The 67,755-nt window shown below is 49.2% G+C and overlaps 6 protein-coding genes, 1 long non-coding RNA gene and 1 pseudogene across 9 annotated transcripts; 5 read left to right on the plus strand and 3 right to left on the minus strand.

Annotated features, from left to right (window-relative positions):
• Window positions 1–5,796: 5,796 nt before the first annotated feature.
• On the minus strand, window positions 5,797–6,498 carry LOC132232370 (60S ribosomal protein L7-like; annotated as a pseudogene).
• A 19,117-nt stretch (window positions 6,499–25,615) lies between these two features.
• Window positions 25,616–29,396, plus strand: FIS1 (fission, mitochondrial 1). The gene is made up of 5 exons (XM_059693577.1): window positions 25,616–25,774; window positions 26,669–26,801; window positions 28,144–28,220; window positions 28,649–28,754; window positions 29,087–29,396. Exons 1-5 carry the CDS (start codon window positions 25,730–25,732, stop codon window positions 29,182–29,184), a joined length of 459 nt encoding a protein of 152 aa, XP_059549560.1. The 5' UTR covers window positions 25,616–25,729; the 3' UTR covers window positions 29,185–29,396.
• Window positions 29,397–31,123: 1,727 nt separating this feature from the next.
• Window positions 31,124–37,990, plus strand: CLDN15 (claudin 15). Its single transcript, XM_059693576.1, has 5 exons — window positions 31,124–31,621; window positions 34,545–34,709; window positions 36,265–36,346; window positions 36,427–36,543; window positions 36,629–37,990. The coding sequence occupies exons 1-5, from the start codon at window positions 31,405–31,407 to the stop codon at window positions 36,753–36,755; spliced, it is 708 nt and encodes a 235-aa protein (XP_059549559.1). The 5' UTR covers window positions 31,124–31,404; the 3' UTR covers window positions 36,756–37,990.
• Window positions 37,991–41,418: 3,428 nt separating this feature from the next.
• On the minus strand, window positions 41,419–44,830 carry LOC132233235 (uncharacterized). The gene is made up of 2 exons (XR_009452576.1): window positions 44,674–44,830; window positions 41,419–41,782 (listed from the first exon to the last, which is right to left on the minus strand). It is a non-coding gene; the product is annotated as an uncharacterized LOC132233235 (long non-coding RNA).
• Window positions 44,831–45,245: 415 nt separating this feature from the next.
• ZNHIT1 (zinc finger HIT-type containing 1) lies at window positions 45,246–50,856 on the minus strand. Of its 2 annotated transcripts, none has more exons than XM_059693582.1 (5): window positions 50,587–50,856; window positions 46,416–46,586; window positions 45,884–45,963; window positions 45,591–45,760; window positions 45,246–45,495 (listed from the first exon to the last, which is right to left on the minus strand). In XM_059693582.1, exons 1-5 carry the CDS (start codon window positions 50,606–50,608, stop codon window positions 45,474–45,476), a joined length of 465 nt encoding a protein of 154 aa, XP_059549565.1. In that variant the 5' UTR covers window positions 50,609–50,856; the 3' UTR covers window positions 45,246–45,473. The 2 variants fall into 2 exon arrangements, with proteins under 2 accessions (XP_059549565.1, XP_059549563.1); XM_059693580.1 differs by having other exon boundaries at window positions 45,591–45,781.
• Window positions 50,857–51,243: 387 nt separating this feature from the next.
• Window positions 51,244–58,672, plus strand: PLOD3 (procollagen-lysine,2-oxoglutarate 5-dioxygenase 3). Of its 2 annotated transcripts, XM_059693579.1 has the most exons (19): window positions 51,244–51,698; window positions 52,043–52,134; window positions 52,290–52,426; window positions 52,534–52,697; window positions 52,845–52,957; window positions 53,127–53,190; window positions 53,658–53,755; window positions 54,090–54,191; window positions 54,331–54,456; window positions 54,743–54,864; window positions 55,147–55,251; window positions 55,364–55,489; window positions 55,778–55,919; window positions 56,004–56,117; window positions 56,299–56,367; window positions 56,868–56,972; window positions 57,473–57,619; window positions 57,780–57,905; window positions 58,238–58,672. In XM_059693579.1, the coding sequence occupies exons 1-19, from the start codon at window positions 51,581–51,583 to the stop codon at window positions 58,391–58,393; spliced, it is 2,226 nt and encodes a 741-aa protein (XP_059549562.1). In that variant the 5' UTR covers window positions 51,244–51,580; the 3' UTR covers window positions 58,394–58,672. The 2 variants fall into 2 exon arrangements, with proteins under 2 accessions (XP_059549562.1, XP_059549561.1); XM_059693578.1 differs by having other exon boundaries at window positions 55,778–56,117.
• A 2,879-nt stretch (window positions 58,673–61,551) lies between these two features.
• On the plus strand, window positions 61,552–64,015 carry LOC132233238 (2-acylglycerol O-acyltransferase 2-B-like). Its single transcript, XM_059693583.1, has 6 exons — window positions 61,552–61,713; window positions 61,922–62,100; window positions 62,222–62,426; window positions 62,606–62,780; window positions 62,891–63,072; window positions 63,237–64,015. Exons 1-6 carry the CDS (start codon window positions 61,632–61,634, stop codon window positions 63,389–63,391), a joined length of 978 nt encoding a protein of 325 aa, XP_059549566.1. The 5' UTR covers window positions 61,552–61,631; the 3' UTR covers window positions 63,392–64,015.
• On the plus strand, window positions 64,007–66,840 carry MOGAT3 (monoacylglycerol O-acyltransferase 3). The gene is made up of 7 exons (XM_059693584.1): window positions 64,007–64,094; window positions 64,333–64,440; window positions 64,514–64,584; window positions 64,844–65,048; window positions 65,327–65,501; window positions 66,075–66,277; window positions 66,360–66,840. The coding sequence occupies exons 1-7, from the start codon at window positions 64,022–64,024 to the stop codon at window positions 66,512–66,514; spliced, it is 990 nt and encodes a 329-aa protein (XP_059549567.1). The 5' UTR covers window positions 64,007–64,021; the 3' UTR covers window positions 66,515–66,840.
• Window positions 66,841–67,755: the final 915 nt, after the last annotated feature.

Genomic DNA, 67,755 nt, shown 5'->3' on the forward strand with positions numbered 1-67,755 from the left:
ATAGATCAACCGAAGAACTTGAATGCATATATGCATAACCCATGGACACAGATATTAGGGTGGTAAAGGCCCAAGGGGAGGGGGAGTAAGGGCGAGCTAGAAGGGGTCAATGGGGGGGGGGGAGTAAGGGTATATATATATATATATATATATATATATATATATATATATATATAATACTTTCAACAATAAAGATTTAAAAATAAGAATGTGGCATCAGCAGAGGGAGACACATAGTTAACACCTGATCTTAGCCAAAAGGCTGACAAGCAGTATATAGTTCAATAGAACAGAATAGAGAACAATAAAATAGACCTATACAAATAAATATACCCAACTAATTTTTGACACGAGGATAAAAGCAATTTGATAGAGAATGATAGTCTCTTCACCAAATGGTGAAGCAATTTGATATCCATCGGGGGAGGGCGGGGGAAAAAACCTCAACCTAAACCTCACACCTTATACAAAAATTAATTCATAGACTTTGTGTAAAATTAAAACTTTTTAGAAGAAGACAGGAGAAAATCTTCAAGACCTAGGGCTAGGCTAGTGGTTCTCAACCAAAGATGATTTTGCCCCACAGAGGACACCTGTAAATGTCTGGAGACATTTTTTTTTCCATGACTAGGGGAGCGTGTGCTACTGGCATCTAGTGGATACAAGGTCAGGGATGATGATAAACATCCTATAATACACGGGACAGCCCCCCAAAGCAAAGAATTATCCATCCAAAAGGTCAGTAGTGCCAAGGTTGAGAACTCTGGTCTAGGCAACAAGTTCTTAGTTGTGACATCAAAAGCATGATCCATAAAAGAAAGAAAGATAAATTTAACTTTATCAAAATTAAAACTTTTCCTCTGAAAAAGACCTTGTTAAGAGGATAGAAAGACTAGCTATAGCTCAGCTGGTGTTGCTTAGTGGTGGAGCATCAACCCATTGAACCAGGAGGTCACAGTTGATTCCCAGTCAGGGCACATGCCTGGATTGCAGGTTCAATCCCCAATTAGGGGCATGCAGGACGCTGCTAATCAATGATTTCCCCTCATCACGGATGTTTCTATCTCCCTCTCCCTTCCTCTCTGAAATGAATAAAAAAATATGTATTTTTTCTTAAAAAGACTAGCTATAGACTGGGGCAAAATATTTATAAACCACATACCTGTATCTAGAATATATAAAAAAGTCAGTAGTAAAAAACAAAGAAAACCCCGAAAACCAATTAGAATATGGGCAAAATATATAAACAGCCATTTTATATATAGGATAGAAAATGTTCAACATCATTAGTCTTTAGGGAAATGCAAATTAAAGAGATAACACTAAATATCTCTTAGGATGGCTAAAATGAAAAATGCTGATAAAAGCAAGTACTGGCAGAGTGCAGAGAAATTGGATCTCTCGCATATTTCCAATGGGACATTTGCTTTTGCCACATGTCTGGGCCACTATCAATACCAGAACCACTTCTTTTAAATTCCCTGCTTGAGTTTTTTTGTACCTCCTCTGAAACGCAAATTTAGTCTACCATTCCTCAGAAAGCCTGGGGTTGTTTTACTCTCACAGGAATCTTTTCTCTTGCACCAAGGTTTACATCTGGTCAACCCGAACCTTCTGTGTGTGTTTTGGGTGGTGGGTGGTGGGGATTTGGCTTTTTCTGACCTCTCACTTAGGTATTCCCCGGTGTCACTTTTGTCCCTCTCAAGCCTTGAGGCAAGTGAGCAAAACTGCAACTCAGTTTCTTAACAGTTTCCTGCTGAATTGGTAAATACCAATTTTAAGAGTTCATTTACCTCCGGCCATGTGACTCAATTGATTGGAGTGTTGTCCCATAGACAGAAAGGTCATGGATTCCATTCCTGGCAGGACACATACCTAGGTTTCAGGTTCAATCCTTGGTCAGGGCACATATAGGAGGCAGCTGATGTATGTTTCTCTCTCTCTCTCTCTCTCTCTCTCTCTCTCTCTCTCTCTCTCTCTCTCCCCCACCCCCAAATCAATTTTTTAAAAAAAGAATTCTTTTACATACTAAAAACAAAGGCAACAAAAGCACAAACAAGTAGGACTAGTCAAACCAAAAAGCTTCTGTACTGCAAAGGACACCATAAATAAAATGAAAAAGTAACCTATAAAATGAGAGAAAATATTTGCAAATCATATATCTGATAAGGAGTTAATATTGAAAATATTGCTCAGTGTTTGAGCATTGACCTATGAATGAGGTCACAGTTTGATTCCTGGTCAGGGCATACACTTGGGTTGTGGGCTTAATCACCAGTAGGGGGCGTGCAGGAGGTAGCCGGTCAGTGATTCTCTGTCATCATTGGTGTTTCTATCTCTCCCTCTCTTCTTCTCTGAAATCAATAAAAATTATATTTTAAAATATCTTTTTTAAAAAAGAAAATGCATAAAGAACCCATACAACTCAATAGCAAAAAAACCCCAAGTACTATAATTAAATATACAAATGGCCAACAGGTACATGAAAAGATACTCAATATCACTAATCATCAGTGAAATGCAAGTCAAACCACCATGAGATACTTATTACCTCACATCTATTAGAATGGCTATCATCAAAAAGATAAAAGTGTTGGGGAGGATGTGGAGGAAAGGCAATTCTTAGGTATTGGTGGTGGGATTCTAAATTGGTGTAGCCACTATGTAAAACAGTATGGAGGGCCTTCAAAATATTAAAAATAGAACCACCATATGACTCAGTAATCCCACTTCTGGGTATTTATTCGAAGGAAACAAAAATACTAACTCAAAAATATATCTGTACTCTCATGTTTATTGCAGCATTATTGGCAATAGCCAACAAATGGAAACAACCTAAATGTACATCGAAGAATGAATGGATAAAGAAAATGTGGACTATATATACTACACACAATGGAATATTATTCAGTTACCAAAAGAAGGAATTCCTACTATTTGCGACATTGGTAGACTTTGAGGGAACTATGGACTTTGAGGAAACTATGCTAAGTGAAATAAGTCAGACAAAAAAAGAAACATACTGTATGATCTCACCTATATGTGGAATCTAAAAAAAAAAAAAAAAGAACTCATAGTTGCTGTGGATGAAAAAGGGACCACAACAATCTGACAAGCTCACGGGAGGCCTGCATGGCAGGCCTTACAAACTCAAGACCTAAAGTAACCCCCCATAGGATGGCCTGAAATTAAAACTTCTTGACTAAAATCAAGTCATGGCAATTAGTCATATCCTAGGCCATATCTTCCTTGACAAAAGTCAATCTTTACCTTAACTGAGCCTATCTATTGTCTTTTTGCGTCTACGATAATATTACTCTGGAGTGTCAGAGTAATCTCCTTCTCCAGACCTTTCTGGGTATAATCTCCCAGAGCCTGGTTGGAGCATCGTCCTGTGCATCAAAGGTTTCAGGTTCAATTCCTGGGTAGGGCATATACCTTGGTTGAGGGTTCAATCCCCGGTCAGTGCATATACTCAAAAAATAAAGGCCATAAAGAATGTTCCTGTAGAATTATAAAAAGAAGTGTTTCTCTTGCAAAATGACTTCTGCCTATTGTATCAATCAGTCAGGGTTCCATAACAAAGTTCCACAGACCAGGTGGTATAAACAACAGAATTTATTTCCTTACATTCCGGAGAAGTCCAAGATCAAGGTGTCAGTAGGGTCATTTTCTTCTGAGGCCTCTCTCCTTAGCATGTAGATAGCTGTCTTCTCCCTGTGTCATCACATGGTCTTCCCTCTGTGTGTGTCTGTGTCCTTATTTCCTCTACTTATAAGAACACCAGTTATATTGAATTATGGCCCATCCTCATGACCTCATTTTAACTTAATTACTTCTTTAAAGACCTTATCTCCTTTGATTCCGGTCAAGGGCATGTACCTTGGTTGCGGGCACATCCCCAGTAGGGAGTGTGCAGGAGGCAGCTGATGGATGTTTCTCTCTCATCGATGTTTCTAACTCTCTATCCCTCTCCCTTCCTCTCTGTAAAAAAATCAACAAAATATATATTTTTTAAAAAAGACCTTATCTCCAAATATAGTCATTCTGAGAAACTGGAGGTTAGGATCTCAACATATGAATTGGGGATGGGGGCACAATTCACCCCACAACACGTGCAAAACTCAGGCAATTCAACATTGAAAACTTTCCAAACACGTAAAAATGTATCTAAACTACAAATTTCTTCAGGTTTTTCCATGCTTCCATCCTATATCAGCTGTTAAATCAATAAACGTCTTAACATTTTGAAAATACCTTAACAATTTTGACATTTAGGAAGGTTCAAAGCCTTAGCTAGTGCGTAGGCTAGCCCAGCTTGATATGACCTCATTTTTCAGAGGAAGCAGCTTCTATTCAGCTCTTAGTCACAGCTGGACTTCTGGAACATCGAGCATCTGAATGCCTCCAAGTGTGGGAGGGGATTTTTTTTAGACTGGAACAAATCAGTAATCTAGTTCACGCAGACATTCTTCATGAATGACTGAGCTACCTGACTTTTTACCAGAATCAGATAATTTTGTATCGGAATTACTTTTTTTCAAGAGTTCATCTGCCGTGTATCAAGAGAGATAATAGTGCTGTAAACTGAGAACCAGGAGATCTAGGAACTTTGAGAAAATTATTTCCTGTTGGTTGGTTTTGTGTTTTTTATTTTTTTCACTTGAAGCTGAATTAAAGGTCTTCCTACTATAAAATTAAAATTCCTTCCTGCTATAAAATTCTAAGAGTTTAATATAAAACAAACACTGCTTTCATCACACTAGCATCCTCCTAATTCACCCTAAAAAGCAATTATTACATTGAATTCTGACCTTAAGCCTAGTTACCCAACTATTACCCATCTCAAATACTCCTTAGTAATGAAGACATGCAGATCATGGGCATGACCAGGTTTATAGATCACAGTTGTTACCAAACTCAAGGAGTTGGCTGCTTGGAGTGCTCTATCAAAAAACAAGACGTGCTTGTCACAAGGTAGTTTTATTTATTTGCAACAACTAAAGGAGACAGGGGATTCATGTCTATAGCTCTGTTGATTCCTTCTTTGCAGTTGGCTACACTTATCAGGTTGGGTTCCTGTCAAACTTGTCCTATTTACAGCTGGTCTGTGCTACATTTTCACATTTAGTAAGAATAGCATTTAATAAGAATGGTCCAGACCTTGAGACCCTTGTCCTATCCAACACAACCATGAACATGCTGTGTTGATATTAGAGTACTGCCACTCGGCCTTCCATCGCATCCAAAACAGATTCTTCTGACTTGGCCCTCATGCTCCCTCAATGTCTATGGATACCTCCCCATCATGACTTACAAAAGTCCTTGCTTTCCTATATTTATTACTTTAAGGAATTGATGAAAGCTATGGACCCCTTCTTCTCCCCAAAACACAGAGTGTCCCAAAAAAATGTCACACTTTGAATAATGATTAATTCCAATGGGTTAAATCTGAAAAGAAAGAAACATCAATTGAGCTATCAGCTGTTCAGTGTCTCTACATTTTGGGGGGACACCCTATATATATGCACATGTGTATATACATTTTCTTCTGCATTCAATTTTCTGGAGCTCGTGGACTCTTTCAAGCCCATCCATAAACACTGTCACCCCTACCCCCACCCAGGTCAAGCACCCCAAAGGTCTGCTGGACTGACTGTTAGGGAGAAACAAGGATGGCGTGTTCAGTGCCCAACCTTGCTTTACTCAAAAAACAAAACAAAACAAAAAACCCCAGCTCAGTTAAAAACAGATAATTCTTTTTTTTTCAGTTTTAAAGCACTCACTGTTTATTAACTGACCAGATTACAAAAAATCACCATTAGTTCATTCCCCTAATAAGCCTGTTGATCTGGTCTTCCCTGTTCCCGGCATCTCCAACTCCTGCAAAATGGGTGGTCTTTTCTTCATTTTACCTCGTGGGGAAGATAACCTGAAGGATCACAGGAAATTATTACTTCTTTGAACAGTACTTTGAAGTGTTACTTCCAACAGTGTAGATCTCATGAACTCAGATCCTCCATGCAGATGATACCATATTTACCAAGAGATCGAGCAAAGTTCGATCTGTTATCAATGTGTTATCTATCAGGGCAATTCCGTTTTTGTTGGTTTTGCCATAACCACGCTTGTAGACCAATTCATGTACTGACTGCTGGTTTGGGTACCCCCATGCAATATATGGTTCCACAATGCTCAGCATGTTCATCGAAGCCTTGCTGAGCTTAACAAAGGTGCCGTTGAAGATCTGGCGAAGGTGAGGAAGCTGCAGCAGCTTTCGGACTTTTGGGCTCACACCACTGATACCTCTGATCCTGACCACAAATGCCAGTTTGGGCTCCGCAGGTATGTAGAAGCTGCCAGCTTTCCTTGCCATCCTGGCTATTTGAATCTCAGTTCTGTACATCTGCCCATACCCTTGTGATAGTGCTTAGCTTTTTCATAGATAAGCTTCCTCCTTGCCTTTTTTTTTTTAATCCTCATTCGTGAATATTTCTCCATTGATTTTTAGAGAGAGTAGAAGAGAGAGGGAAAGACAAATATCGATGTGAGAGAAACACCTTGACTGGTTGCCTCCTGCACTAGTGCTGACCAGGCCTAGGGAGGTGGCGGGAGGTGGGGGGGTGGGAGGGGGTGCCCTTGGGGAATCTGCAACCGAGGTATGTGCCCTTGACCAGAATCGAACCCAGGACCCTTCCGTCTGCAGGCTGATGCTCTATCCACTGAGCCAAACCAACTTGGGCCCTCCTTGCCTTTCGAAGCATCTTTTGAGCAAACTTCTTTCTTGGACATTTGATCTTCAGCTCTGCAAAATTCCTTCGCTTTTTCTTGAGGGTTTCTGGCACAGGAGGAACCTCTTCCTTCTCTTCTGCACCCTCCACCTTCCAGCTGGAAAAGAGGATAACAAATTATTTTAACCATTAGAAGCATGGCTATTTTTTTGTCAAGCGATTTATAGATTTTTAAAAATATATTTTGGTTTTTAAACTATTATACTTGTGTGTGTGTGTTTGTTGTTGTTTTGTTTTTTTAAAATATATTTTATTGATTTTTTTACAGAGAGGAAGAGAAGGGGATAGAGAGTTAGAAACATGGATGAGAGAGAAACATCCATCAGCCGCCTCCTGCACGCCCCCTACTGGGGATGTGCCTGCAACCAAGGTACATGCCCTTGACCAGAATCGAACCCGGGACCCTTCAGTCCGCAGGCCAATGCTCTATTCACTGAGCCAAACCGGTTACGGCTATACTTGTGTTTTATAAAGGTTTTTATACTTTAAATCAGGGTTCCTCAAATTACGGCCCACGGGCCACATGCAAATACAAATATTGTATTTGTTCCCATTTTGTTTTTTTACTTCAAAATAAGATATGTGCAGTGTGCATAGGAATTTGTTCATAGTTTTTTTTTAAACAATAGTCCGCCCTCCAACGGTCTGAGGGACAGTGAACTGGCCCCCTGTTTAAAAAGTTTGAGGACCCCTGCTTTAAATAATGTCTATAGAACAATGAATGTTTAAATGTATGTAATATTAAGTTAATAGATTTACATTAAAAATGTACTTCACATTATGTTTTGTTTTAATTACTATCTTAAAGTATATTTGACCTACTTGACCTCCTTCCTATCATTCCAGGTAATCAGAAGTTGATGGTGTATTCTCACTATACTACAAGTCTCAAAGGAGCAATTAAATTACTTAAGTAAACTGACAATTTCCAAGCATCTTTTTCATATTGATTTATCTGCAAATAGTCAATACTTTAATAGAGAACATTCCTATTACAGAATGGCCCTCAAGGGCTTTTATTAATTAACTAGAGGCCCGATGCATGAAATTCATGCAAGAGTAGGCCTTTGCAGCCCTGGATGCCTCGACTGCTGCCTCACAGCCCTGCCCCCTACCCACTGGTCATTCCAGAAGGTCGAAGGTCATTCCGCCATCCGGTCTAATTAGCATATTAGCTCTTTATTTTATAGGATTAAATAGGATACTAACTTAGGCCAATATAATATACTTGAAAGTGATAAAACTCTACCCTGTTGAACGAATTCAAAAAGAGCCTAGAAGTGTTCCAAAGAAGAGAGAAAAGTTCAAAGTTCTTATAGTCAAAAGTGCATTCTTGAGAATGACCACTCTTGTGTTCTTAGCCCTAGGATTGATTCAGGATGGTTATCGTTCAGATGACAGGTAGTCAGGATTATGGATGTCAGGTGGTCCTAAAGACTGGTTCCTAGAGGCCTGGTCACATCTAGTAATGATGTCAGAGGGTCTGGATACATTAGTCCTTCAGAGGGTAATCTGAGGGTTATCTGGAGGCTTGGTATATGTCCAGGCATAGATATAGGGCTGGAAAGTTAAAAAAATTAAGTCCCAGGCTAATTAGAATAAGAATGAGGCTTTTCTCATGCTTCCATCTTCATAATGTTAAAAATTGTTGCAACTTGGTTAAAGTGACATTATTTTATATATTCCCTGTGTTCGCTCTTTCCTCAACCCTTACTTTAAAAAACAATAAAAAAGGGAAATCTACCACTTTTAGCACAAGACCTACCATAAAGGCATAATACTAATTTTGCTCTGGTTCAAAATTACTCTCCTCACACACTAATCAGTCTGAATTAGTGTGTGAAATTAAAATTTAGTAACCAGGAAAATAAAGCAATGTAAATGAGAAGTTGGAATAATAACCTAGAATAATAAATAATCTGAATTATTTTTAATATCATGCTAGTACTGCTTAGAAGAGTGTGAAATTATATATAGATATAGATATAGATATAGGTATATAGATATCTGTAGGTAGATATATATATAGATATGTAGATATGTAGATATATAGATATACATATTGGTCTCTGCTCCCATTTCCTGACACAGAGCTCCTGAAAACCTTGTAATTTCCCTAGTAATAAGAGTATTGAGAGCATCTCTTGTTCTACTGCAACTCTGGGTGTGGACTGGTCACCAGAAAGACCAAGCCGTGACTAGAAGTTTAGAATTTTTAGGCCCCCCCCCCCCATTCTCCAGAGACTGGAGAGGGGCTGGGAATAGAGTTAATGGTTGATGAAGATTCCATAAAATCCCAATAGTGTGGTGTTCAGAGAGCTTTTGGGTCAATGAACACAGTCACACCAGGAAAGTGACACACCTCAGCTCCACAGGGGATAGAATCTCCTGAGCTCAGGACCCTTCTGGACCTCTCCCTATGAATCTCTTCATCTGGCTTTATCATGCCCTTTATTATTATAATAAACTTGGAAACGTAAGTAAGTGATTCCCTGAGTTCTGTGAGCTGTTCTAGCAAATAATCAAAGGAAGGGTGGGGGAGTGGGACGAGTGTGGGAACATTTAATTTGTAGCTGAGTCGAACAGAAGTTGTGGATAGCCTGGGGACCTATATTACTTGCAATTGGCACCTGAGCCGGGGCAGTCTTGTAGGATTGAGCCCTTAACCTGTGGGGTTTGTGCTAACTTCCATGATGGTCAGAATTGAATTGTATTTTAGGACACCCAGCCGATGTCACAGAGAATTGCTTGGTGTGGGGAAAAACCCCGACACATCCAATGTCCTAAGTGTTATGAAGAGTAAAAGAGAAACATGGGAGGAAAGTGAGCTTTACACAGGGGTGGGGCTGGGATTGGGATTATAGAAGAAATGTCTGATATAATAGGAAGTTATATCTCTCTGGTATGTGGAGAGTGATTCAAAAGTTCACTGAAAATATTATTTTCAACTACTTTTATGAAAATATTATTATTTTAAGATAAATTTCATGCTAATCAGATAGGTCTTCTGAAAATTGACTTGATTTCTTTGAAAAGAAGTGCCCTGTGTCTAGATTGGGGTTCCCAGTCTTTTGAGAGATGCAGTTCCTTGTAGTTTCTTTATAGCCCTGTAAGCCCAGTGGCATGTTGCTGGTCAAGTTCAAGAGAACAGAGATAGGGGTTTAGTGATTAAAATATTTAATGATAAATATTTTAAATGTTTCCAGTCCCTTAGGGTGCCTCAACCTGTGGCACTCCCTGTTGTTCAGATAATCCTGGAAAACTGCTATATAGAAAAAGGTGCTTCCGCACCACTGAGCTTAGAAGTAGACCAAGCAAATAAAGCCTTGGGATGATTCATGAAGAGTACTGTTGAGAATATGTGGACAGGGTGTCTTAACAAGGTATTTCACATACTAGTAGCGTGAATTATCTCCATGCCAACATTCTACAAAAGTAGGAAGGACTTGCTGGCTGGCATTGCTCCTTGGTTAGAGTGTTGGCCTGCACACCAGAGGTCTTGGTTTCAATTCCTGGTCAAGGGCACGTACCTGAGTTGCAGGTCCAATCCTCCTCCGGTCAGGGCGAGTGTGGGAGGCAACCAATCAATGTGTCTCTACCACATTGATGTTTCTCTCTTCTTTCTCTCTCCCTCTCCCACCTCCTTTCCATTGTTTCTAAAAATCAATGGAAAAAATATCCTCTTTGGTGAGGATTAAAAAAATAGACAGGCCTTATTTGCAGGGGACATAAAAGTTCAGCAGTTATCATAATTACCTACTTTAAATTGGCACTCTGGAGTAACAATCTTCTTCAAATTATATTAGTACTAGAAGCCTGGTGCATGAAATTTGTGCACAGGTGCAGTCCCTAGGCTTGGCCGGCAATTGAAGCGTGAGTGTCTGGTGTGAAAGGGCAGGTCCCAGCTGAATCCATATTATTAACCGGTTTAATAATTAATCTGCATTTCTAACCAGTTAATAGCTAATCCAAATTATTAATCGGTTAATAGTTAATCCGCACTATTAACTGGTTAATAATTAATCCTCATTATTAACTGGTTAATAGCTAATCAAAGAAAACACGATCATTTCAAGAGAAATATCAAAAGTGCTTTATTCAAAGTAATGTCCATTGCTATCTACATATTTCCCCCATCTTTCAGGTAATTTGTGGATACTGTCCCAATAGAACTTTTCTTGTTTTGAGGCAGACCATTCAGAGACCCAGTTTTCCACTTTTTTGTACGTTTTGAAGTGCTGCTCAGAAAGTGCATGTGCCATTGATCAGAACAAGTGGTAATCTGAAGGAGCAATACAACAAAATAGCATACATATCAAATCGCATACATATCAACATATGTGTAACTCCATCTATGGAAAAAATCCGCATTATTAACTGGTACACCTAGTAAGTGAGATAATAAACTATTTGTATTTCTCTGACTTATTTCACTTAGCATAGTGCCCTCAGGTCCATCCATGTTGTTGCCAATGGCAGGATTTCCTTTTTACAGCTGAATAATATCCAGTTGTGTGTGTGTGTGTGTATCTCTTTTTTTAAAATATATTTTTATTGATTTCAGAGAGGAAGGGAGAGAGAGATAGAAACGTCAATGATGAGAAAGAATCATTGATCGGCTGCCTCCTGCAAGCCCCCCCACTGGTGATTGAGCCTGCAACCCAAGCATGTGCCCCTGAACAGAATCGAACCTGGGACCCTTCAGTCCGCAGGCTGATGCTCCATCCACTGAGCCAAACCAGTTAGGGCATGTGTATCTCTTCTTTATTCATTCATCCATCAGTGGACATTTACATTGTTTCTATGTCTTGGCTATTGTGAATAATGCTGGGATAAACATGCAGTAATGGTAATGATTATAGCTATTTTATTTTTAAAAGATCCTTTTATTGATTTCAGAGAGGAAGGGAGAGGGAGAGATAAAAACATCAATGATGAGAGAGAATCATTGATTGGCTGCCTCCTGCATGCCCCCTCTTCCCCCTCCACTGGGGATCAAGCCTGCAACAAGGCATGTGCTCTGACCAGGAATCCAACTGTGACCTGTGGGTTCATAGGTCCATGCTCAACCACGGAGCCAGAAGGGCTGGGCTATAGCTAATTTTTATAGAGTGTTTATTATGTGTGCCAAGTACTTTTCATGTATAGCTCACATTTCCTCCTCATAATAGATTCACTAGGAAGGCATTAGTATTTTTATCTGATTTTTCAGCTGAAGAAACTAGATCTTAGCCAAATGAGCCACAAATCTGTGGAGGGATGAGGTTCAATTAGACCTTCCCCCTGTCCAGAGGTTTTCACACTGGAGCATGCATCAGAATCACCTACAGGGCTCCTAAAATCACCCGCAGCTGGGCTCCACTCCCAGACTTACTGACCAATAGGTGTGAAGTAGGGCCCAACATTTGTATTTCTATCAATTCCCAGGTGAGTGCATTTTGAGAACCAATTTCATACCTTTGCTCCTCAAAGTGTGTTGGAGAATTCTTAGCATTGGCATCCCCTGGGAGCTTGTTATAAACGCAGGCTCACCGAAAAAAAGACCTATATGGGGAGAGAAACCAAGATGGCGGCATAGGTAAACACCGGAGATTGCTGCCTCGCACAACCACTTCAAAAATACAACTAAAAGACGGAACGGACATCACCCAGAACCACAGGAAGGCTGTCAGAGGGGAAATTCTACAACTAGAAGGAAAGAGAAAAGCATACCGAAACTCAGAGGAGGCGCAGTGCAGAAAATACAAAGGTGCGGAGGTGCATGTGGAGCGGGCTGGCGGCTGAGGGCGCGGTTGTCTGTTTTAATCCGGAGGGAGTCTCAGGCTCTGAGCTCCAGTTCCGGGTGAGTCTCTAGGGACCCAGACTCAAACAGGAGAAGCGGGACTGTCTGGCATTGGTCGGAACTCAAGGGCAGCTTTCTCTCCGAGGTTTGCAGCGGTTGCTGGGTCTCTGAGAGGCAGAGCCTCTGGGGACGGGACTGAGAGCAGCCATAACTGCTTGCTCAGCCCGCCCTGTTGATCCCCTGGGACCCGCCCTGCCCAAGCCTTGCGCAGAAGCATTTGCGTGATAGCCTCAGGCAAAGGCTAGATTAGCACCTCCCTAGAGGACAGAAGGTCTCCCACTGCAGACACAGCTGATTCTCACAGCCAGCTGGCCTGGAGGTCAAATCACCCCCAGTATTACCTACAACAATCAAGTCTTAACTACAAGACTGCGCACAAAGACCAGAAGGGGGTGCACCAAGAAAGCATAAAAATTGCGGAGACAGAGAAACAGGACACAACTGACAGAAATGGAGGATATAGAGTTCAAAACCACACTTTTAAGGTCTCTCAAGAACTGTCTAGAAGCCGCCGATAAACTTAGTAAGGCCCTCGAAAAGACTGGTGAGACCGCTGATAAATATAGTGAGATCCTCAAGAAATCTAATGAGACCCTCGATGTTGTGATAAAGAACCAACTAGAAATTAAGCATATACTGACTTAAATAAAGAATATTATACAGACTCCCAACAGCAGACCAGAGGATCACAAGAATCAAGTCAAAGATTTGAAATGCAAAGAAGCAAAAAACACGCAACTGGAAAAACAAAATGAAAAAAGAATCCGAAAATACGAAGATAGTGTAAGGAGCCTCTGGGACAGCTTCAAGCGTACCAACATCTGAATTATAGGGGTGCCAGAAGATGAGAGAGAGCAAGATACTGAAAACCTATTTGAAGAAATAATGACAGAAAACTTCCCCTACCTGGTGAAAGAAATAGACTTACAAGTCCAGGAAGCGCAGAGAACCCCAAACAAAAGGAATCCAAAGAGGACCACACCAAGACACATCATAATTAAAATGCCAAGAGCAAAAGACAAAGAGAGAATCTTAAAAGCAGCAAGAGGCCGAAACCGGTTTGGCTCAGTGGACAGAGCGTCGGCCTGCGGACTGAAGGGTCCCAGGTTCGATTCCGGTCAAGGGCATGTACCTGGGTTGTGGGCATATCCCCAGTGGGAGATGTGCAGGAGGCAGCTGATCGATGTTTCTCTCTCATCGATGTTTCTAGCTCTCTATCTCTCTCCCTTCCTCTCTGTGAAAAATCAATAAAATATATTAAAAAAAAAAAAAAGCAGCAAGAGAAAGAACCTCAGTTACCTACAAGGGAATACCCATACGACTGTCAGCTGATTTCTCAACAGAAACTTTGCAAGCCAAAAGGGAGTGGCAAGAAATATTCAAAGTGATGAATAGCAAGAACCTACAACCAAGATTACTTTATCCAGCAAAGCTATCATTCAGAATTGAAGGTCAGATAAAGAGCTTCACAGATAAGGAAAAGCTAAAGGAGTTCATCACCACCAAACCAGTATTATATGAAATGCTGAAAGGTATCCTTTAAGAAAAGGAAGAAGAAGAAAAAGGTAAAGATACAAATTATGAACAACAAATATGCATCTATCAACAAGTGAATCTAAGAATCAAGTGAATAAATAATCTGATGAACAGAATGAACTGGTGATTAATGAGATCGAGGGTCTCATTAGATTTCTTGAGAATCAGGGACATAGAAAGGGAATGGACTGACTATCCTTGCGGGGGAAAGGGGTGCGGGAGATGCGGGAAGAGACTGGACAAAAATCGTGCACCTATGGATGAGGACAGTGGGTGGGAAGTGAGGGCGGAGGGTGGGGTGGGAACTGGGAGGAGGGGAGTTATGGGGGGGAAAAAGAGGAACAAATGTAATAATCTGAACAATAAAGATTTAATTAAAAAAATTAAAAAAATAAAATAAACGCAGGCTCACCCTAGGCCTACTGAATCAGACTCTGCATTTTTAACAAGATCTCAGGCGACTCGGTGCAGGTTGTTTGTGTGCACTCGTCACACACTTTTGGACCAGATAGACTCGAAAGGGGACAACAGGTAAATTTTAGTTTACAGAGACCGTCTCTGGGGCAAGGGTTAGCACGGAAGACTTGGGTCGCCACTGGGCCACAGGGGCAGAATGGGGCACAGCGGGGCGGGGGAGAAGGTTCAGGACTGCCAAGCCTCGGTACCGCCCCCTCCACCTCCCAGTAGCCTCACTCCCCGCCCCTCCTGCGGAGCCGTGCCCGTTCATTGGCCAGCGGAGCCCCCGCGCCCGCCCCGCGATGTCTACTGCGCAGACGCCGGCGCCTTGTTCGGCCCACGCATCTCTGCGGGTCCTCCGGCCCACCGAGCCTCTCTCCTAGAGCAGCCCCCACCGCTCCCTTCCTCGGGGCTCACTGAACTGCCACCCGGAAGTGAAACGTCTCGGAGGCTCTTCATGTCCGTTTTAGAACCTGTCGTTACTCTTTCATTAACCCCACAAACGCTTCTTGGGCGCCTGCCCTTTGGGACTGATGAACGAGGCACAGTCCCAGGCCACGGAAAGGACTGTAGGATTGGATGGTAATGCTGTGCTCCTAGGAGCTGGGGGCGCGGGGCCCGGCGGGAGAAAGCTGTCCGGGAGGGGGACCGGCCCTGAGCCTGGCAGTGGTCGGCCCTGTAGACACTCAGGTGTTTGGAGGATGGAGATCCCCGATTGGAGAACATTCGGGTGGAAGAAACGTGACATGAAAACGTCTCCGTGCACAGGGCGCGTGGGTGCCTGGAGATGAAGGTGGAGAGGTAAGCAGGGGCGATCCTGGAGGGCTCCGTGTGCATTGGAAAGTGAAGCAATGTCCTGAGTAGCCTAGACGGTGTTTTAATCAGGAAATATGAACTCAGATTTGCACTTTAAATACAGCTGAGCCCTAACCGGTTTGGCTCAGTGGATAGAGCGTCGGCCTGCGGACTGAAGGGTCCCAGGTTCGATTCCGGTCAAGGGCATGTACCTTGGTTGCGGGCACATCCCCAGTGGGGGGTGTGCAGGAGGCGGCTGATCGATGTTTCTCTCTCATCGATGTTTCTGGCTCTCTATCCCTCTCCCTTCCTCTCTGTAAAAAAATCAATGAAATATATTTAAAAAATAAATAAAAATACAGCTGGCTTTCAGGCTGGGTTGGACCAGGAAACTATCTGAAGGCTGTTGGAGACAGAATGGAGGCGGGGTGGCCTGACATGATTATTTCTTAGGAGCCTGTGTCTCTTCTAAGGTGTAACTTCCATGGGAAGGACTATGTCTGTTTAATTTATTTCTCTTAACCAGCACTTAGAAGAGCACCTAGCATCCAGTAGGCCCTGAACAAATGTTTGTTGGATGAATAAATCAATTTGCCTTTGATAAGACTTCCTGACTGATTGGATAGCAGATGAAAGTGGGAAGTAGAGGAGACTGATCACTGAAGATTGGGAGAACTCAAATAGTGAAATACTCTCCAGTGGGTATTTGCTGAGCACTTCTCCTGAACTGACCACCAACAAGATGCTGTGGGGAAGAAGTCCAGAACAGACCCCAACTTCTGCTGTAGTCAAGGGAGTACAAGTACCAGTTCTAGGCTTTAGTCCCCCAACAAAAACATACCAGTTTCCGCTCTGTCCCCCTTACATGATCAAAGTTGAGAAGTACATGCTTTCTTTTGTTTTGTTTTGAGTCATCATCCACATGCATAGAATCCACGTGACCAGTTGCTTCACGGAGAATGCAGAAATGAATATGCCTTTCTTTTTTTCTTTTTTCTTTTTTTGGTTAATCATCACCCCAGGATATTTTTTCCATTGCTTTTCAGAAACGGTGGGAGAGAAAGAGAGAGAAATATTGATGTGAGAGGGAAACATCGATTGATTGCCTCCCACACACAGGCTCCCCTGCCTGGCCGGATGTCTCGAACCTGCAACCCAGGTGGGTGCCCTTGACTGGGAATCCAACCTGAGACCTTTTGGTGGTGGGCTGAAGCTCTAACCACTGAACAACTCTGCCAGGGCTCCTTTTTTTTTTTTTTCTTTTGTTGAATATTTTCCAACAGCAGACTCTAGTTAAATAATATTACATCTTATAGGTCTTATTATATATATTGTCTCATTGCTTTCCAAAAAGTTAATCATGGTAACAGCACCATCCATTTATGCAACAATTACAAATTGAGTATTACTGGTGCTAGGCATTGAACTGGGCACTAGGGGCATAATAGACACAGATCCTGCCCCTATGAAGCTTCCAGTCTTAAGGAGAGCAGCAGGTGAACTGTTGTAAACCAACAAAAAAATTACAGCTTTATGCCTAAATTTTTGAAAAATGAATAGCTAGAATGTACTCAAACTTTTCCTGCTCTTTTCTCCTATTTATCCTCTAACTGACTCCTCCTCTATCTGAGCACACAGTTTTGTCTCTTAACTGAAGCAGGACCTGGCTTGAAGTCCCAGCTCCTCCACCTCTAGCTCTGTGACCTGGGGCAGCTTACTTCACCTTTTTGAGCCTCAGTTTCCTTATGGGTCAAATGGAGCTAATAATAGCGCCTTCCTGGTGTGATTTTTGGCCACATGTTCTCTGTGAACATTCCTATATGTAGGAAAAAATAGATGAGAACAGAATAGAGACTCTGACCCCTGGCAGATTTTATTACTGTACCCAAGCTAATTCTTTGTATGGCTCACAAAAGCCACTGCTAACAAAGACAGGAACACGCTGGTTCCAGTTTTATATCCTGAAAATATGGGACAGGTGACTTTCTCCCTCTCTACAGGAGACCTCACCTAGTCTGCATGACAGAGGTCTTCCCTAAGGAAGCGTCTTGGAGCTGAGAACTCAGGTGGATGAGGGAAAAACCTATCTGTTGTCTTACTGTCCTCTCACATATCCAGTACGTCAGCAAATCCTGCCAACCGTACTTCTGACCACTATCCTAAGTCCCTTCATCTCCACTACTACTGCTGTACACCAGGTCACCACTCTCTCTTGCCTGGGCCACCACGGCAGTCTCCTAACTACTTTCCTGTGTTCACTCTTGTCCCTACAGCCTTTTCTCTAAGAGCATCCAGAGGGATCTTTTCACAATGGATCATTTCACTCTGTTGCTCAAAACCCTTTCATGCCTCCCTATCACATGTAAAATTAAATCCAGATTCCTTACCAAAGTCTACAAGTCCCTATCTGATCTGCCCCTGGCTACCTCTCTGCCCTTGTTTTCTATCACGCCTTCCTTGGCCTGCCCACTCCTCTCCAGTCACATTGGCTTCCTGGCTGGACTCAAACAACCCACGTAGGTTCCCTCCTCAACCTGTTTCACTTGCTGCTTTGTGTGCCTGGAATGTTCTTCCTCATTTACCTGCATGGCTCATTCATTCACTTCAGTGCTCTGCCCAGGTGTCAGCTCTCCAGAGGGGAGTTCTTCAGGCGCTCCTCTTCTCTCACAATCCTTTACCCTGCTTTGTTTTCACAGCACTTTCAACTTCTGACGTTACTGTATTTAGTTTTTTACTTGTTCAATTATTTTTTGTTTCCCCCATTAGAAAGCAAGCTCCTTGAGAACAGGAAATTAATTTTATTTAGTGCCAGTGCCTGGCACATAGTAGGTGCTCAATAAGTATTTGCTGAATGAATTAAATCATGAATGAATGAATGAGCCAAATAAGAAAAGGGGGAGGGAATAGATGTTCCAGATAGGGGGCACTGTCTGTGCAGAGGGCCTGCGGCCAGTAGGGGTTTTTAGAACTGAAAGAGGCCTGTGGGATTGGGGTATAGACAGGGAGAGATAGTGTTAAAGAGAAAACCACAGGTCCAAAATGATGTCACTTGTGCTAAGGCCAATGATAAGAAACTTAGATTTAAAAAACAAACAAACACACACACACACACACACACTTCAGAGAAGAAGGGAAAGAGAGAAAAACATCAATGATGAGAGAGAATCATTGATCAGCTGCCTCTTGCATGCCCCCTGTTGGGGTTCCAGCCCACAACCCAGGCATGTGCCCTGACCGAGAATCGAACCAGGAACTCCTGGTTCATATGTGGAGGCTCAACCACTGAGTCACACTGGCTGGGCCAAACTTAAATTTAATACCTGACGTAATTGTAGTTTCAACCTCTCAAAAAATGTAATCTTGTCCTGGCCGGTTTTGCTCAGTGGATAGAGTGTTGACCTGCAGACTGAAGGGTCCCAGGTTCGATTCCAGTCAAGGGCACATGCCTGGGTTGCAGGCTTGATCCCCGGTGGTGAATGTGCAGGGGGCAGCTGATCAGTAATTCTCTCATCATTAATGTTTCTCTCTCTCCCTCCTCCCTGAAATCAATAAAAATATATATTTTTTAAAAATGTAATCTTAACCAGTCTAGTTTTTCTGATCAAGCACCATTAAGGTAATATGTTATGTGTACTCCCTCCATCCTCCATAGAAAGAAGAAGCAACCTGCATGATAAAAATCCTTGCCATTTTCCCCCCTCCATCCACAAAAGAAGATGTTCTAGCCCTAACTGGTTGGCTCAGTGGATAGAGCATCGGCCTATGGACTCAAGGTTCCCAGGTTCGATTCTGGTCAAGGGCATATACCTTGGTTGCGGGACATATCCAGCAGGGAGTGTGCAGGAGGCAGCTGATCAATGTTTCTCTCATCAATGTTTCTAACTATCTCTCTCCCTCTCTGTAAAAAATCAATAGAGCATATTTTTTTAAAAAAAGATGTTCTAGTCTTAAAATAATCTTTACTTCTGTTAATAGCTCTCTTGCCTACCCTTCTTCCTATAAAAAAAAAAAAAAGCCTTCTATTTTATACAACACCACTTGGAGTTCCTAGATGGGATGCTACCCAATTCATGAATCAAATAATATGAGTCAATTAGATCTTCGAATTTACTCATTTGAATTTTTTTGTTTGTTTAAAATATATTTTTATTAATTTCAGAGAGGAGGGAAGAGGGACATAGAGATAGAAACATCAATGATGAGAGAGAATCATTGATTGACTGCCTCCTACATGCCCACGCTGGGAATCGAGGCCGCAACCCAGGCATTTGCCCTGACTGGAATCACATCGTTCATAGGTCGATGCTCCACCATGGAGCCATGCCAGCTGCGCTATTTTTTAACTGTAATAATGCAGAAATGAGGCCGAGAGTTAAGCGTGGACCAGACTGTAGAAGACCTTGTAGGCTGTGTTACAAGATTTTGGCCTTTGTTCTAATGACAGATCAGCCACTAAAAGGTTTCAGGTGAATTGAGAACTATGTTTTTATATAATCCCTCTGACTCAGTGGTTCTCAACCTTGGCTGCACATTAGAATCACCTGGGAATCTTTAAAATCCTGATTTCTGGGCCTCATCCTCCGGAAATTCTGTTTCTTTGTTACTAATGTTGTGGCTTCACCCCATAACAAAGAAACAGAATTTCTGGAGGATGAGGCCCAGAAATCAAGATTTTAAAAAGATTCCCAGGTGATTCTAATGTGCAGCCAAGGTTGAGAACCACTGCTCTAACTACTAGGTGGTAAATTGATGGTAATGGGGTAAGAATGGATGCATGGGACCAGTAAGGTGACTGTTGAAGTCATCTAGGCAGAAATGACAGTGGTTTGCATTTGGATTCTGGTTGAAGAAGATAGACAAACATAATTCTTTTTTTTAAAAAATATATTTTATTAATTTTTTACAGAGAAGAAGGGAGAGGGATAGAGAGTTAGAAACATCGATGAGAGAGAAACATCGACCAGCTGCCTCCTGCACACTCCCTACTGGGGATGTGCCCGCAACCAAGGTACATGCCCTTGACCGGAATCGAACCTGGGACCTTTCAGTCCGCAGGCCAACGCTCTATCCACTGAGCCAAACCGGTTAGGGCGACAAACATAATTCTGATGTAAAATTAACAGTCACTATATCCTATCCCTATAATCCGAGGTGGCAAGCTATGCTAACTAGATCCAAAAAGACACAAGCTCAAACTTAGGACCTCTTCATTGGCACAGAATTGAGCCAACTAAGGCATTCTTTTTTCCCACATACATATATTCAAAAAACTCTGATGGAGCTTTTGCCATGCACTCGGCCTGTGCCAAGAGCTGCAGCAGATACAAAGATGATTAAGGTGCAGTAGGCCACTCCATAGAAGTAACATTCTAATAAAAATAATACCCTCTGGTCTTACTACATTCCCTGCATGGCCAGTACTTACTTTGTCTGTCTTTGGTCCTAGTCTGCTTCATATTATGTACATTTTTTATCCCCTCTGCTTACCGCAAGGCCCAGCCAGAACTAGGTGCTCGATGCAACTTCGAATGAACATGAATTTTTCTTCTTGACTATTACGCTAGCAGTCATAAAAGAGCCAGTTCTCCAAACTGAAGTTTTTGTCAAAGTTTACTGAGCTCATATCAAAATAATTTCAACTGCCCAAGCCAAATAAAGAATAGCACAGCCCTACCTGGTTTGGCTCAGTGGATAGAGCATTAGCCTGCGGACTGAAGGGTCCCAGGTTCGATTCTGGCCAATGGCACAAGCCTGGGTTGCATGCTCAATCCCCTGTAGGGGGCATACAAGAAGCAGCTGATCAGTGATTCTTTCTCATCAATGATTCTCATCATTGATGTTTCTATATCTCCTCCCTTCCTCTCTGAAATCAATAAATATATTTTTTAAAAAAAGAATAGCACATACATAACTCACAAGTCTATTATGACAAAATAAAAAAAATTTAAGGGGATTTACAAACATGATAATCTCTGCATTTGCACTGCCCTCTTTACAATCATGCGCTGCAACGCATATATGAAGGCGGTCCCATCTACACTAATAAAAGAGAAACATGAAAATTGGTGTCACTCCACTATGCCCACCAGCCAATCAGGGTGGATATGCAAATTAACCCAACAAAGATGGCAGTTAATTTGCATATGCGGGCACGGAGCGAAGACTGAAGGCTGAAGATGACTGAAGAGTCTTGGCTTCTCTGCTGCAGCTGGAGCAAAGGCCTGGGTCCCAGGTGCCAGAGGAAAACCGGTGCCGGCAGCCAGGGGAAGGAAGGCCTATTGCACGAATCTCTTCGTGTAATGGGCCTCTAGTTAGATTATAATGAAGCTGAAAATTTTCTATTGCCTAGTGATGTCATAATGTCATAACATAACACATTACACAAATACTCACCATTGTGTTACAGTTGCCTACGGTATTCAGTACAGTAATGTGCCATATAGGTTTGTAGCATGTACTGTAGAGGGATAGAATTTGTGACCCCAAAATATGTCTATTTGGCATAAGGATTGTTTTAGGCCAGTTAATTTGAACAAACAGCTGACATGGGAGAAACTCTGAAAACCAAGTAGAAATTACTCTTTGTAAAAAAAAAAAAAACATTTACTACATTGTAAGGGAAATCTACACTTGTAAGGGTGTATGCCTTGCTATACCAGGAGTTATCTATAGAAACTCTTATCATGCTAAAGGCCAAGACTTAAATCTGCACAACAGCATTACCCTTTTTTTTTTTACTGTGTTTTTCCTGATAACCTCATATAACTCCCTCCTTCCACCCTCAACATCTTTTCAGCTGAAGATGATATTTAAGGTGGTGGCTTCAACCATTTTGGTGAATTACTCAACTTTCTTGGGTCTCTCCCAAGTATACTGGAGGTATACATGTTATTAAACTTTTGTTTGTTTTTATACTATTAATCTGTCTTTTAATACAGGGATGCCTCAGTCAAGAACCCAGAAAGGTAAAAGGAAAATTATTTTCTCTCCCCTACAGAGCAATAGGCTATACCAGTGGTTCCCAACATGGGGCACACATCCCACAGGGGGGCAATTTGATTTTTAAGGTGGGCAATTCAAGAATGAGTTATTAACAGTGAATTTTTTGCATTTCTTATGGTTCTAAGGGCCTCATATACAGTATATAAATATATGTTTTGACATGCATTTCAGTTCTCTATTATGTTTTGAAACTTTGCTATTTTTTCATATCACTTCATATTATTATTTTTAATAATTTATTAGTGATTTCTTCCTCAGTACTTCTTTTATTCTTTTATTTTTTTCTTTTATTTTTATTTTCTTATTCTTTTATTTTCTCTTTCATGGCTGCCATGTTCTTTTGAAGCTTGTTTAGACCAAGTTAATGGCCTTTTAGGCTTTCTCCACGTGAACAGGTGTTCACTTTTTGACTAATAAGAATTATATGTCACGGGGGCGGGGGGGGGGGCATCAGGATTTTAGAGATGCTTAGGTGGGGCATGGCCAAAAAAAGGTTGGGAACTACTGGGCTATACCATATAGCCTAGGTGTGTAGTAGACTATACCATCTAGATTTGTGTAAATGCACTCTGATGTTCAAGCAAGAAAATCGCCTAACAATGCATTTCTCAAAATGTACCTCCATCATTAAGCAGGGTATGGTTGTACTAGTGTTGGCTTTATTTCATGTTTATTTAACAAATATTTATTGAACATTGATCTTGTGCTAGTGTTAGTAGGGAAACCACACCAGAATGTTACCAACAATTGGACCTGGGTTCAGCAACCTCGGTACTTGAGTTCTGGTAAGAAAGAATTCAGAGCCAAGACTCAAATACAAGTAAAAGTTAGAAAGTCACAGAGGTAGAAAAAGTGATCCAGCTAGGCTGCATGGGCTCAAGGAACAAGTTACAGAGGCAAAAGAAGAACCCTGGCAACTTAGGAGACAGAAACCAAGGATAATGCTCCTGGTGGAAGGGGAGGGGGGAAAGCGGGCACGCTCAAGGGCAGGGGAGGGGAAGCAGAGGGAGATGGGAAAGTAGAACACTCTGAGTCTTTTCTGAGTCCTCTGTCTGAAGGGGTTTTATCCATTTCCCAAAGACAGGGATTTTAGGGGACATCTCAGAGGAGGATCTGAACAGAATTTTATCAGCTTTCTAGGTGTATCCTCTCATATCATGGTCTCCACTGATTAGTAGTGCCAGAGCCGGGGGTCATTTGTCATCACAGCTGGTCCTGATGTCAGCCTTGGCATCACCCTGCCTGGCCTTGTTTTTTGGGGGGCCTGGAGCTGAAACATAGCTGAGGCCTAGGTGTTATCTCAGGGCTTAATGCTCAAGGGAGTCATATGGTGCTATTCTTTGGCCCCCTTGTTTTTCCTCTTGGGGGAGGAGAGGGTCTACCACATGACTAGTGACATGCCAGCGGAGGAAAGATCGGGAGAGAGTCTGAACTGCATGACCAGACATGCTAGGGGAGGGAAGGTCACTCTGGGGGACAAGGTCCCACCCCAGTTTTGCCCATTCCACCCGGCAGCTTTCTATACTGGCCTGCTGTTTCTATTCTACTCATGCCTGTCTAATTGCCTAGGAGCTGGAGATGCAAGGATAAACAAAATTTAGTTCCTTCCTTCATAGAAGTTACATTCTAATGAGCACTGTGGGTCAAAGTTGTTTAAAAAATTCAATCAAGTAAATTTTTAAGAATATGTTTTTATTGATTTTAGAGAGAGAGGGGAGGAAGAGAGAGAGATAGAAACATCAATCAATTGGCTGCCTCTGGCACGCCCCTACTGGGGATTGAGCCCACAATCCAGGCATGTGCTCTGACCCAGGATTGAACTGTGACCTCCTGGTTCATAGGCCAATGATCAACCACTGAGCCACACCAGCCTGGCTCATCTGAGTAAATCTGAAGATCTAATTGGCTTTATTAAATGATTCACTGGGGCAACATCCCATGGAGCAACAAGGATGCTTCGAAGGGGTTGTATGAAATGGAGCTATTAACAAAAGAAGAAACTGATGTTTTTTAGACCAGGACTTCTTTTAGGGAGAGAGGAATGCAAGGGTTTTTATCATGCAGATTGCCTTTTCATTCTTGGGGAGGGGGGTGGGTGGGGAGGGGGAAAACATGACAGATTTACCTTATTTTTGCTTGACCAGAAAATTCCAGACTTTATTAAGATTACATTTCTGGGAGAGGTTGAAATTGCAATTAAATTCGGTATTAAATCTAGGTTTGATATGGCTTTTACACTGAGTGGTACTATTTTGGGGCCGTGGTTTTCTCTTTAAAAAGGTAAAAGGAATTTGAAAGTCATTACCTACCCAGTCCCATCACTGCATAGAATAGATGCCGGAGGAGCCAGCAGCATTTCACCTTTCCATGCCTTTTTGCTCCTCACTGCCAAGCTCTTCATTGCCCTTCACCCCACACAGCAGTCCTTTCCCCTTGGGGGAATATTATATAAGTAATATTTAAAAGATTGGACCCTTTCTGCAAGTAATGGCAACAGCTTTTCTTATAGTCTCTGGGTGGATGGATAACAGGTCCAGTTTATTCCCTCTTGTATTGTACCAGTAGTAGAGATCCTGGTAATTCTATATTTATATAAATATATATATATATATTTCAGAGAGGAAGGGAGAGGGAGAGATAGAAACATCAATGAGAGAGAACCAATGATTGGCTGCCTCCTGCATGCCCACTTCTGGGGATTGAGCCCACAACCAAGCATGTCCCCTTGACTGGAATCGAACCCGGGACCATTCAGTCCTCAGGCCGACACTCTATCCACTGACCAAACCAGCTAGGGCTGGTAATTCTTTTTTTCTTCCTGGCTCTTTTTTTCTTCCTGGCACTGAAAAGTCACATAGCTTCCAGGGTCCCAGGTTTCTGGGAGGGTCCTATAGCTCATCTTAAGTTGGAGGGTGAGACGGGTAGGGTTAGGCGGGCCCCTAAAATTATGTGGTCCATGCCCGGTTCTCCACCTTCCTCTGTGCTCTTTGGAGGACGGCACATGCAGGGCACCCAGGAAGGCCGGGAGTGGCATTGTCAGCAGCCCGCTGGGGTGGGAGTGACTGTGGGAACCCTCTGAGGGAAGGAATTACGCCATCGGCACGCCCACTGTGCAGGGAGGAGGGGGCGGGGCTCCACTCGCCGGCGGAGGGCGGGCTTGCGTCGGCTAAGTGAAGCGATTGGCTCTGCGTAGGGGAGGCGGCCCTTTTCCGCTGAACGCCGGAAGTTGTTCTCCCCTCCTGCCAGTGGGCCATGGAGTTGGTGGCACAGTAACGTCTGAGGTGTGAGGATTGCGGGGCCGGCGGCCATGGAGGCCGTGCTAAACGAGCTGGTGTCTGTGGACGACCTGCTGGTGAGGCCTGGCCCAGAGGGAGGGAGAGGAAAGGTTCGGGCGGGCGGGTCCTGAGAAGAATCGGATGGGGGCCAAACCCTTTTCTCATCATCAGCCTTCCCTAGTGACGCTGAACTACTACTCCCGGCAGCCTTTGCAGCGTCCGTCTCCTGCCGAGATGTTCCATTTTGCCCCAGAGACTAATGGGACTTGTAGTTTCTTACGCCACCACGCCTCAGAATCAAGGCCTGGAGTCTGGCTTGGAAAGACTGATGGGTTCTGGGTGCGTGCCACAGTTAGGTCAGAGTCCTAGCCTGGTTCAGAGTGCTCCCTCGGTGGCGGCCACCGTAAAGTTTCATGTTACTCACTGTGTCTGGCACGGTGCTAAGCACATCGCAGGCGGCATCTCAGTCTTTGCGTTATGAGAGGTAGGCAGCACCTTGTTCCCGTTTTGCAGACGAGAAAAAGTCCAGACTCGGCAAAGCGGGACGGGATGGGGAAGCAGTCTCCGACGAGGGGCTGTGGGCTGCTGAGCAGTTCTGATTGGTGTTCAACAGCATGTTTACTGTTTGGCCACTCGGGGTCAGTTGCTCCGGGAGCGGTGCCTGGAACCGCCACCAGGTGGCATCTCCACTCAGTACCAGTAGGGGGAGGGAGCAGGGATGGGGGGGGGGGGGCGGGTTAGGGTGGATAGGGGCGTGGGAGACTGTCCAGAGACCTGCCGCCCACAAGAAACGGAAAGCCGGGGTCCCAGAGATGGAGTTAGAACTTGTGGGGCCAGGTATGAAGACCCGCAGGGGAAATATGGCAGAGACTGGGAAGGATGGAGTGTAACTGGGAAATGGACACAGGGTCCTGAGAGAGAATGGTTTGCCCTCTTCGTTTCTAAGTGACTCCTCTCCTCTCCTATGGCAGAAGTTTGAAAAGAAATTTCAGTCTGAGAAGGCAGCAGGCTCGGTGTCCAAGAGCACGCAGTTTGAGTATGCCTGGTGCTTGGTGCGAAGCAAGTACAACGATGACATCCGTAAAGGCATTGCACTGCTGGAGGGTGAGGTGCCAGGCTACCCTACTCCCCTTCCCAACTGCAATCAGGGTCTTCCCCTCTCTCCTGCCATTGGCCATTCCCTCCCTCCATCTCAAGTGGTGGGATTCTTTTTCAACATGGGACCCTGTATTACAGACACCTAACAGTTATTTTACAGTAAACTCACTGTAACAAAGGACTATACACATTAGCCAGGCTTCCAGTGTACTTTGGGCTAATTACCCCCTCATTGTTTTGCCAAACAGTCAGACCATGTCAGTTTCCACAGGACTTTGATGATCTGGTAATCTAACCATAAAGAAAGTGACTTGTCTGAAGGCCTACAGCTATTAATGGCTGAATTAGGACTAGAGGCTCCTATCTCCCGTGTCTCAGTCCTGTGCTCTTTGCCCCCCACCATGTTGCTTATTCAGCAGCTGTTGAAACCTTTTGTGAGGGTGGCATGGAAGAGGTGCAGAAGACAGTCCCAAAAACCTGTGAGCAAATGATGCTTTTTTGATTGGAATCTTATTTCCCATTGTTTTGGGATGGGTCACCATTTGTCAGAGGCCACAGTATTTGACCTTTAAATTTCTTTGAACTCCCTCTGTCTTGGTCAAGTAATTGTAAATAAGAAAACAGTCAGTGTACTAGCAAAGAATGCCTATTATAAATCTATAAAAATTCTTAGTGCAAATAATCTTACCCTACATTTGTCTGATTTGCCAATTCAGATTTTTTTAAGGTTTCCTCTACAACAGGGCACAGCTGTAGAAGAAGTGGTCTCTAAGAGGTTGCCAGTCTAGTTGAGATAGTACAGACACTTGGGAAGATTTATCAACACCCACGAAACTACTTAGCAACAGATTCTAGTGCTTAGAGTACAATTGAACACATAAGCCTCTGGGAAGTCACTGAATTAAGAGTCAGGTGGTGGTATTCAGAAAAGGCTAATTGAAGGTGAGTTTTTACTTGATTTTTTAAAAGGGGGGTGGGGTGGGGAGTACAAACTTACTTTTAACACTTATTTGGGCAACTAGAAACTGTAGTTGAAACAACAGATGTCAAAACTGAGTAGAGATACCTCTTGGCTTTTCCAGTGCCTTGATTTCCTTTCAGTTACTTGGATGAACCAGGATTGACTGTAGTATTGGTACCAGAGTGTTGATCACCAGGGTGTTCGGGCAGCCTGGATTCATGCTGCCCATAGGTCTGACTAGAAACCAAATGTGACTTGAGCTGAAACAGAGGCTCAGGACTTTCCCCCAGGATTGGATAGGCATTCAGAGAGTAGAAAGGGTCTCAGACACAAGTACTAGGAAAAGAGAGAAGTGGTTTTCATCCTTTCCTCTTCCCTCCTCCCCAGAGCTGTTGCTCAAAGGGAGCAAAGAGGAGCAGCGGGATTATGTCTTCTACCTGGCTGTGGGGAACTACCGGCTCAAGGTAAGGCAGAGAGCTCCCTTTCCACTCCATCCTACTTGGATGGGCCATAGCCCACCCTCCCCTTTCTCTTCAAGGTAGAGCCTAAAGAGGGCAGTAGGCAGGGGGTGGTATCGGGTACAGAGGTGCAACGTGACAGCAGGTCAGGATGCTGAGGGAAGGTGAGGACAGAGGATCAGGGTGCCGAGGGTGTGGGGAAAGGTGACGTCAGGATTGGGGTGCAGCCCCGGGCCTTGGGTTGTTATCTCCCCTCGCTTATCATCCCCACACAGTTGGGGTTGTTTGTGGACTCTACTCCATTGGGTGGGGCTGGAGTGAAGGAAGGGGGTGGAGGTAGAAGGAGGAGCCCCCAGGGCAAGTGACGGGAAGGCCCCTCTGATGGGCAGGAGTGCTGAAATACTGAGGGGTGTATGTGTGTTTTCCGAGTGTAGGAATATGAAAAGGCCCTAAAGTATGTGCGAGGGCTGCTGCAGACAGAACCCCAGAACAACCAGGCCAAAGAACTGGAACGGCTCATTGACAAGGCCATGAAGAAAGGTGAATGCCTTCCCCTCTGTCTTTCTCCACTCTCGACTCTCCTATCTCGCTGGCCCCCATCATCCCTAGGTCCTTCTAACTATTAGTGTAGTCCTCTTTCTCTCTCCCCACCCCATGCCTGGGCCCTCTGGTCGCTCTTTAAATGACTCCCCCTCCCAGCAGTTCCTCCTCAGAACCCCAGAAGCCTTTGTCCAACCCTTGGAGTCCCGCACCCCATGCATCCAGGTGGAGAGGCACAGCTGTTGAGGAGCAGTGGGCAGGAAGACGATAGTAGCCAGGGTCCTAGTGGGCGGGGGCTCAGCTCCTGACAATTTCCCTTTTCTTCTCCCCAGATGGACTGGTGGGCATGGCCATTGTTGGAGGCATGGCCCTGGGTGTGGCGGGACTGGCTGGACTCATCGGACTTGCTGTATCCAAGTCCAAATCCTGAATGAGACTGCACCTCTGCCTCTGCCCAGGGATACATGGGAGCCCATGGAGACACTCAGAGAGGGCCCATCCATTCTCGCTGCGTCCCTTTCTTCTCCTGCACCCTGTCACTGTCCTCTGTGGCCTCAACCTCCTCTCCCCAAGATCTGTCCTCTAGCCCCAGGTCGTGTGCTTTAGGATGAGTGTAAATAAAATTGGGCTTTGACTTGCGAACCTCGGTGTCTGTGTTGAAAAAAGGGCAGGTTCCCTTGGGCCCAGAAGTCGGGGTGACACGTGCTCCTTTCCTGCTCTTTGTTCTTCTATTCCCTCCGTGCTGGTACAGGGCTCTCCTTTGTTTGCAGAGCTGCCCAGATCCCACGCCCCTTCCTCCCTCAACCCCACCAAAGCCACGTGGCCTCCACACAGCCCTCGGATCCTGAGAGAAAGTGACAGGAGGTGGGACAGGTTTGGATTTATGTCTCCTGTCTCCTCTGACCCACTCGGCTGCCTTTTAGCACGTGGAGTTTTCCACACCAGGGGGCCCCCCCACTCAGTTTCCTCCAAAACCTCCGCCCTTCCCCTCCCTTTGTCTTCCTGCTTCCTCCCCTTCCTCCTACCCTAGCCTCCTTAGGAGAGGGGGTGATGTTGGGGGCGGGGAGGGAGATGGTGGGGAGGAAACAGGCATTTGGCATGGAGTTGGCAGGAATTCTAAAAGAGGTTAGGAACCCAGGATACCCCAGCTGTAGCCTCCGAGTGGAAGGTGGGGACCCAGTCCCCACCCAGCCTGCTTTGCCCCACACCCACCTTGTGCCAGGCTCAGCTTGAGCCTGTCTTGCTTCACTGCATACCTCTCATTCCACAGCCAAGCCAGCCCAGCTGGGGGATCGATTGGGGAGGAGGCCCCTGCGGGGAGCACAGGAGCCTGAGGTGGGGAGGAGGGGATTAGGAGCCTACACGTTGGCTCAGCGATGTGTTGTGCAATTGCCTGGGTGTAGTAGGGTCAGCCCCTTGGAGACTGAGCCCCAGCACACTTGCCAGAAGAGAACAGGGCTGCCCTGCTGTGTCCTTGAAGCAGGAAATGAGACTGGCTACACCAGGACAGGTGCTCAGCTTGGGGTGGGAACCCAGAGGTTTCTAATCCATCATAATTAGCAGAGCTGGTGACAGTTCTGATAACAATGAGCTGCGTCGATTAGCCATGGGATCACCTAAGCCTGAGATTCATCCCCCCTCTGGGACCCTTGGCAGCAAGATCAAGCTTGTTGCCAAGGGTCAAAGACCAACCCACCAAATGGGAGAAATCAAGTTCAGGAAGTTGACGTTTGCAGGAAAGCAACCTCTGATGGCTTCACCCTGGATCTGCAGGACCGAAACCCAGGACAGTCAAGTATCGAGTAATTCATACGTGTGGGGAGCTTGGATCTGTGGTCACAATTCTTACTACGACCTATGAGATGAGGAGGAGGAGCTTTAGTTCACAGAAGCAGAAGTGAACCCGTGGGGTCCAACTTCATTCTGTGTCACTTTGGTAACTGACGGGATCTGGTGCGAATCCAGGTTGGTCGGACTCCAGAGCCATTGGTTTCCCCCACAGACCCTGTTCCCTTCTTCAGCCTTCATCTTCCTGGCAGACCCAATGCCCCAACCCTTAGGTCTTCCAGTTTCCTGAATTGTTCTCACCAACAGCAACAGGTAGTGCCTCTGCTCCCTGCTCTTTCCCCGTTGAAGGCTGCCGTGCCTGTCCGTGGTCACTGTCTGTCTCTTCTTGTCCCTCTTCTTCCATTCTCTGGCCCCTGATGAAAGCTGAGTCAGAGACACGCTTCCCCTTGGCTCCCAATGCCTCCCATGGGGGCCCCTCCTTGGCTGCATCCGTTAGTCACTCCCCGGTAAGTCCCCCCCCACACCCTGTGGGGCGGGGAACCCAGGGCAGCCAGAGGCAGTGGACTTTTGGCCCGTTTCGTTTATTCCTTACATCTCATCAACATCTGCCACGGGCTCTTGGCTCATTCCTCTGACTGCTGACCTGCAGGGAAGCAGAAACCCAGAAAGAGAAGGAAGGCAGAAACCCGGAGACAGACCTGGAGACAGACCTGAGGCCGAGGCTGCGCTGGCCTTCCGCCCTCCCCCCTCTCTTCCCACCCTGCCCTAACACCTCTCCCTAGCCAACGCCCGTCAAGGTCCCCTGGGGCTCAGCCCTTCTCCCTCTGGGGCCACAGGTGCCCCTCAGGGCCTGCGTCCCACCATGTCAGTGGCTGTGGAGACCTTTGGCTTCTTCATGGCAGCTGTGGGACTGCTGATGCTGGGTGTGACTTTGCCAAACAGCTACTGGAGAGTGTCCACTGTGCATGGGAATGTCATCACCACCAACACCATCTTCGAGAACCTCTGGTACAGCTGCGCCACCGACTCCTTGGGAGTCCACAACTGCTGGGAGTTCCCGTCCATGCTGGCCCTCTCCGGTACAGGGGGGAGGGCGAAGGGAGCAGGGGGAGGGTGGGAGGGTGGAGAGAGCTCTGGGAGTTTGGGCGCTGCCCGGGTCTGGCCGTGGGTGCCGTACCGATGAGAGAGGCCTGACGGAGCGCAGAGGGCTCCTGCAGAAGGGATTGCTGGGGGTAGCTGCCTGCCTAGAACTGCAGCGGTGACGTGGTCACACGTGGCCCCCTGCCCTCATGTGCCACTTGGTCTCAGTGGTGTGCAGGCACCAGGATTAGACGGCCAGGCCAGCGCCTGCTGTGTCCCGGCTCTGGGCCTTGCGCAGGTGGTAAAATGAGCTTTATTTGACCCATCTGTAAAATTAGAATCATAATAGTCGTGGGGACTTTAAGAAATAAAAGGTGAAAAATGTTAACATGATGTTAGCATCTGTATGCACTCAAACAATGTTAGCATGTTAGTGTTGGGTTGGGAGTGCTGGGGTTTGTGGGGTGAAGAGGAGGCCCCATCTTGGATTCTTGGGAGTTGAGACAATCTCCGTAGCCTCACAGGCTCCCACGGAGACGCCAACGCCGTGGCGAATGGGAAAGGACTGTTTTAAGGAGTCCTGAGTGTCTAATGCAGGGGTCCTCAAACTTTTTAAACAGGGGCCAGTTCGTTGTCCCTCAGACCGTTGGAGGGCTGGACTATAGTTTAAAACTATGAACAAATTCCTATGCACACTGCACACATCTTTTTTTGAAGTAAAAAAACAAAACGGGAACAAATATTTGTATTTGCATGTGGCCCGTGGGCCATAGTTTGAGGACCCCTGGTCTAATGTGAGCAGGTGAGAGGGTGTGCATGTGTATTTTTTCAGTTCTTGGTGAGCTAGAGCCTACAGCTCTTTTGGCCGAGAAAGATTCTCCCTGGTAGCTGTAGCATCTTCCTGTTTCCTGCTCACCCTATGAGTAGCCCCCCATTATTCCCTAGGGGAGTCTCCCTTCAGTTGGCCCCATACCAAAAACCAAGAGGGGATGAGGACCAGGAACCCGCTGCGGTGCCATTCCCACAGCCTCACTGGTTTCCCCCGGAGCCTTCTCACTCTTCCGGGTCCCCTCTGCAGGTGCCGGAGGTAGGGGAAGGAACGGAGGCCAACACTGGCTTAGAGCAGGGCTACACCCAATCCCCCAGGAATGTCAGAGATGCTCTGAGCAGTTAGGGGGTCCAGGTGGGTCTCTTGTGTCCCCACTGTTCCCAGAATCTCCCAGAGCAGTTGCAGAGGCTTTCTCTAGGACTTAACAAGGCAAGTGCCCCCATCTCTCCCTGCCCCCACCCCAAAAAAAAACAAACAAACTATAAAAGCTAGTATGAACTGGGCCAGAAGCCCAGAATGCTGAGTGGCCAGAAGGGACACGGGACCCTGGTCATCCCTCACATACCTCCCAACCACACCGTGAGGAAGGGCCTTTGCTGTGAGCTGCCCTTGAACTGCTGCTCCTGACCTGAGGGAGCATGAGTGTGCATGAAAGATGAAGAGGCAAGAGTGGGCTTGGGGGACGGGCAGAGTGCAGCTGCCCGTGCTGAGGGGCATCTTGGTTCCGGGTGTGGTGCTGGGTACTTCGCTGCACCATTTTAGGGCTGCTTCCAGTAGTTCTGCTGTTGGGGGTGTTAGTAACCTATTTTTAGAGAACCGGGAAACCGCAGGCATAAGCATTAATGTGCCCTGAGGCACACAGGTTGGAATCCTGACTGGTGTTTGAGTCTAGAGCTGGCTGACCTCCAAGGCCGGTTCTAGGGGTCCTGCCATTTAGTCACCTCCAAGCTGTGCACCCCTAGCCTGCATGCAGCCTTCGGGCCCATGTTCTCACAGGCCCTTTAATTACCCTTTGTCTACCAGAGCTGGTCTGCCCAGGTGGAGGTGGGTAGATGGATGGGTGGGAGGGAATAGGATATGCGGCAGGTGAAGAGGGCGGGAACTCCAGAGGGAATGGCTGGGAGTGAGAAAATGCTCCCAGAGAACTTTGTCCCTCCTCCCTACCCCCCAGCTCCACGCCACTAAACATCCTCTTGGCAGGGACCCAGCCTTTCCCCTTCAGCACTGATGGCACTGCCCCACCTGGGAAAGGAGTGCAAGGTCCTTGGGTGCTTGGCAACTATCAAAGTCAGGGAGGGGGGGAAGGGGAACCAGGAAGGAAGCCAGCCATTTCCTTCAGCTTTGAGAAAGGGGAAACTGAGGCACTGAAAGCACGTGTGCAAAACTGACTTGGCTTGGTCCTGGGCCCAGGTAATCCCACCTCCCAGATTAGAAACTGCCCTGGACCCAGAGACCCATAGGCCACTGCTGCCCCCTACTGATCACTCAAGGGAGCAGCTCAGGTCGGGATGTCTGGCACTGTGCTAGGTACTAGGTGGGCCCTGGAGAGAGGCAGTGTGGGAAGGGGCTGGGCTTACACAGGTGATCTCTGCTATGCACAGCAGAGATTGGTGGGGATGCAGCAGAACAGTGGTTCTCAACTAGGCGATTTTGCCCCCCAGGGGTCACTTGACAGTCTACAAATTTAATTGTCCCCCTTGAGGAGACTACTGACATCTAGTGGTGGAAGCCAAGGATGCGCTAAACACCCTGTAATGGGCAGGATGGCCCCCCAGAACAAAGCATCATCCGGCCAAGTCAGTAGTGCTGAGAAGCCCTCTACGGAGGCCGAGGTGGAGGTACAGGGAAGTGCACTGGTGCAGGTGGCAGGGCAGGAGGGGCTGACACTCCTTGGGACTGAGGTGAGCTCCTGGAAGGAGGGGGTGTGACCCCTCAGCCTATAGGCTGGACGGACCCCAAGGGGAAGAAGAGGATTTGGACTTCCAGGGACTGAGGCCTGAGCAGGGGCTGTAAGGGGCTGGCTGTCACTGAGGGGAGAGGAGATGGGGGCAAGCGGCTGGCTCAGGGACCCGTGCTGTAACCCACCTCCCCAGGGTACATCCAGGCCTGCCGGGCACTCATGATCACCGCCATCCTCCTGGGCTTCCTGGGCCTCTTCCTGGGCATGTTGGGACTGCGCTGCACCAACATTGGGACCTTGGTGCTCTCCAGGAAAGCCAAGCTGGCGGCCACTGCCGGGGCCCTATACATACTGGCTGGTAATTGAGGAGGGTGATGGGTGGGCCCTGCGCTGTGGTGGGGGGTTGGGAGTAGTCCTCGCAACAGACCCCAGGGGTCTCTGTCTGCTCCAACTCCAACTCCTTCCCCTCTGCATTGACACCTGCCCTCCCAGGCTAAGCTCTTCCCTCTCTTCTTGCTCACCTCGGCTTCACCTGCACTCACCAAATCCCTTGGCTCCAAATCAGCCCATTAGCAATGTTTCCTGAGCCCCCACAGGAGCTAGGCAGAGGCGAGGTGGGGAGAGATTCCAAAGGGGAAAGTGAGGGTCTGCCCTCCCAAGCTTACAGCCTGGCTGGGAAGATCAGAGTCAGGGTACGTGTCCACACACACACACACACACACACACACTGGGAAGATCAGAGTCAGGGTATGTGTGTACACACACACACACACACACACACACACACTGGGAAGATCAGAGTCAGGTTATGTGTCCACACACACACACACACTCACACACACACACACTGGGAAGATCAGGGTCAGGGTATGTGTACACACACACACACACACACACACACACACACACACACTGGGAAGATCAGAGTCAGGTTATGTGTACACACACACACACACACACACACACTGGGAAGATCAGAGTCAGGTTATGTGTCCACACACACACACACACACTGGGAAGATCAGAGTCAGGGTATGTGTGTCCACACACACACACACACACACACACACACTGGGAAGATCAGAGTCAGGGTATGTGTGTCCACACACACACACACACAGTGCACAGATACTGGCTCTCCCTTTTCGGTTTGTAAAGCATATACCTACACACATCACTTCATAAGCCTGTGAGGGAAGGAGGGTCTCGTCCTGAACTCCAGATGTGGAAATGGGCTCAGAAAGGTCAGGGGACTTCCTGGAAGACAAGCCCCTAGCGAGTGGCAAGGCTGGTCCTGTAGTCCACTGGCTTCAGGCTTTCCCTGAGTGGCAGAGGCACGTCACAGGCTCTGAGGCAGTGGTTCTCAACCTTCTGGCCCTTTAAATACAGTTTCTCATGTTGTGACCCAACCATAAAATTATTTTCGTTGCTACTTCATAACTGTAATGCTGCTACTGTTATGAATCGTAATGTGGGCGACCCATGTGAAAGGGTCGTTCAACCGCCAAAGGGGTCGCGACCCACAGGTTGAGAACCAATGCTCTGAGGGTTTGGGGAGGTCAAAGGACACAGGTGTCAGGGCAGACAGGGCTAGCTGGGCCCTCTAGGAAGGATGGGGCATAGTCCAAGTGAGGACACTAAATGATCACGGCGCTGGAGGGCAGGGAAGGACAAAGCTGGCCGGGGATGAAGAGGGGACGAGGGCTGGCCGAGGAGCAGAGTATGGGTTGAGTCTTGGGTTCACAATTGGCCCTAGAAAGGTCATGAGCTGGGGAGAGGGAAGAAAGGGAGGGAATGAAATTTGCTCTTGGACTTGATAACCCCACAGCCTGCTCTCTAGGCTGCTCCTGCTTGGCCCTCCCCCTAGTCCCCTAGGGGCCTAGGGCTCAGGTGCAGTTCTCTCCCTGCGCTAGGTTGCTGCGGGATGGTGGCCATCACCTGGTATGCCTCCAACATCACCCGGGACTTCTTTGACCCCTTGTATCCCGGAACCAAGTGAGTGTGGGAGCCCCACCCTGGGGGTGGAACTTGGACATGCCCCGGAGCTAGCACCCCTTGCGTTGTTTTGTCCCCAGGTATGAGCTGGGCCCTGCGCTCTACCTGGGCTGGAGCGCCTCCCTGCTGACCATCCTGGGCGGCGTTTGCCTCTGCTCCAGCTGCTGCTGTGCTCCCGAAGAGGACCACGCCACCAAGTAAGGGAGGGTGAGCTGCTGCGGGGAGCGGGGGGGGGGGACAGCGAGGGTTGCACCTCCTTCTGACCGGCCCCTCCCTTGCCAGCACCCGGATGCCCTACAAGGCCTCCACAGTGCAGTCCACTGGCCCCGCTGCCCATGTGCGCCCCGCAGCAACCTCGTATGAAGACGACGTCAGCTTCGGCAAATACGGGAAAAACGCTTATGTGTAGGAGGCCTGCCTATGGATCCTATTCCCTTCCCACTGCCCCCAGTGGAAAGGGGTCCCTCGAACCCCGGACAGCAGGCGCAGGCCCCTGCTTGGTTTTACCACCTCAGAGGCAAGCCAGGCCCCAGGGCCAAGCCACTCCCAGGACTCCACCTCAGGCCTGAAGCCACACCCAGCTCAGGCTCCTCTCTGTAGTCTGCCCTGGCTACGGGCTACGCTTCCCTCCTCTGGCCAAGCTGCCTCCTGAGGACTCACTTCGGACTCCTTGGACTGCACCTGACCCCTCTCTATCCTGAGGCTGGGGTCTGAGCGATTAGGCCGGCGGGGACACCCCGAGTGCTTACATTCTATATAAATTCATGCTTAAATAAATTTGTATTGTGAACTTTCAGGGGCAACTGGCCAAGCAGGAGTTGACTGGGGCAATGCCCAGAGTCATCTCAGTTCTGACACCCGACTGTCACCTGTCCCCTCTCCATCATCTTTCGACTATCTAATCCCGCAAAACAGGCAGGGTTGCAAGTGATTTCAAGAGTGTGGCACTCTTTTTTATTTTTTTGGTTAATCCTCACTCAAGGATATTTTTTCCATTGATTTTTTTTTTCCTTTTTAGAGAAAGTGCAAGGGAGGGGGAGAGACAGAGAGAAACATCGATGTGAGAGACACATCAACTGGTTGTCTCCCACACGCATGCTGACTGGGGTTGAGGATCAAGTCTGCAACTCAGGTACAAGCCCTTGACAGGAATCGAACCAGAGACCCTTCAGTCTGTAGGCCGACGCTCTAACCCAGTGGTTCTCAACCTGTGGGTCGCAACCCCTTTGGCGGTCGAATGACCCTTTCACAGGGGTCGCCTAAGACCATCCTGCATATCAGATATTTACATGACGATTCATAACAGTAGCAACATTACAGTTATGAAGTAGCAACAAAAATAATTTTATGGTTGGGTCACAGCATGAGGAACTATATTTAAAGGGCCAGAAGGTTGAGAGCTACTGCTAACCCCTTGGCACACCAGCCAGGGCAAGAGTGTGGCACTCTTATAATTACTGATAAGAGTCATCAAGGAGCAGATGGGGAAGACCCAGCTCTAGGAAACTGGTCAGCCTGAGATAACAAGTCACTCGTTTACTCTCAACCTTTCTTCACAGCTGTACAAGGATACAGATGGTCTAGACCAGCCGTGGGCACACTACGGCCCACGGGCCGGATCCGGCCCGTTTGAAATGAATAAAACTAAAACAAAAAAAGACCGTACCCTTTTATGTAATGATGTTTACTTTGAATTTATATTCGTTCACACAAACACTCCATCCATGCTTTTGTTCCGGCCCTCCGGTCCAGTTTAAGAACCCATTGTGGCCCTCGAGTCAAAAAGTTTGCCCACCCCTGGTCTAGACCAGGGGTGGGCAAACTGCGAATCTTTGGCCCCTTGAGTGTGGCTCTTCCACAAAACACCGACTTCTGCACATGGACCACGAAGTTTCAATCACGCTGTACGTGCACGCCAGCATGTGGTATTTTGTGGAAGAGCCACACTCAAGGGGCCAAAGAGCCACATGTGGCTTGCAAGCCGCAGTTTGCTGACCACTGGTCTAGAGCAGTTACTTTACCTGGGCCTGAGAGTGGATATCAGAAACTGACCAGCCCTTTAAAATTGTGTCACATCAAGGGTCTGGTGCAGGTACATTTTTCTGGGGAAGGTTCATTAACTTCCAGAAAAGGCTCTGAACATCTGTTCACAGAGTCTTGCATATCAGTGGCATGTGTATGACTCCATGGTTTCCAGTTCAGACATAGCACTGGGTACTGAACAGCCTTGGTACCCACTTAAGACTGGAAAATGAGGCAATTAGAAAGAAGCTGGGCATCTAGTGGAAGATGATAGGGCCTTAACCTGGTACCTTCCTTGTAGCACCGACTATAGTGACCTCGGTGCTTTTCCCGTTTCCTTTTCATCCCATCTGCTCACCTGTGCTCTCTCCTGGGATGTAGAGATGCTCAAAACTACATCCTCACAGCCCTCTCTCCAGAGCTTCAGAAGTACATGCACCCCCTGTTTCACAGGCTGGGAAAATTCATTACTTTCTCCCAAAGCCACAGTTCCTTTCACTCCTATTAACATTATCGTCAACTTCTCAGTCACACAGAACGACAACCTCAATCATCTCTGGCTTCTCCCTTCACTCCCCCCCCCCCCCCCTCAGCTGCCAAATCCCATCAGTTTCCCCTCCAGTGTCTTCACATCCACCTACTTCTCTCCCCTCCCTGGTCCTGGTCAGGCCCTCATTCTCCCTTGCCCAGACTGGTCATAGGGTTTCCCTAATTGAGTTTTTTTAAAAAATGTTTTTATTGTTTTTAGAGAAAGGGAGAGTGAGATAGAAACATCGATGAGAGAGGATCATCGATTGGCTGCCTCCTGTGGGGAATATCACTCACAACCTGGGCAAGTGCCCTGACCAGGAATCAAACCAGCGATCTCCTGGTCCATGGGTCAATGCTCAACCACTGAGCAACACAAGCCGGGCCTGGAACATCATTTATTGTCCTGCCCTGGGAGTTCCCCGATGGCTCAGAAAAATGAACAAGGACAATTAAGACCCTGACACACTGCCTGGCCCTAGCCCATATTTTTTATCCCCACTTCTTATCCCTCTGTACAATTGTACTCTTCCAGCAAGCTGGACTGTTCACTGGCCTTGGACACACATTCGCATCAAGGCTTCCCACTGGGCTTCACCCAGAAACAGTGGTGTTTTTTGAGTCCACAAAAATCTGTATATCCTACCCACTTCAGACTCTGCTTTTGGGCAGTCCCCTGGCTAAGTCCAAAGCCCACAAGGGACCGTAGAGTGCAGACACCCGGAAGTGTGTTTTGTAGGGGTCTTTACTGCAACAATCTACCATGGCACGTACCAGGCCACCTGACTTGCTTTGTTAGCAGACCAATTGTAGTTTCTCTCTGGATGAGACACACATCTTTTAAAGGGTCTTACAATTCTGAAAGGCCATGAAAATGCCACAGGGATGCCTGTATACCCACAGTGAAGGACAGAAGCCAGTTGCAACTCCTGATAACTGCCACCCAAGCACCTCCAACCCAAATTCTCCCTCTACCATCCCCCACAGCTTCTACCTCCTTTCCCACACTCCATCCTGCCTCTTCTCTCCTCCCCATTACAGGAAAACTAGCCTTAGCTAGGTCTCACATTTGAGCATTTAAATAAGCCTTAATGTGATCACCAGGTTAGGTTTTAATTTCTTTGTCAATCAGTCATGGTCACATGGCTGTAAAGGGCTATCGACATGTTCTTTCCTACAAGTTAGAGCACTAAGACATAACCCCTGCCCTAAAAAAACTCACAAGATAGGAGCAAAGAGAAATGTAAACAGCTAGTTACCATATAATGGACAAGATGCCAGGGTTACTCCAAAGAATCCTCTACTGGCTATGAAAATGCTCCACAACAAACTGCTTTAGGTCTTGGGCAAAAAGGTCAATAGCTATCATTTTCTGAGTACTTTCTAGATGCCAGACGCTGGGCTAGGTCACTGCCTCACTTAATCCTCACAATATCTGGGAGGTGGCTATGCAGTCAGAGAGGTAAAGTGACCTATCCAAGCTACACAATCCGTAAGTAGTAGGACCAAGATTTGTCCAAGACTGAAGATACAACCGGGTCTGCTTCCCAGAATTCCTGGCTCTCCAAACTAATTCCCATCAATCAGAGTCAGCACTCACTGAGGTCTTTAGCTGTGAGCCCCCCAAGCCTCCAGCCTTCTGGATCATAGCATTAACCTCTTCTGCTCCTGTGTGCCCAGGCTGGGGCTGTGGGGCCCCATCAAACAACCCTGGCTTTGGCCGCTAGAAGCTTTTGGCATAGTGTAGATTTCCCAAAGGTCTGGGTGCCTCCTAAGGTGGGGACCAAGTTTCCACTAGTACACAGGAAGCCGGCAAAAGTTGGTCAAGGCTTTTCTTGAGGAGCCGTGGTTTTAAATGGGAGTCTGGAGACCCTTCCTAGAGAATGTCAGTGATGACTTGTAGAGACAGCCCATGTCAGAGCAAGGGAGGGCCTTGGGGTCTGGCTCTGTCCTACCAAGGTCAGTTGGGTCAGGCCAGCGGTCGGCAAACTGCGGCTCGCAAGCCACATGCGGCTCTTTGGCCCCTTGACTGTGGCTCTTCCACAAAATACCACATGCGGGCGCACATGTACAGTGCGATTGAAACTTCATGGCCCATGCGCAGAAGTCGGTATTTTGTGGAAGAGCCACGCTCAAGGGGCCAAAGAGCTGCATGTGGCTCGCGAGCCACAGTTTGCCGACCACTGGGTTAGGCTGAGTGTGTCAGTGAGCAGACAAATCTCACACCAAGCAGAACCCGTGTGATTGTTTTTAGAACAACAAAATATGAAATAAAGTCCGTGAACTGAGGAAATAAACCAAAGAGATTGTGCTGACTCAGTGGAAATCTGACAGGAATTCCAAGGCAGGCGGAACACAGCCAAGCACAGGTGGTGCTTCTCTGCAAGGAAATCGTCTTTTCTTCTAGTTTCTTTCTTGAGTGTACTTCTTGGTGGAGAGGAAAAAAGAAAGATTAGAACCCAGGAAAGTTTCTCTTCCTGAGAGAGACAATAAACCGAGGCCAGGAGTTAGCAGCCAGCAAGCTGGATTAGTGATGTCCCAGTTACTATTGCATAACAAACCATCCCAAGACTCAATGGCATAAACTTATTACACACACAGATTCTGCAGGTCAGGAATTTACACAGGACCCAGCAGAGATGGCTAGTGCTTGTTCCCTGATGTTGAGGACCAAGCTAGGAAGACTCAAATGGCTGAGGCTGACTTGGTGCCTTGGCTGAAGTCATCAGGAAGCATCTTCACTCCTATGATGGAAGCCTGGGCTGGGATGGCTTGAAGGCTTATCAACTGGACCTGTCACCGGGAGCACCGGCACGTGCCTCTCCATGTAGCCTGGGCTCCTCAGAGCATGGTGGCGTCAGAACAGCTGGATTTCTTACATGGTGGCTGGGGGTTACAAAAGCAAATGTCCTAAACCTATACGGTCCTATTAACCAATGTCACCTCAGTAAATTTAATTTAAAAAAACAAACAAGTGTCCTAGGGACAAGGCAGAAGCTGCACTGCCTTTTACACCTTGCCTTGCACGTCACATGGTTTCACTTCTGCCACTCTCTCCTAGCAGTCTACCCAGATCCCAGAGGAAGGGGACAAAGACCCCACCTTCAATGGAAGAACAGTCAAAAAATTTACAGCCATCATTTAAAACCACCACACTAAGGACTGACTGACCGTAAACCCTGTCTTCACCACCATTCAACACAAAGCCTTCACCAACACCACTTGCCCAGCTGCAAGTCTCCAGAGAAAGGGCAGGCAGTTCCTCAGGAAGACACCAGGAACATCTGAGCCAGCCCCAAGAAAGGGGAGAAGAGCCTAAAAGGGTGCCTAACTCTGACTTGGCTGGATGTCATTAATATTTTATTGAGGTCATATGTTCAACCAATACTTCTTAAGTACCTGCTCGGTTATGTTCCAACAGAGTCCTGGGCAACTAGGGGAGCAACTCCTATATAGCAGCTCTTCCACTGGAGATGGCTGGTCCTCACAGCCTACTGGCCTGGAGGCCAATTCCTCCCAGTGATGCCAATCAAGGCTCAACTACAATAAGACCGTACACACAGCCCACACAGGGGCACACCTAGAATGCCCAGCTCTGATGACTGGAAAGGCTTAGCCACTGGGCCCTGTACTTATTACACAAGGCCACTCTACCAATTCCAAGAAACATAACAGCTCTACCTAATACATGGAAACAAACACAGGGAAGCAGCCAAAATGCGGAGACAAAGACATATGTTACAAATGAAAGAAATGGAAGCAAGCAAGCTATTGGATACAGAGTTCATGACAATGGTTGTAAGATTACTCAAGGATCTTAATGAGAGCTTCAAGGGACTTAATGAGAGCTTCAAGGAACTTAGTGGGACTTTCAAGGATCTTAGTGAGAATGTCAAAGACATTAAAAAAGACCTGAGCTGGTTTGGCTCAGTGGATAGAGTGTTAGCCTGCGCACTGAAGGGTCCCAGGTTCGATTTCGGTCAAGGGCATGTACCTCGGTTGCAGGCTCCCGCCCTAGTCGGGGGCATGCAGGAGCCAACCAATCGATGTGTCTCTCTCACATCAGTGTTTCTCTCTGTCTCTCCCTCTCCCTTCCACTCTCTCTTAAAAAAAAAATCAATGAAAAAAAATACCCTCAGGTGAGGATAAAAATAAAGACAAGTCAGAAACTAAGCATACACTAACTGAAATAAAGAATCATTTATAGGGATCCAACATAAAGTAGAGGATTCTCAGAATCAAATCAAGGATTTGGAATACGAGGAAGCAAAAAACACCCAATCAGAAGAGCAAAAAGAATCCAAAAAATATGAAGGCAGTGTAAGGAGCCTCTGGGTCAACTTTAAGCATACCAACATTCACATTATGGAAGAACGAGGTATTGAAAACCTATTTAAAGAAATAATGACAGAAAACTTCCCCTACCTGGTGAAAGAAATAGACTTACAAGTCCAGGAAATGCAGAGAACCCCAAACAAGAGGAATCTAAAGAGGCCCACACCAAAACTCATAATTAAAATGCCAAAAGTTAAAGACAAAGAGAAAATCTTAAAAGCAGCAAGAGAAAAGCAGTTAGTTACTTACAAGGGAGTGCCCATATGACTATCAACTGATTTCTCAACAGAAACATTGCAGGCCAAAAGGGAGTGGCAAGAAATATTCAAAGTGATGAATAGCAAGGAACCTACAACCAAGATTACTCTACCCAGCAAAGCTATCATGTAGAATTGAAGGTCAGATAAAGAGCTTCACAGACAAGAAAAAGCTAAAGGAGTTCATCACCACCAAATCAGTAATACATGAAATGTTAAAGGAAGAAGAAGAAGAAAGAAGCCGAAGGAAGAAGAAAAAAAATGAACAATAAAATGGCAATAAGTACATATCTATCAACATTTGAATCTAAAAATCAAAATAAACAAACAAGGAATCTAATGAACAAAATAAACTGATGAATAAAATAGAATCAGAGGCATGGAAACATGGAGCAGACTGATAAATCTCAGAGGGAAGAGAAGTGGGGGTGGGAAGAGATTAACCAAAGATCTTATATGCATACTAGGGGCCCAGTGCACAAAATTCATGAGGGGGGCGGTCCCTCAGCCAGGCCTGCACCCTTCTCGCAATCCGGGACCCCTCGGGGATGACTGACTGCCAGTTTAGGCCCGATCCCATGGGGATCCCTACGAGATCGGGCCTGAACCAGTAGTCGGACATTCCTCTCGCAATCCGGTTCCACTGGCTCCTAACTACTCGCCTGCCTGCTTGCCTGCCTGATCACCCCTAACCACTCTGCCTGCCTGCCAGATCACCCCTAACTGCTCGCCTACCTGCCTGATGGCCCCTAACTGCCTCTGCCTCAGCCCCTGCCACTGTGGCTTAGTCCAGGACATCAGAATGACGTCCGGAAGGTCATTCAGCCGTCCAGTCTAATTAGCATATTACGCTTTTATTATTATAGATATGCATTACCCATGAACACAGACAATAGGGTGGTAGGAGGACTGGGGCAGGACAGGAACCAGTTGAGGGGGGTAATGGGGGGGGGGGAAAGAGGGACATCTGTAATATTCTCAATAAAAATGATTTTTAAAATATAAAAAAATTATTTCCTTAAAAACACACACACACACACTTAGAAGATGTGTGGGTGGAAGAAGCTCTAGTTCCACCCAAGAGTTATAACATCCAGGGGCCCCAAGAACAGGAGCCTCTACACCATGAATTCCTCCAGGCCTCCCAGAAACTTCTGGGTTTTCTCTGCTAATGAGTTCACATACCACAGGCCCTGATAATAAGAGCTTCCTCAGGACAATCCTCAGACTGGCCATTCCTGGGGCCTTGCTGTATTTAAAAATCATTCAGAAGAACTAGAAAAACAAAAAGCAAAAACAAATTAACTCAATCAATAACCAAAAATGTGACATCAAGAAGCAGCCAAGAGCCCTGATCGGTTTGGCTCGGTGGATAGAGCTTCGGTCTACGGACTGAGGGGTCCCGAGTTCGATTCTAGTCAAGGGCATGTACCTTGGTTGCGGGTGCATCCCCAATAGGGGGTGTGCAGGAGGCAGCTAATCAATGTTTCTCTCTCATTGATGTTTCTGACTCTCTGTCTCCCTCCCTTCCTCTCTGTAAAAAATCAAAAAAATATATTAAAAAAAAAAAAAAAGAAGCAGCCAAGAAATGCAGAGACATGAAGAATGGGACAAAATCTTTCATGGTCAGGGACCTAGAGGGGCAGAGAGTAGGAGCAGTGTTTAACAGGTAGGAAAAAAAAGGATAGAGTAGCGAGTAGGCAAAACAGATGACCCATCACCCTCACCCCCGAAACACCATGTGACCAAAAGGCCGGTGCCTCCTCACATAAGACCTTTTATTATGATAGTACCCTGGGGGGTGGCCCACTTCCCTGCCACATCCCTGGGAGTAAGACTGGTCTTCTCTGGAGGAGAAGACACAAGGTTTGTTGGGTGAATGAAAGTTCCTCTCTTGGTCCAGGGGAGCACCTTTCATTTCCGTTGTGTCCTTTCTGAGGACAGGCTGATGCACAGAGGGCCTTCCTCTCCCGGGACACCCAGGCTCACACAGTCCACTTCAGGCATCTACAGGCAGAGAAGCCCAGGATGAGAAGAGGGTCTGGGAGGATGTGGGGTGTAGGAGGAAAAGGGTGTGGACCTGGGGCACATTCCAAGCTAACCTGGTTTCCTGGTGGGTGCCCAGACAGCGCACAGTGCAGTACCGGGCGCCACAGCTGACGCAGGTGTATGGGGAGGGGAAGCCGCATACAGCACAGAAGGGGCGCTGGGGCCGGGATGGGGGTCCCGCACAAGCTGTCAGGTAGTTGGGGCCCTCGGCCACACTCAGGTTCTGTAGATACAAGGGGGCAGACTACACAACTCCTCCACCCACACAGCAAACACCCGCCAAGGACAAGCATCTCTGAGGCTTGGCCCTTCTCTGTGGGTTCCTCCCTGCCAGCTCCTCTCTCACCTGCTCCTCTAGTAAGGCCTGAAAGTTTTTCCGGAAGCGAAGTTTAAAATGATCACCTCGAGTTTTCTTCTTTTTCTTTCCTAGAGGCCAAGAGAAATGAGTTACTTGGCACGTCCCAAGAAATACACCACCTTTCCCTGCCCCATCATTCCCAGTGTCCTCGTCCATTCCCTACTCACATACTCACCTGGGCTCTCAGTAGGCCTGTGTCTACCATCCTTTTCCCTTCCCCCAGCTTCTCTAATCCCAGCCTTTCCTCATCTCTACATTCCCTAAATCTAAGACTTTATATTGGAACTGGAAGGGAGTTCAGAGCTCACCTACTCCATCATCTTTATTCTACATACACAAGAGGAAACTAAGGCACAGAATGGGGAGAGTGACTTGGTCAAAGTCACAGGAGCCAGTTCCTGGCAGAGGCAGAGGAGCTCCTGGGTCATCTGCCCCCAGCCCAATGTCTTCCCACAACACTAATCGAGGCAGACTCTGTCCCCTTCCTTCAGCCATGTCTCCCCAGTCCCATCCGCCTCACCGGTGTCTGCATCATCGTCAAACTGAGGCAGTCTCTTGCCAAGCTGGGGGAGTCCTGCATGGGGGTCATCCTGGAAGTTGTCATTCTCCAAGGCCTCAAGCTGCCTGTTGATACGGCGCTGCCGGGCAGCCCTGTCCAACACCCGCCGCTGTCCAGGGTCCTGGGAGCGAACTAGATGGGGCAAAACCAGAGGCGTTATTGGGGGTGGGGCACACAGAGAAGAGAGAAGCTGGGGTAACCCAGGCTCTGGGCAGTGTGTGGATGATATCCATGGGGTGTGGAGTCACAGTTCTCTAATCTCATCCTAGTCACTGAGCCCTCGGCCCCTATATCTTCTACCAATACAGTAGTTCCCCCTTATCTGAGATTTCATTTTCTGCAGTTTTAGTTACCTGCGGTCAACTATGATCTGAAAATGTTAAATTGAAATAAACAATTCGTAAGTTTTAAATTGCACACTGTTCTAGCTCTAGTACCACATAAGAGTTACAGCATCCAGGGCCACCAAAAACAGGAGCCTGTGATGAAATCTCATGCCAACCCACTCCTTTCTGTGAATCATCTCTTTCCCAAGTATCCAGGCTGTATACACTGCCTGCCCATTAACCACTAAGTAGCCATGTCAGTTATCAGATCAATTGTTGTGGTATCGAAATGCTTGTGTTTAAGTAACCCTTATTTTACTTAATAATGGCCCAAAAACACAAGAGTAGTGATGTCAAAGATATGCCAAAGAGAAGCTGTAAAATATATATGTATAGGAAAAAACATATGTATAGGGTTCAGTACTATCCGAAATTTCAGGCTCCACTGGGGGTTCTGGAACTCCCCTGTGGATAAGGGGGGAATATATATCAGCCCCTCTATTTTGCTTCCTCCCAGCTAGTTAAGTCTGCCATTTCAATCACTCATGCCTGTTTTCTATTTCTTTGGCTGCAGCCTTTCCTCCCAATCCCAGAGGATCCAATCAAAGAAACGCTGGCAGAAACCACGCAACCGTGCTGAGGAGACCACTGTAAATTCAGGGCTTCCAGGCTCCGCTGGTACCTGAATGCACTTGGCCTTTATGCAATTTCATTTCCTACCTCAAAGGAAATGGGCCGCTGACACACAGAGACACTCATCTTTTATAATTGCTGGGGCACCGCCCACCAAGTCTCACTGCTAAACCCAGTTCTTCACCTGCAGCTGAGTCCTCCCCTCCCTCTTGTATCTTCAAACTCTCCTCCTCCCTTACTTTCCCTTCATGGAAAAACCTACTAAACTCTCTCGTGTCCACCCAACTTCACAGCTACTCTTCTTCGATAGAGGGTCCATGTGATGTTTCATTTCTTCATCTCCCATCCACCCCCAACCCCAGTAACCGGCTGGTTTTTTATGAAAACCACTCACACACAGGACACTGGTGACCTCCGCAGGCCAAGTCCAGGGTGCATCTTACCCGAGTTCTCTGCACTCCTAGACTGTGTTTTCCATCTCCCTTGCATTGAAAGAGTCCCTTCAGAGGCTTCTTTCACATGACTCCAGTTTTCCTTCCATATATGGCTATGCTTCTGTTTCCAACCTCGCCTTCTCTCTCTGCCTCTACGGAGATGGCTGTCCCTGTTATCTTTCCTGAGATTTTTAATCCAAACACAAGGCTCTCTCACCTACAAGCAAATGACCCCAAAAGTGATTTTCTCAATCCAAACCCTTCTCTTGAGCTCCAAAACTGACGATTCAACTGGCGGCAGGAGATTGCCTGCTGGCTCCATTGACAATGCAACTCAAATTCAAAAATCTTCCCACCCAAGTCTGCTTCTCCTGTAGACTTTAAGTGAAGGAAACCATCTACATAGACATCCAAACCAAAAATCTAGGATTATTTTAAAGCGCTCTCTTCATTACCATTATCAGCTGTTCACCACAAAATGTCTCTTTATTCATTAAACAAATATTTGTTGAGGGCCTATAACCATAATCATAGCATCAGTGCCAGTGACTAACACTGGGCATGTACAATGAGCCACGCACTATATGAAGCTCTATATAAATGGAATCCTTTAACCCTTACAACAACCCTATGGAAAAGGTATCATTATCATCCCCAGCTTACTGAACTGTGCATAGCTGGTAAGTGGCTGGGTCAGAATTCAAATGCCAAACTGCCCAGCATCAGAAAACATGCTCTTGATCACTGCACTATTCTGCCTCCCTTCCAAGTGCCAGGTTGTGCCCTAGGCTCTTGGAATACAACCAGCACCTATAGCAGCCGTGGGCAAACTACGGCCTGCGGGCTGGATCCGGCCCATTTGAAATGAATAAAACTAAAAAAAAAAAAAGACCGTACCCTTTTATGTAATGATGTTTACTTTGAATTTATATTAGTTCACACAAATACTCATCCATGCTTTTGTTCCGGCCCTCCGGTCCAGTTTAAGAACCCATTGTGGCCCTCGAGTCAAAAAGTTTGCCCACCCCTCGCCTATAGTCTAGTGGGGAATACAAATGACAAAACAAGAATGGTATAGTATAGTATATGCTGGGATAGGGAAGTACAAAGTGCTAAGAGCGCATGACAGAAACACTTAGCCTGGCCTTGGGGTCGTCAGGAAGATTTTCCAGAGGAAAGTATGCCCAGGTTGAGGCCTGACTGATGAGTAGAATTTAACTTGGTTGGGAGAGAAGGGAGGGTGTCTCAGGCCTTGGAACCAGCATGAGAGAAGGCCTGGATGGGAGACTGTGGTGCCTTCAAATGAAAAGTTCTGTATGGCTGGTATATAAAGTGTGTGTGGGAGGGAGGCAAGGTATGAAGTCATGCAGACCATTAAAAATCTTTCTTTTTAAGTATCTATAAAAATTTGGATTTGAGGATTGTATGGTGGTGAGGGTGATAGAAATATAGTGAGGAGTTTTAAGAAAGGAGTGACGCTCGGCTGGGGTGGCTTAGTAGTTGAGTGTCAACTATGAACCAAGAGGTTGCTGGTTGGATTCCCCGCTAGGGCACATGCTCAGGTTGCCAGCTAATGCCCAGTAGGGGGCGTGCAGGAAGCAGCCGATCCATGATGTTTCTCTCTCATGGATGTTTCTATCTCTCTATTCCCATCCTTTCCCCCTCCCTCTCTGAAAAACAAACAAACAAAAAACAACTTTTTTTTTTTAAAAGAAAGGCGTGACATGACTGGATTTATTACAAGTCTATCTGGAGGTATTCTGACCCTCATCTCTTTTTATCTGGACCACTTAATGGCTTCTTAACTGCCCTTCCAGCCTCTAGACCCGTGCTATACAATCAAGTAATCACTTGTCACATGTGGTTATTTAAAGTCAGATGTAGATTAAGATGAAATAAAATTTAAAATTCAGTTCCTCGATTGCACTAACCACATTTCAAGTGCTCAACAGCCACATGTAGCTAATGGCTGCCATGAACAATGCTGATTAAAAACATTCCCATCATCCCCCCAAATCCTCCTGGACAGTGCTGCCCTAGTCCCTCCCATCCATCCTCTGCACTGAAGCCAGAACTGCCTTTCTAAAAGATAAATTTGTTCGGTCACTCCCCTAGTTTAAAAGCCCTGGATGGTTCTCTACTGCTCTGAGTTAAAATTCATTGGCAGTGTATATAATGCCTTTCAAGTGTGCCTTTCCCTGGGCCTCCGGCCTCTTTTACTATGCCTCTGCAAACCCAGAACTGTGCACGTGGCTTCCTAAGCAACTTGCTTTTTCTTGCTTTCTTGCCTTTGCAAGTGTGGTTCCTGCTGCGGGGAATGAGCCCACAGGCGCCTGCAAGGAGCGAAATCTAACGAGGCTTTCAAGCGTTCTCTTCCCCTCCAATCCTTCACAGTCCCCTACTTTCCAGAAGCTGGATTGGGTGCCCCTCTTTCATGCGCCCAGGCGCTGTGCATCCCTCTGCCATAGCACGTACAAAGGGCAATGGTAGGTCTGCATGTCTGTCCTCCTCCCAAAAAGCCAGTTCTAGGAAAATAGGGATCTTTTTTCCTTTCTCCACCCCAGAGTCCCACTGGGAAGAGGCATCAATAAAACGTGAATGGATGATTTGGGGGAGCCCCGATTCCAGGACCCGAGGACCGAGGAAAGGATTTGAGACTAATAATTAGGTGAGAAAAATCTTAGGCCAGGGTCGGATTTGAGAGAAGGAAGGGATCAAACCCCCCCGGGGCTCACATACCCGAAGTTTTCTTCTCCACCATTTCCACAACACAGCTGACGGAAGAGCCTGTTACGCACGCGTGCTAAACCAGTCGCGTTAATAAGGGCACATTACTTCCGGCGACGTATGCTTCTACGCATGCGCAATACTACGCCTTGGCTAATGACGCGATGTTCCCTTGGAGATGAGCACGCTTTTCTGCCATATTTTATAGGGGCAAAAGTACTTCCGGCCTCAGTGTTGCTTTGTATTTTGTGGGAACCTGGAAATGGGTCATTTTAAAGATGTGGTGCCAGTGGTCTTTCGAGAAACATCATTTCCCTTTGGTCCTTCTTTTCTTGCCATTGTCACAAAGGCAGCCACTGGAGCTTCTCCAGGGACGGGACTCCCAAAGACTAGGAGCAGCAGGCTGGAGTGGGCGATCCGAGAGGTCCCTGAGGAGTCTCCACAGACACTTCAACCACTCGCCCCTCTGGGGCTTCAGTCCCCTCGGCCTGCCTCTGCCTTCCGCCCGCTCCTCCTCCGCCCCCGCTCCGCGTGTCCCCACAGCCTCGCTCTCCAGTCTTCCGCCCCGCCGCCGGGGCAGGGCAATGGCGAAGACCCGCCTCTCGTCGGACCGCAAGGGGTCACTTCCCTCTCCGGGTTTCAGTTTTCTCCGGTGTCTGGCGAGCGGTGGGCTGGGCTGCCTCTGACCGAAGTCCTCGGCTCGTGACCGCGGCCCGAGCCCCCGCCCCTCTTTCGCCTCGCGGCCCAGCGGCCCCTCCGCTCGCTCCGCGCCGCGCGCCCGCGCCCACGGACAATCCTCTCCTTGTCTGGGGCGCCGGCATCTAGAGTTTTCTGTAACCTCCGGCTACGCCTTTTTTCCAGGGCGGAGCCGCCGCCCTGCTCCTCCTCGCAGGGAGCCGCGCCGCAGCCCGGGTCGCCTTCCCAGAGCCCCCGCTCCGCGGTGGGGATCCAGGCGCGCACGGGAGCCCGGTGCGGGCCTGTGTGCGGTCTCGGCCCGCTCCCCGCCATGGCCTCCTGGGGCCCCGGACTCCCGCTCCTGCTGCTCCCGCTGCTGCTCCTGCTGTCGCCGCCTCCTGCGACCTCGGCTTCCGACCGTCCCCGGGGCGGAAACCCTGTCAACCCAGGTGAACCCGCAGGGAGAGCCGGGCGAGCTCGGGGCTGCAGTGTCGGTGCACCGGGGCCGGGGGGCAGGGTCGGGGTGGGGGCTCTCCCTCGCCCGTGCTCTTGGGGACGGAACCGCTCACTCCCACCCTGGACTACGGTTCCGGCCTCCCCGTGCGGGCGGACCCCGCATTCCGGCTGTCCCTGCTCTCCCTGGGGTCGAAGTTTCCTTGGGGGAGGATCTAAGAGGGACGGGGAGACAGAAAGCGCGGGGCGTGCGCAGAGTTTGAAGGAGGGGAAGAAGGCCTGAGCTGAGTGCATGTGGGCGGTGAGCTGGGGGAGTGTCCTCATTCCCCCCTGCTCACAGAGAAGTTGCTGGTGATCACCGTGGCCACAGCCGAGACGGAGGGGTACCGGCGTTTCCTGCGATCAGCTGAGTTCTTCAACTATACAGTGCGGGTGAGGAGAGGCGTGCCTCCTGGCGCTGGGGGTGGGGGTGTGGGGGGGGCGGGGAGGATTCCAGCTGGAGGAGTGCGCTGAGGGCTGGATGCCTGGGGTCCCCCGGTGAGCCTGGCCCGCTGAATGCCTGCCTGGCGCGGCGGATCTCCCCGCAGACACTGGGCCTGGGAGAGAAGTGGCGAGGGGGTGATGTGGCCAGAACAGTCGGTGGAGGACAGAAGGTCAGGTGGCTAAAGAAGGAAATGGAGAAATATGCCGACCGGGAGGATATGGTCATCATGTTTGTGGACAGGTAAAGGGGCTGGGGTAGGGAGAAAGGGGCTGGCGGGCAAACAGGAAGAGGGTGAGGATACTAAGGTTCCCCGTGGCTGTCCTGTTCATCCTCCCCTTCCTTGCCAGCTATGATGTGATTTTGGCTGGCAGCCCCTCAGAACTGCTGAAGAAGTTCGTCCAGAGTGGCAGCCGCCTGCTGTTCTCTGCAGAGAGCTTCTGCTGGCCTGAGTGGGGGCTGGCAGAGCAGTACCCTGAGGTGGGCACGGGGAAGCGCTTCCTCAACTCTGGTGGTGAGTGGCAGAGTGCCTGAGGCAGAGGGACCCGGAGTGATGGGGTCTGGAGTGTTCCAGGCACCTGGAGCCCAGAGAGGGCGTGGAGACAGGTTCAGGGGACCCAGGGAGTCTTGGAGTCAGCTCCTCTCCCCCCCACCCCCACAGGATTCATTGGCTTTGCCCCCACCGTCCACCAGATTGTCCGCCAGTGGAAGTACAAGGATGACGATGATGATCAGCTGTTCTACACTCGACTCTATCTGGACCCAGGACTGAGGGTAGGGACGGACAGAGAAGGGGTGGCCACGTGCAGCTCTATGGGGATGGCAGGCCTTAGCTGAAGGCGAGAGAAGGGGTAAAGAGGCTTTGGGAAAGACGTAAAAGAAAAGAGTGAGAGATGGTGTCCCACCCCTTCTTGAATTAACTGCTCTATCTTATCCCATCCAGGAGAAATTCAGCCTTAATCTGGATCATAAATCCCGGATCTTTCAGAACCTCAACGGGGCTTTAGGTGAGGAGAAAGGCAAACCAGAAGGGGAGATGAGAGAGGCTGCTGGGGGTCCTGGATTAGGAAGGGGATCCTGCTGGAATTGGGGTCGTCTTCCGCTCATGTTTATGTTAACTTCATCAAATGTCTGAATGGCTGGTAGGTAAAGTTGCATGGCGCTAACAGTGGTAAAAGCAGTGGCTGTCATACCTAGCATCTGTGAAACACACTATGTGCCAAGGCCCTGGGCCAGGGGCTTTACTTCTGTAATTTCATTAACACAGCAATGCTACAGAGGAGGACTGGGGTTTGTGGTTTACATGTTACAGAGGAGGAAACCGCCTCTCTGAGGGGCCGGTGACTTGTCCAGGTCACACTGAAGGACATCCCCAGGGTGGCACCAGAGTAGCTGGATTCCCCCATATTTAGAAGCACCTGCTGCAGGGCAGCTAAAGAGAAAGCAAGTCTAAATCCTGGCATTTCTTCCCCAGATGAGGTGGTTTTAAAATTTGATCAAAATCGTGTGCGTATACGGAATGTGGCCTACGACACGCTTCCTGTTGTGGTGCATGGGAACGGTCCCACTAAGGTACCCCAGTGGCTCATACCCTCAGCCCCAGCCTCTGCCCCATTCAGTCTTGTCCTCAGACCTGGCCTCAGGCCTGGCCCCAGCTCCTGCCCCATACCTAGCCCCAGCCCCTTACCCCTGTCCCAGGCTTGGCCCTGCCCCAGACCTAAACCCAGCCTCTGAGAACCTCCCGCCCTTCTGAGCAGTTGGTCCTTCCCAGCCCCAGCAGAAGAGATACGAGGAGAGGTTCCCAATGCCCACTGCTCCCTTCCTTGTTCCTGTCTATCTACCCGACTTCCCTCATCTCTGGTGATGGGCTCCTCTGCCTAGCCTCTCTCCCTGTCTCTTCCCACAGCTCCAGCTGAATTACCTGGGAAACTATGTCCCCAATGGCTGGACTCCTGGGGGAGGCTGTGGATTCTGTGACCAGGACCGGAGGACACTCCCAGCAGGGCAGGTGAGGAGGGGCCGGGCAGGAGAGCACACTGAAGCAGGGGCGGCAGAGCTCCTGGGAACCCCCAAACCTGGCCAGGTTGTAGAGGACAGACCAAGTGGGAGTACCAGGCTTTCCATAAGCCCTGTCATGTATCTTCCAGCCTCTCCCCCGGGTGCTTCTGGCCGTGTTTGTGGAACAACCGACCCCGTTCCTGCCCCGCTTCCTGCAGAGGCTGATGCTCCTGGACTATCCCCCCGACAGGATCACCCTCTTCTTGCATAACAACGTGAGACACCCTGACCATCTCTCCATGCGGCCCTTCCAAGGGACCTGCCCTGATCGGAACTCCCCCCTGCCCCCTGATTGCTTCCTACGCTCTGTTCACTCACCACCTTTCCTATCCCATCCCTCAGGTGACATCTTCTCTATTTTTTTACTCTATCTTTATTGTTGAAAGTGTTACAAATGCCCCCCTTTTTTCTCTCCATTGACCCCCTCCACCGCATCCTTGCCTCCCAGGTGCCATCTTTTCTGCCCTCTCAGCACCCTCCCCCATTTCCTCCCATCTCCAGGAGGTGTACCATGAGCCCCACATTGCCGACTCCTGGCCCCAGCTCCAGGACCACTTCTCAGCTGTGAATCTGGTGGGGCCGGAGGAGGCCCTGACCCCAGGCGAGGCCAGGGACATGGCCATGTGAGTGAGACCTGGGCAGGGAGGATCAGTGGGGGGAAAGGAGGTGGGAGGTGATGAGGCTGCCACCCACTGCACCACCCTTCCTTCTCCATCCACCATCCAGCTTCTCCATGGCCTCCATAGTGCTGCCTTCCTGGTCTCCAGATGTACTGTCCCTCCCTTGCCCCTCTCTCACAGACTGGACAACCTGGAGGTCCCAGAGTGAGGGGGAGTTTCACTCCCTCTGCAGTACCCTCCTCCCCCACCTGCTTCAGTTTCAGCTCCTCTGTCTGTTGGTCGCAGGGACAAGTGTCGGCAGGACCCTGAGTGTGAATTCTACTTCAGTCTGGACGCTGATGCCGTCATCACCAACCAGCAGGTCCTGCGCATCCTCATTGAAGAAAACAGGTTGCTTGCCTGGCTCAGCCAGAGGACCCCCAAGTAGTCCCCCGGGGACCCCAGCTCCTTCCCTGGGCATGGAGCTCGCCTTTGCCCAGTCCTCACATCCACCTGTTCGTAGGAAGGTCATAGCACCCATGCTGTCCCGCCATGGGAAGCTGTGGTCAAACTTCTGGGGCGCCCTGAGTCCCGACGAGTACTACGCACGCTCCGAGGACTACGTGGAGCTGGTGCAGCGGAAGCGAGTGTGAGTCCTGCCAGGGCTGCAGCCCCTCTCCTCCTCCCACCTGGGCCTGAACAGATGACCCCATCCTCTCCCAAAGCCTCCGTCTCAGGGATCTTCTGGTGCAGCTGTGGGTAGAAACTGACTGTGGAGGGGGACACTGGTGGGTTGTGACCAGCAGTGCTTGACAGAGGAAGTGAGATGGCCTCTCAGCTCAGAGAGTGGGTGCCCTGATGGAAGAGGCTCCCAGGCTGAACTGGGCAGAATTTGGGGGGCTACCCACCTAGCTGACCCTAGTGTCGGTACCTCCAGGGGCGTGTGGAATGTGCCCTACATTTCCCAGGCATATGTGATCCGGGGGGAGACCTTAAGGACAGAGCTGCCTCAGAGGGAGGTGTTCTCTGGCAGTGACACTGACCCAGACATGGCCTTCTGTAAGAGCCTGAGGGACAAGGTGAGCATGGCAGCAGGACCCAGTGCTGGGGTGCCGGGAGGCAGCCACCTCGTGTCTCCTTCTCACACCCTCTCCCCACTCCAGGGCATCTTCCTCCATCTCAGCAATCAACATGAATTTGGCCGCCTCCTGGCCACTTCCCGGTATGACACAGACCACCTACACCCCGACCTCTGGCAGATCTTTGACAACCCCCTGGTGAGTAGGGAGCCCCTGGCTCAAAGAGTGTGGATGCCCTTCACTATAGGAGGATGCACATGGGCATGACACCCTTGCAGGACTGCCCAGGGAGGGGCTGTCCAGGTGCTGGGGTTTCCTGGGTGGGACCAGAGGAAGTAAAGAGGACACACATCAAGGTGTACCCCTACCTCCTCCCCAGGACTGGAAGGAGCAGTATATTCACGAGAACTACAGCCGGGCTCTGGAAGGGGAGGGACTCGTGGAACAGGTGAGCCTCACTCAGGACCCCTTACTGCCTGATGGCTGTCATCCCTTGGGTCCACCGTCTGGATTAGTGGTTTCCAAACTGACTTTCCTCAGGTGCCTTAGGCTTTTCTCCTCGGGCACGATGAAGGCAAAGGCTGATCAGATAGGCTTTCAGCTCCCCACCCAGCATCACTCAGCCTCTTGTCTACAAAATGACACTTTTGTGGAGAAGTTTGGAAAGCACTGTCTCAGCATCTGCGCCTCCAGGATGCTCCCGCCATTTGTGCTGTGTGCTCCGTGCTGCTCCCGTTGCCTCTGGCCCAGCCTCTCTTGGCTGAGCCCTTGCTGTGGCCCATCCCCTCACTCAGACCCCCATCCTCCTAGCTTCTCTCATCTCCTGGCTTCCCTTTCTCCTCCTGCTTTTTCTCTCCTTCGTTTGCTGCCTCCCTCCTGTGCCCCCCTCCCCCCGTGTCACCCAGCCCTGTGACTGAACAAGTTATTCTTCCCCTGCCCTGTCCTTAGCCATGCCCGGATGTGTACTGGTTCCCCCTGCTCTCAGACCAGATGTGTGATGAGCTGGTGGAGGAAATGGAGCACTATGGTCAGTGGTCAGGAGGCCGGCATGAGGTGAGAGGGGCTGGGGAAGGGGAGAAGGGAGGACCCCTTCCAGGAGAAGGGAGCTGTTGGGTCCGATGGAGGGAAAATAGTATCAGGAGAGTGGGAACAGAGAGCGGTCCCCACAGGGATGGGCCCACAAGTGTCACAGCTGCATTTATTTATTCATTTATAAAGAAATCCTTATTGGGCAGGTCCTCAATGCCAGCCCCTGAAGTGCACTGTTGACTTATGCAGGCCAAACACTGCCCTCTCACCTGTGCTGTCAGTAGCAGTAGCACTCCAGGTGCTGGGGGAGCCACAGTAGGGGCCCTTGGCCCAGACTTGGGGGACCAAGCAACCTCACAGAAGAGGTGCCATCTTAGCTGAGACTTGGACAATAAGAGTGGGTCAAGCTAAGAAGTGGTTGAGGCTGTTCTAGACGAGGGAACAAGGGGCTTTAAGACCTGGGAGCAAGAGGAGAGGGGAGGCTGGCACTGCTTTGTCAAGGGCTCAGTGCCCACTGTCCACAGGACTCAAGACTAGCTGGAGGCTACGAGAATGTGCCCACCGTAGACATCCACATGAAGCAGGTGGGCTATGAGGACCAGTGGCTGCAGCTGCTGAGGACATACGTGGGGCCCATGACCGAGAGCCTGTTCCCAGGCTACCACACCAAGGTGGGCGCTTCTCCTGCCACCCTTCCTCCCTCGACCTCCCCACATCCCAGCCCCAGACCCCTGCAGCTACTCCCACTCCTTGGACAGCAGCCATCACTTCCTCAGAAGAGCCCCAGGACCTGAGGGTCATCCCTCCGCCTCTTTTCTCATGTCCCCACAGACCCGGGCGGTGATGAACTTTGTGGTCCGCTACCGGCCGGATGAACAGCCTTCTCTGCGGCCACATCATGATTCATCCACCTTCACTCTCAACGTTGCTCTCAACCACAAGGACCTGGATTATGAGGTGAGCCCCTAGCGTCTTCCCACTTCAGGGCACCACCAGGGCCCCTGCGTGTGTGTGCACACACACACACACACACCCCTACTAGAACCTTGTGTCCACTCCCTTACTCCCCTGCACACAGCCTGCCCCCTGCACATTTCCCAGTTATTTTGCTGCTATCCTCTCCTGGGTCACTTCCAGGCTGGCTCCTGCCCGCTTCCTCCTGTGTCTCCCCATCTGCTGACCCCCCCAATTCCCTAAAAGCCCCCTCCCTTATAGCTTTAGTCTGCCTCTTGTATCTGTCTGCCCCCAGCACCATGTCTGCTCACTCTCCCCTTCTGTCCCCTTCCCAGGGAGGTGGCTGCCGCTTCTTACGCTATGACTGTGTGATCTCAGCCCCACGGAAGGGCTGGGGGCTTCTGCACCCGGGCCGTCTCACCCACTACCATGAGGGGCTGCCTACCACGAAGGGCACTCGCTACATCATGGTGTCCTTTGTCGACCCCTGACACTCAACCACTCTGCCAAACTCTCCTGCCGTTGTGCCTTCTTATGCCCCACTCCTTGGAGAGGGTCTGTCTGGCTCTTCATCTACTGAGTGTATGTTCGGTGTGTCTGGGACTGGATGTCTCACCTCGCTCCCCAACACACAGCCCTCTCAAGAAGCTCCTGGAGCCCCCTTGTCCCTCCCTTCAGCCCCCAAGAGTTCATGGGAGAGAGCTTCTGGGGTTCCCCATGTGATAACTTATTGTTTCTTAGCCTCACTCCCAATAAAGGAGGATTTGTAATTTTCGAGTCCATGTATTATCTTTCATCTACCTATTGACCTTGCACCCCTCCTGCCACCCAGAGTAGAAAGAGACCAGAGTTACTCCAAAGAAAGAGAACAGAGAAGAGGAAAAGGCAGAAGCAGCATGTGTGGGAACCTGGGAGCTTCCCTGGATCCCAGTTCTCACTGCCCTTCATTGCCTGAGCTTGGGAAGTGCCTTAGAAGGGCCAAACCAAAAGGACTTCACTGTCAGGTTCTGTTGAAAGCCACCCCCGCCCCACTGTCCCGCATTCCTCCCTGATAGCATCTGTCATCACTTGATGGCATCTTTATATGAAAGGCGGTGGCATCTCCCTGAGCTGGGCACCAGGGACTGTGTCAGAGAAGGAAGGCTCCCTGGGGGCATGTGTTCTATGAGGGAAGGCAGGCAGGGGCCCAGCTGCTGCTGCTGGGACCTAAGCTTTTAGTTGGGGGGTATCAGGAAAGGAAGAGCCCTGGTGGGTCATTCCAAGGAAAGCCTCCTGGGAGAGGAATATGAAGCAGCCTCGGAAAAGAGACCTGAGAGAGGTCTTGCTTCCAGGCTCTGGGGGCCATGAGGCCCTTGCCAAGACCCCTTCGCCCAGGGACCCTGAGGCCAGCCAGCCACGCCCCTTCAGCTGGGTCTTTCCCAGCCTTGCGTCAGCCTATCTTCCCTGAATTTATCTTCAATTGTTCGCTTGCAGAAGAAGCCTTTTAAAAACCAAACAGGCCTGTTCACCTGTCCCAGGAAATTTCCTGCCTCCTACACCCCACTTGCTGTGCCCACTTTATTCCTGCCTGACTCCCGGGAAAACTTCCCTATGAAACCTTCCTTCCTGGGGGGTGGGGCAGGTCACCGGAGTGGGTGGATCGCCTTACCACACCTTCCTTACCACGAGGACTGAGCATTTCTCTGGCTAGACTTTTAAGTTCTCTCACCCTGGTGGTGGAAGTATGCTGAGCAGGGACAGCAGAAAATGCCTCCTGTAAGGTCCCTGGACAAGGAAGCCTGCGCCAGAATGGGACAGAAAGGGTGTGCCAACCTGGGCATCGGAAGCTGTCTCCTACAGTGGGCCCATTCACTTACAAAGCATCTCCCAGGGCTGCAGTGATGAGGACATTACCTGCCTCATTGCTTACAGTGTAGGGGAGACCTTAATCTGAAAATTATCATAATGGAGGGGACATTTTTATGCTAGGAAAGCATGTGACAGAGGCACTTGGTGGGATGGGTGTCAGACTTTCCTAAAGAAGTGACATTCCCTATGCCAGTGCATTCTGTCCTTAACAAGGCCGGACCCCCAGAGAAGCTATGGAGCCTAACAGAGCCTAACATATTGGAGCTTTATCAGACCTTATCAATCCTGGAGAAAGAGAAATGTACAGTCGGCCCCCTCTAGCCACTCTGCCGCACCTGGAGCAGACTGAGAAGTGTGGGAGACCGCCTATTGTCTTCACTAGCAGAGAGGTGTGGACAAGGAACCCGGAAGGCTGGTGACACTTGAAGCCCTTGCAAAGGTCAGGGCTGTGCACCCATTGTTAGTCCAAACAATAGTAGCTGAAGCAACTTCCCCATTTATTATTATGTAAATCCTTGCTGATGGGCTAGACTACCTGTTACTGGAAATTGCCTGCCTAAGGGCTATGGGTGGATCCCAAACCAATAAAGGGTTGGCACGGCCTGAGCACCAGTGAAAGTCCTTCTCCTTGAGTTGGACTTGCCCGCCTGGTCCCCCAATATTTCCAAATTATCTCTTGTCTTTTCTCTTTCATTTGTGTGCGGCTCCTCTTCCAGATCCTGAACCCTGAACCACGCGGGACGTGGAGGGAAACATTTACCACAGAGAAGCATGCGTGGAGTTCACAGTTCAGGGATACAGGCTCACTAAAAGACTGAGGCCTTGGTCATAGGACTGTAGAGGAAGCGCTTCCCCTTCCCCACACCTTACCACCACACCACTAAAGGCCTACTTTCTATATAGTTCCTTTTATCTAGTCCTAGAGGCCCGATGCATGAAGATTCATGCAAGAATAGGCCTTCCTTCCCCTGGCTGCCAGCACCGACCTCCCTCCAGCACCTGGGACCCGGGCCTTTGCTCCAGGCCTGAGCCACCTCCCGCCTTTGCTTTTGGCCCGGAGCCGCTGCCTCCATCTTTGTCATGTCAATTTGCATATTCCCTCTTTATTGGCTGTGGGTGCCGCCATCTTTGTTGCGAAGTGATGGACAATTTGCATATCCTGTCTTTATTAGATAGGATAGCATGCCTGGCTTTCAACAAAAAATTGCAAGATATACTAAAAAGCAAAAAGCATAGTTTGAAGAGACAGAACAAGCACCATAACCAGACTCAGATATAGTAGTGATGTTGGCATTAGCATACCTGGAATAAAAAAAATAAAAGAAGTGACCTTCCCTGATCTGGAGAAGGTGCCAGCTCCCACAGGCCTCTGGTCACAGGTTGGGTAGGGTCATGGTGATAGTGAGGACTGGCCCCAACCCACTTGGAGGGGTGCCCACTGTTCAGTGGGCCCTCTCTTGAGGGGCTCCCCAATCCTTAGCTTTTTCCACAAAGCCCTTCCCTCTGCAGCGTCTCTGCACAGAGTCCTAGGCTGCCTAAAGGCTTTCAGGCTGTTCTCACTCATGTTGGGAGCCCTGCCATTCATGGCACACACCACTCTGGCAACATCCCACCCCACCTCTGTTAGCTCTTCACAGAGGTGGAACCTCCTGACAAACACAAAGTCCAAACACCTTCCTCCCCCATCCACCACCCCCCCTCATTTCCATGAGCTCAAGTAGTGGTTAACCCTTCCTTGCCTGAGCTCATCAAAGCCTAGTGTGTGCAAGTCACCAAAACAAATGAAAATGGGGTGGAACCGGGGTCAGGGCCAATGGGTTGGGCCAAAAGGGGGTTTGCTTAAGAGCTCAGCGTGACCCCTGTGCGACTCCCCTCTACAGAATGCCGGCCTCTTCCAGCCTCTTCTGCCGGAGTCTCCAGGTGTTTGCTGTCCTACAATGGCTCTTCCTCTTCTTGGGGCTGTGTGAGTCCCTGAATCCCTGGACCTAACCTCCACACACACACACCCGAGGCTCTGCTGCCCCATGACCACAGGGAGGAGGTGGGGCAGGGATCTTCTGGGTCCTTCAAGGAGTGAGAAGGAATTAGTTGGGACAGGGAAGGGAGTGGGCAAGGGGGAGACCTGGAACTTAAGTGCCCGGGTTCTGAGACCCCCCTTCCCCATCCTCCAGCCCAGGTGTGCCTGGCTGTGTTGATCCTTGCACTCCTAAGCCGGGCCTGGATACTAGGGGTCCTCTACCTGGCCTGGCTCTATGGAGACAGGGACACGCCACAGACAGGAGGTCGCAGATCTGCCTGGGTCCGCAACTGGGCCATCTGGAGACATTTCCGGGACTACTTCCCCATCACGGTGAGGGCCCCCAGGAACCCCCTACTGGGTTGGGGACAGATACAAAATAGACCCTTGGAGTCATCTTCGCCAAACGTCCAATCTCACCGCCAGGGCGGGTTGTGCACCCTCTGCCCCCCAGCTGGTTAAAACCGCAGACCTGGATCCCTCCCACAACTATCTCTTCGGCTTCCACCCTCATGGCGTCCTGGTCATTGGGGCCTTCAGCAACTTCTGCACAGAGGCCACGGGCTTCTCCCGCCTCTTCCCTGGCCTCTGCCCGCACCTGCTCATGCTGCCCTGTTGGTTTCGCCTTCCTGTCTTCCGGGACTACAGCATGCTTAGTGGTGAGGAGTGGGGAACCCGAGCTCAGGAGCCAAGTCCCTGCTGTCACCTCTTACCTGCCCTCCTCCCGCCTGGGGGCTCCTGGTCCCAGCTCTTCTTTCCCAGTGCCCTCCCCTCCCGTCTCCTCTAAAGGACCAAAGCGCCAGGGCCACCCCCTCCCCAGCCTTTGCCTCCTTCCCAGGTTTGGTGTCCTCAGCCAAGGCCAGCGCCGCCTATCTGTTGTCCCGGCCTGGGGGCGGCCAGGTGGCCGTCCTGGCCGTGGGAGGGCCCCTGGAGGCGCTGGAGGCAAAGCCCGGAGCGCTGAGCTTGCGGATCCGGAATCAGAAGGGATTTGTCAAGCTGGCGCTGGAGCACGGGTGAGGATGCTGGGGTGGTCGCAGGAGCACGCCGCTGCCGCTGCTCGGTGCCCGGGGAGCGCGGCGCCCGGCCGGGAATCAGGCTGCCTCTCCCCGCCCCCCACCCCCAGGGCCTCTCTGGTGCCTGTCTTCTCTTTTGGGGAGAACGAACTCTACCAGCAGTTCCCGAACCCACCGGGCTCGTGGGTGCGGATGGCTCAGGAAGCGCTGCAGCCGCTGCTGAGGGTGTCCCTGCCCCTGTTCCACGGCCGCCTGGGCCTCCTGCCCTTTCGCAGGCCCATCTACACCGTAGGTGAGCCCGGGCCCGCGCGCTCCCCGGGCCGGACGGGACGGTCCCTGGTTGGGGTCTAAGATCCTGAGCAGCCGCCGATGGCGGCCACGCCGACCTCACCCTCAAGCTGGCCTTTGACGACTGTTAGCACCATGACCTCGGTTCGCTCCGCATTCCGCCCACAGTGGGGGCCCCGATCCCGGTGCGGCGGAGCCCGCGGCCCGGCCGGGCGCAGGTGGACGCGCTGCACGCGCTCTACGTGGAGCGGCTCACGCGGCTGTTCGAAGAGCACAAGGAGCGCTACGGGGTCCCGGCCGACCGGCACCTGGTCCTCACCTAGGCGCGCCGGCGCCTCCCACCCCTCCGGGCCCCTATGACTGTGGATGGGGGTGCAATTAAAGGCGGGGACAGACTGGCGGTGTTTGTGTGTTCTGCCCAGAGGGGAGGTCTGCGCGCTGCACTCAGCCCTGCCCCACCCTCGCCTCCTCCCTGCTCGGCTCCACTCCCGATCAGACAGTCTCAGTTGGGCTTCTGGGCCCCCCAGCTGCCGGGGCCCAGCCCTCCGGCTCTCCAGCGTCATCTTAATCTCCCACGGTAGTTGCCTCACCTCCCTCGCACAGCCTCTCGCTCCTCCCAGACCCGCCCTGCAAGACAGCCCAGACTGACTGACTCAGGAAGCTCAAAGATCAATCCGAGAACAGCCTGGACACGTCCGACTCGAACCATCTCCCCGTCCACACCCCCCCACACACACACACACATACACACTCACACCGCCCCACCACACACACACACACATACACACTCACACCGTCCCACCACACACGCATTCCCGGAGGTCCAAAAGGCTCGGCCCCTCGGACTAGAAAGCCTTCCCAGGTACTTTTTCTCCTGGGGACCTGGAGCCCTGCTGGCCCAGGGCTGCTCCTGGGATAGGAGTCTCCACCTTCCTGCCGCCCTCTCCTGCACCATGAAGACCCTGAAGAAGCAGTGGCTGGACGTAGTGGGTGCCTACCAATTCGTGCTCACTTTCCTTTTCATGGGTGAGAGACGTGGAAGAGGCATGGGCGCTGGGGGTCCGCAGCGGGAGGAGAGACTGGGGGAGAAAAGCTGGAGCGCCACTAATCTGGGTGCCCAAGAGCAAAATGGCAGGGAGAGGGCCAATGTGGGGCTGGGAGATAGCGGAGGGTATGACCCCGGAGGGTAGAGGAGAGGGACAGCTGGATGACATGACTGAGTTTCAAAGGCTAATTCATTTTTATTTTCTCATCTTTTACACAGGCCTTTCTTCATTCCTTCTTGTCTTCTCCCTCCTCTTCACGTCCCTCTGGTCATTCTCTGTTCTCTACTTGGCATGGCTCGTCCTAGACTGGAACACACCCAACCAAGGTGAGTACTGGAAGGGGCCGTGTTTTGGGAGATGGCAGCTGGGCTTCCTCCACGCATCTCTCTCTACCCTAAGGTGGAAGGCGGTCTAAGTGGATAAGGAACTGGACCATTTGGAAACACCTAAGGGATTATTATCCTATCAAGGTGACTGGTTACCCTCCAGAAAGACTCTCTGCCTCCTCCCTCTCCCCTGCCTCCCCCACCTATTCACCCCTAGTAGTGCGGAAGCCTGAGCCCCAGCTGCCTAAGCTAAGCCAATGGGGCAGGGGGTGGAGTAGCCCCTCTGTGCCCTTAACCCCATCCTTGATCTCTGAAATCAGTTGGGGTGAGGGGGGGCAACACTTTTTACCTGGTGTCCTGACTTCTATGCCTTCTTCCCCTCATCCTGCCCAACACCCCAAAGCTGGTGAAAACAGTAGAGCTGCCCCCTGACCGGAACTATGTGTTTGGCTCTCATCCACATGGGATCATGTGCATCGGAACCGCCTGCAATTTCTCAACCGAGAGCACTGGCTTCTCCCAGAAGTTCCCTGGGCTTCGGGCCTCACTAGTTGGGCTGGACGGACTCCTCCACATTCCAATCTATCGAGACTACCTCATGGCCACTGGTGAGCCTCCATGTGAGTGGGAGGAGGTGCTCTCTGGCCGGGGCGACCTCCACCCACCTAGCTCAGAGACCTGGTCTGAACACTGGCCAGGGTCACAGTGGGTATCAGTGAATAGCTTTGGAACAAGTGTCCTATGGTGTCCTTGCTGGGAAAGACACTATAGGGCACAGTGACATGGGCATGGTGGGTAGGGGAGTTGGGAGGAATGGGTAGGCTGAGGGGCTGGGGAGCCAAGGAGGGTGTGGTGACTGCTCCCACTTTCTCATGCCTGCCTGCAGGAGTATGTTCTGTGAGCCGCCAGAGCCTGGACTTTATTCTGTCACAGCCCCGGCGTGGGCAGGCCGTGGTCATCCTGGTTGGGGGTGCCCAAGAATCCATGTATGCACTCCCAGGGTTGCATCATGTTGTTCTCCAGAATCGCAAAGGCTTTGTACGCCTGGCGCTGAGGCACGGGTGAGAGGGGTGCGGGTGACCAGTCCAAGGCTGCTTTTAATGGTGAGAACTTCACAGGGCACCTTTGGGTGCACGCTCTCCATCCCTACACACCCGGGGCCCTATAGATTGTTCTGCATCCACACTGGGCCCTATAACCAGAAGGAGCTCATGTCAGTGCTTGAGTGTTTACTCCGTGCCAAGCACTATGTCCACTTTGCAAGCTTCCTCCCACTCCGAGAGAGCCAGGGACATAGTACAAACAGCAGGGCACAAAACCTTCTCTGATACTATCTCAAAGGCAAGACCTGAGGCATGTTTCTTTACCTGTGAAAGAGTTAATACCTACCTTGCAATGGTTTGGTTGTAAAGACTAGATGAGGAAATGTATACATGACGGTTCAGTACACAATCTTTTCTCAGGAAATGTGAGTCCCTTTTTCCAGATTTTTCATAGTAGCCATTGTCATTTGCTTTAAAGGGCTTGGGAAGTGGGATTATGAGGTTATGCTGTTCTCTGGGGCTCCCATCCTTGGGGTACTCCAAGCGCTGCTGGCCCAACCACCCTTCTTCTCTATTGCCCTTCTTTCCCAGGGCCTCCCTGGTACCTGTGTACTCCTTTGGGGAGAATGATGTCTTCAGACTTAAAGTTTTTGCCACAGACTCTTGGCAGTATCTGTGCCAGTCGATCATCAAGAAGTACCTGGGCTTTGCTCCTTGCATCTTCTGGGGCCGCAGTCTCTTCTCAGCCAACTCCTGGGGCCTGCTGCCCTTCCCTGTGCCCATCACTACTGTGGGTGAGTCCTCATCTCCAGGGAAGAAAGCTGCCATCAGCTGTGTGGGCACTTCTCACCTCGTCTGTCTCCCCTCTCCCTGCAGTGGGCCGCCCCATCCTGGTGCCCCAGAGCCTCAACCCCACTGACGAGGAAGTTGACCACTACCACACGCTCTACATGAAGGCTCTGGAGCAACTGTTTGAGGAGCACAAGGAAAGCTGTGGTGTCCCTGCTTCTACTCACCTCACCATCTCATAGCCCTGGCCTTGCCCTGCCCGCCAGCTCCTGAGCTCCTAATCCCAGTGCACTGAAACCCCCCCTCCCCACCACCACCACCACCACCACCACCTACTGCTGGGTCTAGTCCTCCAATAAAAGCTAGTTCTCACCCAGCTGGTGTGCTCAGTGGTCGACCTATATGAACCAGGAGGTCACAGTTCGATTGCTGGTCAGGGCACATGCCCCGGTTGCAGGCGTGTAGGAGGCAGCTGATCAATGATTCTCTTTCATCTTTGATGTTTCTATCCCTCTCCCTTCCTCTCTAAAATCAATAAAAACATTTTAAAAAATAAATAAAATTAAAAAAACAAAAGCTAGTTCTCTTCCATCACTACTTCATAGAATCGGATGCCTGCAGAGCTGATGCTCTCGCCCAGGCATAATCAGCCCCCATTCTGACGTGCTAGAGTTGCTGCCTTAGATTGGGCATCAGGACCCTAAATTCTCCTTCCGGTGAAAATTAATTCTGTTGCATGACTTTGCATAAGTCTCTTCCCTTTTCTGGGCCCCTTCTCCCTCTGTAACTTAAGACATCTGCTTAGCTAAGAGCTGTGGGATATTTGGACTGAGTTTGGGAGCGTGGCTGCAGGAGGGTTAGGCTTTGAAGGGTAAGCAGGATTTAGGTGAGTGGAGAAGATAGTGTGGGTAGTGGAATACTATGAGTAAAAGCTGAGCTTGGTCAAGGGGACCTGACAGTATAAAGAGTGGAATGATGCCCAGTAGTAGAAAGACAGTTAGGTACATAGCTTGCTTCTCTGTACTTCTTTCTCATCCTTAAAGTTTTCTTGGCGCTGGGAGATCAGATGAAGCAAGGATTTGTTTTACCATTATTAAGCCCTACTGCTAGCCCAGCATTAGGTCACCATTTACTCATTTGCTTAATAAGCATAAGATTATTGTGAAGACTAAAGAATAAAGATTTAGGGGCTTAGAACAGAGATAGGCAACACATGAGCCAATGAGAATCGGCTATAGTCATCATTGTCATTATAGTCAGGGTATGAGTCAAATGAGAGGATGAGGTTAAACAGCCTAAGGGTCCTTATGTGGTCCTTATGTTGTCAGTCCTATTTGTTGACTGGCTTTGTGTCTATAACCGGGATTTAAACAAGAATAACTTGTTGGAATGTACTAGTAATTGGAATGCAACTGTATTTGTCTCCTACTTTCCTATAAAATTTATTCAATGGAAGAATTTTCTCTTGTCCCTGAATGAAAAT

This window comes from Myotis daubentonii, chromosome 4 (genome assembly GCF_963259705.1).
Source record: "Myotis daubentonii chromosome 4, mMyoDau2.1, whole genome shotgun sequence".
In the NCBI taxonomy this organism is placed as follows: Eukaryota; Metazoa; Chordata; class Mammalia; order Chiroptera; family Vespertilionidae; genus Myotis; species Myotis daubentonii.

Coding starts and splice junctions, on each gene's coding strand:
- FIS1 (XM_059693577.1), top strand. CDS start 25,730: ATGGAGGCCGTGCTAAACGAGCTGGTGTCTGTGGACGACCTGCTG. Junction 25,775..26,668: donor TGTCTGTGGACGACCTGCTG/GTGAGGCCTGGC, acceptor CTCCTATGGCAG/AAGTTTGAAAAGAAATTTCA. Junction 28,755..29,086: donor TGACAAGGCCATGAAGAAAG/GTGAATGCCTTC, acceptor TCTTCTCCCCAG/ATGGACTGGTGGGCATGGCC.
- CLDN15 (XM_059693576.1), top strand. CDS start 31,405: ATGTCAGTGGCTGTGGAGACCTTTGGCTTCTTCATGGCAGCTGTGGGA. Junction 34,710..36,264: donor GGCCCTATACATACTGGCTG/GTAATTGAGGAG, acceptor TCCCTGCGCTAG/GTTGCTGCGGGATGGTGGCC. Junction 36,544..36,628: donor GAAGAGGACCACGCCACCAA/GTAAGGGAGGGT, acceptor CTCCCTTGCCAG/CACCCGGATGCCCTACAAGG.
- ZNHIT1 (XM_059693580.1), bottom strand. CDS start 50,608: ATGGTGGAGAAGAAAACTTCGG. Junction 46,587..50,586: donor GGTGGAGAAGAAAACTTCGG/GTATGTGAGCCC, acceptor TGCCCCATCTAG/TTCGCTCCCAGGACCCTGGA. Junction 45,782..45,883: donor AGGCCTTACTAGAGGAGCAG/GTGAGAGAGGAG, acceptor GGAGTTGTGTAG/TCTGCCCCCTTGTATCTACA.
- PLOD3 (XM_059693578.1), top strand. CDS start 51,581: ATGGCCTCCTGGGGCCCCGGACTCCCGCTCCTGCTGCTCCCGCTGCTG. Junction 56,118..56,298: donor AGATCTTTGACAACCCCCTG/GTGAGTAGGGAG, acceptor CCTCCTCCCCAG/GACTGGAAGGAGCAGTATAT. Junction 56,368..56,867: donor GGGAGGGACTCGTGGAACAG/GTGAGCCTCACT, acceptor CCCTGTCCTTAG/CCATGCCCGGATGTGTACTG.
- LOC132233238 (XM_059693583.1), top strand. CDS start 61,632: ATGCCGGCCTCTTCCAGCCTCTTCTGCCGGAGTCTCCAGGTGTTTGCT. Junction 62,427..62,605: donor GGACTACAGCATGCTTAGTG/GTGAGGAGTGGG, acceptor CCTCCTTCCCAG/GTTTGGTGTCCTCAGCCAAG. Junction 63,073..63,236: donor CAGGCCCATCTACACCGTAG/GTGAGCCCGGGC, acceptor TTCCGCCCACAG/TGGGGGCCCCGATCCCGGTG.
- MOGAT3 (XM_059693584.1), top strand. CDS start 64,022: ATGAAGACCCTGAAGAAGCAGTGGCTGGACGTAGTGGGTGCCTACCAA. Junction 64,095..64,332: donor GCTCACTTTCCTTTTCATGG/GTGAGAGACGTG, acceptor TCTTTTACACAG/GCCTTTCTTCATTCCTTCTT. Junction 64,441..64,513: donor CTGGAACACACCCAACCAAG/GTGAGTACTGGA, acceptor CTCTACCCTAAG/GTGGAAGGCGGTCTAAGTGG.